Consider the following 72089-nt stretch of genomic DNA (forward strand, 5'->3'; position numbering starts at 1 on the left):
CGGTGAGAGGACAACCGCGACGACGATTTGAAACTCATAAATTAATTTTTCATTTTTGCATTAAAACACGGGACATGTATTTTTCACTAATAAACATAAAAAATATAGGTCACATATTTGTCATCATTGTGGCAAAAAAAAAACAAATATATTTAAAAATTCACGGGATAAATAAATTTCATCGATAAATAAAAAAATAAAACAATTTGAGATTGAAAATAATAGTCTATCACCCGTGCATTGCACGGGTTAACACACTAGTTAAAATTACATTTCACCTTCTTTTTAACACCTTTTTTCACGTAATTTAAATGATATTACACGTTGCTTTTGAACAGTCGCATTGTTTTCTATATATGGAAACAATACTATATGATTTATGTATTTGATTCTGGCTTTTATTTACGGAAGGGAATTTATCAACAAAAGAATTCGACAAAGAGGCAGAAGATATATCAAGATATACTAACTGGAAATGAATGATCCTGCCTTAATTAATATATGAACTATATAGTGTTGTAAGAAACATGATATATGTAATTAAATGCTCACATTTAAGCAGTTAACCTGCAAAGCGGTACGTCGCTTAATGGTGTCCAAATTATGCAAAAATATATAAATTAGGGCTGGAATGCTCATATCTTATTCCTCCTATTCTCTGGTTTCTTGCAAGACCTCATATCTTATTTTTCACTTCCAAAAACCATTTCCCTCACACTCAAATTTTCATATTACTAGAAATGGTGTCAGATGTTCAATTCCTATCTGACAATGAGAGCACTGGCAGCAGTGACAGTATTGTCATATCTATCAACAAGCAATTCCAATGCAATCATTGCATTCGAACCTTTAACACTGAACTAGAACTTTCCAAACACAAAAACCAATTAAGTACCAGAACCGGAATTAACGTTGTAAAACGCGTTATGATGAAGAATCAAAATGAAAACAATACTCGGTTGCCAACTTTTATACCACCACCAACATCACAATCACAAAGATCCTTTTACCAAAATAGATCACCACCATCACCACCTTCTCACACTTTGTTGTTTACTGTGCATGGAAGTGGCGGTTATAATCATCGTTTTCATCCATACATGAGGCCGATTAGAGAGGTTTCAACTTTTCCTCCTCCTCGCGAAGATAACAAGATTGGTGAATCTTCGGGGAGAACTATGGATCTTATCTCTTTAATAGACAAGCATGTTGATCATCATGATAAGAAGATTGATGAATCTTTAGGAAGAACTACAGATCTTATCTCTCTAATAGATAAGCATGTTGATTCGGTCGGTTTTAATGGAAGAACTGCACTATGGGATCGTGGTTATTTTGAAGCTGGAAGCAGCAGTAACAACACCACCAACAAGTACGACATAGGCCATATTTTGAAACTCTAGGTTCTAAGTCGATTAAATATTTAAATTGCTTGAAACCCACTTGGGTTGTCCTGGTGGTATTGGCTTGGGACCTGGGAGTGTGTTCCAGGTCTCAGGTTCGATTCTCGTGTCAATATAAGTGGGCTATTTTAGCTTCTTCAAAAAAAAAAAAAAAAAATTGCTTGTGGTATATTATTTGTTATCAATTTGTTTCTCATTAGATGTTTTTCATATAGACTTGTTTGTCTGATATCAGGGACGTTTCCCACCCCAAGGGCCAAAAACTTCTGACCATCACATATGTACTTATAAGCTATATAAATTATATGCTAAAAGCTAGACAATTAGCTATGCCGAACCTTAGAAACTTCATTCAGACAAATATAATTTTAATTTAATACCAAATTTTAGTAGTTAGTTATTAGATTTATAATTACTCTTTTTGAAGGGAAACATCAATGATTTGAAAGAAAAAAAACTTTATCCATCCCAACCACAAATATAGGAAATTGAGTATAATTTCAAAGAGAAATATCAGTGTTTTGAAAGGAAAAAAACTGTGTGTAGAAAAATTAGTCAAACATTTACAATTTAGTTGTTTATAATTTTATATCACAAACAATTGATTATCATCATTCATCAAGAAGTTTATTGCACTCCCTACAAATAAAAAGTTTACATCACACATAAACTAAAGAAGACAATTTTTGTTTTATTTTTTAATTGCCAATGAGATATTACATCAACGAAATATAATAACTAAACAAAACAAGGACCAACTAGAAAATATTCAAAAAAAAGGACCAACTAGAAATAAAACCCTTAACCCTAATCTTCAATTTTCATCAGCTTATCCAGAAATCACCCTAATCTTCAACAAGGTCTGTTGGAATGGGTAGCCGCCAAAAAACTCTTGGATGCTGCAATAAAAAAATAGTTATTTTATTAAAATAGTTATGATTCATATGTGTTATTGTCGTATTAAAATATGATTATTTTGATAGATTTATTGGAATCTGGCTTTCATGAATTTATTGCATATGTTAGATATGCAACAACATAATATGCAATTCAACAATAACAAATAGTACACTAGATTTGACCAATAAATAACGAATAAATTAAATATATAATTAAGAAATAACCAATAGACCAGTTAATTACCTCTTCAGTTAAGCAGCAAGCGAAAGGGGAGTAGCATTCAAGCAAAGGGATCCCACAAAATTCTAAATAGTCATAAAGAATTTCACAAGATGGAACCTGATGACAATCTATGATAGTATTATTACGAATAAAGATGTAATAAAAGAGGTTATTGTTGCCCTTGAAAAACGCCACGTCATAGTAAGGATGAAAGGACAAGAGCTTGGTCAATTTATTAAGATAAAACCACTTATGATCATCTTGGATTCTATGAATATTGCACCATGAGTAGGATGCAACACCTCTTGAAACACATTCAACGAGTTCATAAACTACAAAATTCAAACCTTTAGACATGACAAATAGCAACTTGTCACCTTTCACATTTAACTCCCATTGGCAGTTAAAAGAAAGACAATCCGGAGGGAGTGTTATTGCATCAATTTGTTCTAAAACATTCTCTTGAAGATCAACTTTAATTTTCACCAAATGTCCTGAGCGAGAGAGTCGGTACAATGATCCATTGAAGTAAACACATTTTTTGGTCCAACTAGACGCAATAATATATTTAGGCAAAGTAAGAGTTTGTGTAGACCAAATGCCATTTTCAGAGGAGAAAACACTGACATGACGATGTCCTTGAAAATGCACAATTTGGAAAAACCTAGACTTTGCAGGATCATATACTAGAGTAGCATAAGAATACCCTCTAGAAATTTGTCCAGTAGGCTTCGAAATAGCCACACATTGTTTTGTGACATGGTTCATCACATAGTAGTGATAAACACCACGTCTGAGGTTCTGAGCCCGACCATTACTGTGATAAAACAAGAGTAATCCATTGCATGAGTCAATAAGTTTGTTAGGTCCGACTCTGCAACACATTACTCGTGAACACCAATTGAAGAGTTGCTGCAATTTTAGATCTAAAGATTCGATTGGAAACAAGCTTGCCAAAGATTGTTGTGATTTATCTTTTGGTAATATTGAATATAGGATGAGATCACGCCATGAGTGTGAGACACACATAGCTTTCGATTGATCCTTCACAGATAACCTATCAAAGATATTTGATTGAAGCTCTTTGGGAAGGTCTATGGGGATATTTGATTGACGCTCTGTGGGAAGGTCTATAGGGAAATTTTTGAAACAAACCCTGGGTTTCCTTCTCCCCATGGTTCTCTTCTTTCTCACAACCTCACAATTAATTGAAAATGTCATTGTGTCCTTATAGGGAACTATTATTTGAGAGGGGGGAGAAAGAACTATGAATGTGGTCTCATGTTCAAAGATTTTGTTCTTATAGAATCATATGACACGTTTAAATAACAATTTGAATTCAGGATAAACTCTATTTAGGTTTGACACACAAAGCAGGATGCATGCACCATCATAGTATAAAGTAATTTTTTAATTGAATTGTCTTTTATGTTTTCTCTAATAATTTAATTTAAAAAATCTCTTTTATTGAAATTAACCTTTTGGTTTGGTCAAAACAACTAACTTTTGGGTTATCTTTCATAAACAAATTTGAAATAATACCTTTTAAATTAATAAATATGTAAATATAATATACATTAATGACAATGTTTTAATTAATATTACAATTTAATATTATTTGATTGCTCGAATGTTTTCTTTTTGACAATTAATTGATGGAATGTTGAAAATATCTACAATGATGAAATTCGAAAAATAAAAGGTATATGAAGAAATCAAATATATCAATTAAATTAAAATATAAGCTACCTTTGGTAAGAAAAAGTTCTCTAAAATAAGCTTATTTTACCAAATTTTTATTAGCCCTTAATTCATTTTCCCTTAATTCATTTTTTCCTTAATTCATTTTTTCCCTTAATTCATTTTTTCTATCTCATTTTAATTATTATTATTTCACAAGGAAATAATAACGCTGATTATTTTTATTATTCTATATTTTTTTGGTCAAACTATTATTCTTGATTTTACCTTCTAATAAAAAATTCTCAGATCCAATTTTATTTTTGAAAATAATTAAAGTAATATTTTTTTTTTGTTTTGACCAAATTAAAGCAATGTCTTGTTTGCGAAAATTGGGGAAAAACATAACCCTTATATATTCACCTAAAAAAAAACCCTTACGTTAACCAGGGCTACAAATGTGACAATTAGATATCTTTTTTTTTTTTGACACAAGACAATTAGATATCTAATAATGATTGAAATCAACACTTTGATATTTGACAATAATTATAAGGGGAAATTACATTAACCTCCCCTGAGATTTGCTTAAATAACACATAGACCCCCTCTAGTTTAGAGAAAGCTATGTCGATGACGATCTTAGGTTTCCCCTAATCGTCCGGTTTAGAATCGTGTCATGATTATAGTATGTGTAGGCCTCGATGCGTAGAGCGTATCCTGGCATTGCAGTATTATTTTTCCCTTTAACCGCCATGACACGTATAGTAATAGCAAAGCCTATAACAAGGTAAGAAGAATCTTATGACGGTCCTAGTATGCACGACCGTCTAAGTATGCAAGTCCCCACACACGTATAATTAATCATCAGGTTGTATTGTAGACACATGGTGACCGTAGGTTTCCCCCGAGGTTACCTATAGCCTAGGATTAGGTAGAACTCACTAAGACATTATGTCTCATCCCAATCCTTATTTGTTTCAAATAAACAGGTTGGTTTAGCAAGCTAGTAGCCGAATGGATGTTTCAGCAAGTGTTCGTTCGTACCCGCTGCAGGATGATATGGATATCCAAGGATGCATTTACTATGATTTAGAAAAGTTGAGTTGTATTATTATTGTACGAACGCATATTTTTGTATAAGATATTCATTCGAAGTTCTAGTAAGAGTTTGATCGTGCCAGTAGGTGGCCAGTGAATTAAGCAAGTAGAAGTGCGAATCCTCCGGGAATGTAAGACAATGTTAAGAAGGAACGTTCCGACAGCGTTGGGTAAGATGTTGTGATACTTTGTATACCCGTAAGTGAAGAATTTGGGAATGTCTAAGTATGACCTGAATTTTCGGTAAGAGTCGTTGTTGAAACGGGTTTATTGTATAGAAAGGGATTGTATTCTGGAACGTAAGTGCAAGGCTACAAGATAGGGAGAAGTCGGCATATGTTGACGGAGTTAGTAGGCTCTCAGGAATAGCGTTATGTGATTGAAGATATGGACGTGTATGTTCAGAGTGGACAAGATTCTAGTGTTTGGGAAGTTGCGTTAAGCAGCAACGTAATGAGGTAAGCTACTCGTAGTGGAAGAAGTTAAGGATTTAAGTGAAAGTTTTATGTTATCAGGACTACGGTGTTAGGTTCTGACGTGCCAAGAATTGTATCAGGACTATGATGTTGGGAATGAATGATGTGCATTGGATTACTTGAGGAATAAGAATTTTCAAGCAAAGAATGTTTTTCGGAAAATTGAACTGAAGAAACTCGCCAATAGCGAACCTGGGGCGAAATTCTCTGCTTTTCCGAAAACTGTCAGTTCGTCTCTGGGGTCTGCAGTGACTATTGGGGATCTTTTATGCGACGAAAACCTTTTATGACATCAAGTGACGAATGCATATCACATCCGAAGGTTTCCAAAGGAAAAAGACATGAGCAACTATTAACGAAATCGATTCGGTTTAAGGTAACTTTGGAAGTTAATGTGTCAAGAGTCGAGAATGAGTTTAGATCAAGAGTTTATAGGTTCCGGTATCTAGAATGGACGTCACGGATGTGAAGACATGAAGAAAGGAGTTAAAGTGGTGTGAAATCACAAGGTTCTCGGTTTTTGTGGAGTTATGAGTATCCCTCGAACCTATGTTTTGCTTGACTGACTTGCTAAGGCTCATTAGGATGTTGAATCATAAAGTTTACCTGAGTTTAGAAAGATATACGCATATTGGTGATTGAAGTTGACATCTTTTGGAATTAAAATGGAACAAGGTCTGATAGCACGGTTGTGCTGTTAACTCGTTCCGTAATTTTAGAGTAACGGATGGACCTAGGTTCAGTATATTTTTATAAAAATATATAGTGGAAAATCATCAACGTCAATGACCCGTGTGCTAATTTACGAAGTTTTCTTTGAAGGAAAAATCAACGAGCAAGCATAGGTATGATTAAGCAAAATATAGTATGTGAGAATGCAAAGATACAATGTTAGATGCTTAAGGAAAGTAGGTCTGAGTGCAAGATGAGTCTATCATGGGAAGTCGTAAGAACGATTCATGGAAATAGTAAGTATGTAGTATCATAGATGTGCACTATGAGTCAAGATTGCTCGGGAACAAGTGTAAGTATGGCATTGATATGTCAAGAGGTAAGTCTACCTTGAGATTTAATCTTACAAGCAAAAGGGTAGAGCAAGGTTGCAGAGTAGATTGCAACATAGAAGGTCTTGAGAAGAGTTCAAAAAGATATTAATGAAGTGATAGAAGAAGGGTGAAGTTTCACTCGTCTCAACAGATTAGAGTATTGGTTAAAGCCAACTGGTGGGAATCGGAGTAGCGCGACAGAAGTTAATTGGTAAAGTTGTTGACGGTAACCATGGAACATGGAATTTGGTATTAAGAATCTTCATGAAGAATGTTCGGAGTAGTAATACAGTTTTAGTGAGAAGCATTATGAGGCGAGCGAGGAGTTCTCGATAAGATAAGTAAGTATTGATGCTTATACAGTCAGTGATGGTTAAAGTAAAGGTATAAAGGATGTATCGTCACCTAAGTAAGATAAGAAAGACTAGAGTCACCACAATGAAGTACATACCCTCTTATACCATACTTGTTAAGTGATAGCGATACTTGCTAGAATAAAGTTAAGCCATGATTTATAACTTTTAAAGTTAAGATTGATATTAAGGAACTTGGGAACGACGTTGTTTTTTTTTTTTTTTTTTAAAAAACATGATATTGTACATTGTTGAAACTGATGAGGCATGTCGTAAGCGAGTAAGCTCACTTAAGACGTGCAGACTTCAGGACCAACTTGTTATAGGCAAATTTGGGGCGAGTTGTAAAACCTTTTTCGAAATATAGAGACTCGTCCTTTGGTTCTGCAGTACCATTACAGACTCGGTTTTAAAATGATTTTGTGTATCTACTCATTCCAAGAACCTATGTACCAATGTTTAGAAATTTCTAGAAGCAAAATGCTAGAATGAGTATCGTTATTAACTAACAAGAAGCAGTACTATAAAGTATGCGAATACTATGGAAATAAGGTTTTATGACGAAACGACAATGTCCGTGGGATACCAATAGCATGCGGGGATGCACGGATTTTTTCTAAGAGTATTCAAGTGCAAAGGGGCTTAGTAGAAAGTTTTAAGAGCATGTGATCAGCAAAACTGGTTAATAGATTGTAAGGTGAATCGGCGTATTGATTTCGCTTCTCCAAGTCAAGTTATGTGAGTTACCCATGAATTCGGGTGCAAGAAGATTGTGAAGAGATAGAAAGGTTTCTTAAGACTCTGAAAAGAGATTTGTAGAATCATCTAGATAAGTAACATAAGTAAGAGGCAAAAGTCGCAAGGTGCGGTAAGAAAGATTATGATGCATGATAAGAGGTTTTAGATGCAAGTGAGCACGGCAGGGCAAACCTGGATTCCAGTAGGACCCCCGTTTAAAGGAAAACCCTAAGTGTTCTAGTTAATGTAAGGTTACTTATGTGAATGGTTTATGCTAAGTAAAGAAGGAATGGATCCGAGACAACCAATCCATAGGTAGCAGAGGTGTGTTTCAAACACGATGTTCTAAGATAGTTCAGTGATTTTTAGAAAGAGAGTAAGACTGAAGAGACTACAGTCGATTTTATGCGGATTAAGAAAGAGGATGAGTTATGTGTTCTGATGAGGAAAGTATGCTTCGAACTCTTTGGAGTGGGTATGATCAGACTTTATATAATTGAAACTATAGAAGGCAGGTCTTAGTCGCGGTGATTGATAGATGATCTCTAAATTTCGAGGACGAAATTTCTTTAAGGGGGTAGAGTGTAAGATCCCGCTTGCTGGTATCGGAATATTACCAGTCAATCGTGCCAGAGGACGAAAGTTCATGGAAAGTAAGTATAAGGGAGAAAGTTTATTACATGCTGTCAGCTTAATATGAGTTAAGTATCAGTGTCGTACTAAACACGTTTAAGGCAAGGGCATAATAGTAATTGCATACAAAAGGATATTTACTCCCTTCGGTCACTATTATAAGCAAATTTCTACTTTTTAGATTCATTCAATAAATGATGTATGTGGTTTACATTGTAGACCACATACATCATTTATTGAATGAACCTAAAAAGTCAAAATTTGCTTATAATAGTGACCGGAGGGTGTATATGATTTTGGCCTAAAATATCTCATTTTCCCATCTTCTTTCTCTCACTAGGTTAGAGAAAAGAGTTGTGCTCTCCGTTCTCTCTAACCATCGGCTTCTCTCTTTCTCTCCCCACCTCACCAATTCATCAAATCTTCTTCCTCAAAGATTCATGATCAAGTTTTGATTCCGTTGTTGGTGTCTGCTTCATCTGCTGCCCTTCTATCTGCATCTTTGAGGAAGACTTAAATGCTTTCTAGTTCATCTTTGATGTCTAAAAAATCTTTGTGGACACCTCTCAGAAGATTTGTTTATTCCCTAAGGAGTTGAAACACTTCCCCCAAGACTAATGATACTACAGTTTCTGCCATTTCGATCGAATTTGCTGCTACCTTGCAATTAGCTGTTGGAATAATCTGTACATATCATCCTAGCTAGTATAGTTTTTTTCTCTCTCTTGTTTTTATTTCAATGGTCTTTTTCCTCTCTATATCTTAACCGTTAATGGTGTCAAGGAAATTCAAACTTCCAAAGTAAACGGATAGGATATCCATTATAATCTGTTATCAGCATAGGATAGTAATGTGGTGATGAAACATGATTATTTTACCAAGTTGGTAATGCTGGTAGGCCTTGATTTTCGTATGAAAAGATTTAATACTCCGTAATTCCAGTACTACATCTGATCATGTATTCATGTGACCAGAGCAGATGAGCATCTCGTTCATATACTCATATTGCACTACTAGAAAAAAGACATTTAACATCAGAGATTCCACATCAGTGGACCAATTACTTGATGGCAAAAGCAATGCGGTGGCATTTTTGTAATTAAAGTGAATTCTGCAAAGGGTTTTCCCATCAGTTGAGAAATACCTGAAGGGGAAAATAATTATCAATGAATTTTGACATCAGCAGATATAATACCTGAGGGGAAATCTATCACACTTTTAACTTAAAACTTTCCCTTTTCTCTTTCTTCAAATCACGTTTCTTCTCTTTCTTCAGATAGCGTACGCTTTCATCTCTTTCCCTCTTCACCAAAACCCTAAATTCTCCACCACTAAATTCCTTTAATCAGCCACCACCACAAATATCCTTAAACTGAGTTTATTTTCAATTGCGTTCAACAAGGTTAGAATGATCGATTGAGTTCCCTTCCCTCTTGTTGGACCAAAACCCTAGATCTAGAAGGCTTAATCTAATTTGGTCCCAAATCTCTGGTCTTCTCTCAATCTCATTATAATAAGGGGTACATACAAGAATATTGAAATGTTATCGGAAGTTTATTTTTGTTCTTTTCCTTGTGGGTTGTTTTGAAGATGTCGATAGTTAATAGTTTGGATCTATGGCCACAAGATGTTTTCTTCTCTGCAATGGTGAAGGTGCAAGAATCGATTGATATGTACGTTTCTCAATTCCTCTTTTCCACTCACGGTTTCTCTTGAAACCCTTTTAATTTTATTTCATTTTTAGTTTTTTAATGTTTATTTTTTTGTTTTTTCCGATTATAACAAAAAATCTGATGAGAAGAAAAATGAAGACAAACAAGAGGTTCTGTTTTTCTATTTTTTGTTATATATTTTTCTAATTTGTTTCATTTTTATTTAAATTTTTTGGTTTTTAGATTAACTTTTGTTAATGTAATAGTCAATTACCACTTATGTTTTGAAAATGGTACTACACTGTCAAGGATGTATTGACAAGATTGGGAAAATTGTTATGAAAACTAAAGGTGGGTTTTTTATTTTTTAATATAAAAAAATGATTTTATTTTTTTCTCTATGATTTTGATGTGTTCAGGAGTGCTTGAAATGAAAGTTGATAAAGAGAAGGATAAGGTGATTGTGAAGAGTACAATGGATGTGAAAAAGCTAGTTAAGAATTTATCACAGAAACTTAAGAGGAAGGTTGAGGTAGTTCAATCTAAGAAAGACAAGGAAGGTGGTGGAGAGAAGGAAGAAAATGAAGGAGGAGGTGGGGGAGGTAAGAAAAAGAATAAGGAGGGTGGAGATAGTAATAACAATGAAGGAGGAGAAGTTAAGATAATAGAATATATGGTTCAACAACCCTTTGGTTTTGGTTATGGAAATGTAAATGTTGAAGGATATAATGCACAAGTCTACCAAGAGATGTTAAATATTCATATGCAATCACAACCACCACAAATGTTTACTGATGTGAATCCTAATGCTTGCATTGTCATGTGATGTGTGTGAGTGAGTTGCACAAGTCTACCAAGAGTTGTCACTATGTCGGTGAATTTTGTGTCTAATGATCTTTGGGATTGAACTGATGTTTTAGGTATGTTTGCAGCTTTTTTTATTGTTCAGTGAAACAAATTTGATGTTGTTGCCCTGTCTTAAGCTTTTTTCTATGAAGTTCTCATTTTCCCGTTTTCTACGGGACAAAAGAGAAACTAGTTATTAATTTGAATTTATATAGTTTAAAATTGGTTAATAATTAGTTTAGTGTATATGTCTTAGGTAGTTGTTGAACTAATGTGGTTCTTTCTTTTAGAAATAGACTTGAGATTTCTCTAATCTTTGCTTCCTGTCAAATGACTTATGAATGAATGTCTTTCAATTTTATTCTAAATTAATTTTGTATTGTAGTTCACAATATTGGAAGGCAAGACTAAATACTCCACCATGTGATACACGCTTTAGGATAAGGTTAGAGGTATGATTCTGGACAATTTTTTTTTTTTTTATTATTATTATTATTATGGAAATGGATTGTCTCAATTGAGAAAAAAAATCGAGGAAAAATGTGAAGATCTTGACTATTGATCTCCACATTAATAATGGTCAAGGTTACAGGTAAATCTTAACCATTGATAATGTAGAGTTCAAGGTTACAAGTGCCTTTATGGTAGTCATTTTCATAACGTTTGGTTTTCTTAGATTAAATTATAATGGCCACCCTTATATATGTTTTTTTGCTATGTTAGTACTATGTTTGCCTGGTGCTGTACTGCTATAAGGTTTAATTTATCCTGGATATTAACTCCCTTGAGTTCGTTCTAGCTGTAGACTTAATATCTTATAGTTATTGTAAGCTATACCTTTGGACTTTGGTAATATGATTTTGCGTTGATTGTGTAAAATTGAATAGCAATTGATCAAAAAGTAGCGAATCAAATGCCTGTGCAGCTTGAGGACTCACTTTGAATTTTATCTTTTGTTTGTTCCTTGCTTGGTGGAGGTCCATGTAGCAGCTTTGCTATATTCCCAACACCACTCATGTTCTTTTTTTTTATTTTTTATTTGTAGAGTGTGTATTAGTTAGACTTTTCCACGTTGCAATTATTCCTTGTATGTCTCTGTGGCTTGGGCAAGTAGTGTGTTATCCACTCTTATGCTTCATTCATTGTATGGTTTAAAAGAAAATAGTTCCTATAGTCCCATAATATGGTTTTTCATTCTTTTCAGTCCCACGTTCTTTCAATTCTAGATCTTCTTCAGTTAGCAATTGTCTCATCAGAAGCATTTTTTATCCTTGATGGTATTGTGAATTTGGAGACATTACAATGCATCTCATGTAGTTTGCTCATGGCTACTTGGATATATTAAAAGTTTTTGAGCAATTTGGGGCTGGCCTACTATCACTCACTTCTACACATTTGATGTGGCAGATATGCAGAAAATGATCATGGAAAATGTAGAAATGGCAATTTGGAGGAACCCTCACTAAAGGTATGGAACCGTCATGATTGCTATATTTTAAAATTTTAATGTAATAGCAATATTATCAAGTATCAACTGTTTCATCATCTTCTGTTATATGCTATGAAGCAGAACTCCAACATGCATACCTGACACGACATTGATACGGACACATCGACACTGTTAATGTAAAAAACTTTGGACACCGACACCGCTACATACATTAATTTAATTTATAATAATTAAATAAAATATTAATACTATTATTTATAAAAGATCTAAATTCAGAATCACTTTGTTAATAACTAGACTCTTTACTTTGTGATTGAATCACTTTGATTTTTTTTTTTGAGTTGAAATTATGTTGATCATGTGTAATAATGCTTGTGATTTTGCTTCATTATTTTTGTTGCTTGAGAGTTGTGTGCAGTGATTTGAACTCTATTGGTTTTAGTGTTGTGTTTGAAGCGGAAGTTCAATTCTAAGATTGGAACTGGCTTTTGAAATTATTGATTTTATTAGAAGTTCAATATATATTTGTGTTTGCGATATCTGAGATTATGAACTAGGAAATAAGAGCAATGATAGTATAATTGTGATTTGGTGAGATATAGAAAACCATGAGTGAGTAGCGTATTTTTTGTTTTGTGGCTTGTAAAAATTATTTTCGGGATTGTTTCTTTGTTGTTGAATTCAAATCTTGACTTAAGATTGTTGTCTTTGAATTGGAGGCTCAGTTTTAATTTGAATTGGCTTTTGCGGTCCTTGATTTTATTGTAAATCCAGTATATGTGCAATATCTTGTAATCGTAATTTGGAGAGATATGGTCTTTGTTGTTGACTGCAGATCTTGACTTGAGAGTTTGATTAGTTGTCTTCCTGTTTTATTTTAGACGATAGTTGGCAGGGATGTCAGTGACGGCACTTAAGGATCTCAATACTACTCCTGCTACTGAGAGGAAGAGTGAGGGCTTTGATAAGGTGTGTTTGACGAAGCCTCGTGTTAACAGTGTTAATTAAGATATTAAAGAATGTCAAAAGAGGAAAAATAGTTCCTCTTTGGTTTCCCAGTATGTTAATGGAAATCAGGTTGTGTCTGCTTATTCTTATGTAGAGATTGGAACTGTAGAAATAGAATACTTGAATTTAAAATTATGATATTTGCTGACATTTGTGATATGAACTCATTAGGAGTTTTTTTTTATTGAACAAAAACTCTTTAGCAGTTTGCATTTGTGAGTGTATGTATATAAGACAATTTTCTTGTTTTTCATTGAATTTATTAAGTTTTTTTGTTATATGAATTTGTCGCATCAGGAAAATGAAGTTAATGAATAAAATTTTATAATTTTTTAAATAAAATGGATTTCACATCGGGTTCAATTAAAGATGATGTGGAATATGTAGATTTCACTTCGGGGATGTCAAATATGCCGTTGTGAAATGCATCTTCAGATTTGGAAAAAAAGCGGTTTCGCTTCAGTTGAATCAAAAACTGATGTGGAAAACTACTTTTCACATCGGCTCCTTACCCGATGTTAAATGTCACGTACATACAACCTCACCTTTAGTTACATTGGTTGGGACCCGATGTGAAATGTCGATTTCCACTGATGTGAAATGTCATTTCTGTTGTAGTGTTGCCTTTATTTTTATTAGGATCTGGTTAACACGAATGCCTCCAGGACATTCTTTAAGCATTTTAAGATAAACAATTGTTCTTTGAAAAAATTAAATATTTCGTTTTCCAATGCATTGAAGATATACATTTTCATAGATACGTACCACCTATAACTCTTTAAGAGTGTCCCTTGTATTTGTTAACATTTCTCTTAGCTTTAACGTTATTGTTTATGCTACTCCCTTAAAATTCAACATGCTTAATATTTCGTGAAGAGTAATTCTTCATTTTATTTCACAAAATATCACTCTCTTCAAGGTATATAAAAATACACTATCATAGTTTCTACATTGATGATTTATTCATTAATTCTTTAATCGAAAGTATAAGATTGACATTAAATTAGTCTCTATCTGCATCCATCTTTTTTAGCGTAAACCAGGTATCCTCCACGCGCAAGTGTTGAGACCAATCCCTCAAGTCTTGCGGGACCCAAAATGAATGGAAAACTCTCCTTAAGAGATTTAATGTTGCTATATGTCAAAGACTGAATTCAAACCTAAGACCTTGGTTATGCTAGAAGATACCCCCGTCATCATCCGCTTCTATCTTACATACACGAAACAGTTTATATTTATGTTTCTAACCACGATGCATGTTAGTTGTCATCCTCTGTGACATAAATTAATGATAAACATGGTTGAAAATTTAGAATTATTTGATAATCTACGAATTATCAATTTCTTGCAAGCAACTTTTTATATATTTATTTTTTAAGAAGCTAAAATGAAATATATCAACCAAAACTTGTCTCTCAAGCATAGGGTATGCCAAAGAAGAACTAAGGTAGAAGAAATGTTTGTTACATCAGGTTAACAATGAAAAAAAGCGATATAGCCATAATGCAGGCACGCTTAAAATATAGAAGCTAAAATAAATTAAGTGATAACTCTCAAACATAAAAGGGGATTAAGCCACCATATGTGATAATTAAAAGCAAAATCAGGATGACTTGCCTTCAACCACCAGAAGGATTGGAGCTTAACTTTTTATATTAAACATGGTTAAAGACTCAAGCTCAGGGGCCACATCCTATAGGATAATATTTTATGGTTTTAATAATAATTCCCTAATAAAAGGATAATAATAATAATAATAATAATAATAATAATAATAATAATAATAATAATAATAATAATAATAATAATAATAATTAGTAGGTGGAAACTTTCAAATAACCTTATCTTATGTAGGTAAGCATGTTTAACTATAAAATAAAAATAAAAATATAGTATCTGGAATTGGCCCCAACTTTATCTTAAACTAGATTTAGAACCGTGCTAACCCTCTGTTTGATGCTGTATTTTTTGTATTTGCATCGACATTTTGAAAATTATATATTAACTGTTTGAAAATAATATTTACTTCTGAAAGAGATGATAACAATTATTAATTTTCTAGTTATTTTTATTTTGTCACAATTTATTTTTTATATGTGAGATAGTTAAAGCAAAATGTAATTTATTATATTAATTCTTTGTATTGCAGTAGGGTTAAAGGTCTTGAGAAGTGTTTTGCCCTGTATGCAGATCTGGTCTACTTGTACTACCTCCGTCTCTAATTATAAGACCTTTTTGAGAATTTTTTTTGTCCCTTTTTATAAGAACCCTTTGCTATTTCCAACTACATTAATTATTTCTTTACATACATGCCTCAATTTATTATACATCTTTTTCTTCAATCAACAATAAATAACATGTTGAAAACATAAATCAACCTCTCTTAAAGGATAAAATTGTAAAAACAATAGTAATTACAAACATATTTAATACAAATATCCACTATCTTAATTCCCGGTATTTTTTCAAAAGGGCCCTATAATTAAGGACGGAGGTAGTAATATGGTATAGAATATGAATAATGAATAGTGTTTGTGGCACACCATATACGCTTTGAAAGAGAAAGATATAAAAGAGTGTGATGTAATGGAAAGAGAGACGGAGAGAAATTGAGGCAAGTCTCTCAAAAAAAATAAAATAATAAATAAATAAATAAATTGAGGCAAGTATTTAGAATTCATGGATGTCCAAATATTATTGTCATTAGAATATTTTGAAAAACTAAAAAAAAAAAAAAAAAAAAAAAAACCGAACACATACATGCCACCCTATATGATAAAACAATATTGATGAAATGTATACCAAAGAATATTAATGAAGAGCTTGATAGAGACAAAGGAGTAAAGCTTTACCTCTGATTAATTTGATAAAATATATTGTCGCGTCATTTTTCGGAGATTAAGGCTATTTGATTAGCTTTTGACTCACTAATTATTTCACGATTTTGAAAAGATTTATTTAAATTGGGGGGTCCGGGGGTTGGTTATATTTAGGGAAGGTATTAACACCCTAAATATTCGTAGTACTCTACGAGAACCTTTTGGTTTTATTTAACGTTTTGTGCTTTAAACATTGCTTGCTTTTTTTAAAAAAAAGGAATTTGAAATGATAAAAGAAAGGAAACCTAGTTTATCTACATTTTATTGATTTGAGAGGACGAGTGTCCTTTGCCTACATACCCGTGAAGGATCAAAATCACGTAGTTCGGGGTAGAAATTGACGTTTGATTTGTTGTGTGTTTTTTATTAGTTTTGAAAAAAAAGTTTTAAAGTGAAAAGCCAAGTGGCAAATAAGAATTGGTTTGTGTTTTTTATATTGAAAGAAATAGACTCAAAGTATGATTAAAATTGAATTGAAATTTGATTAAGAAAGAAAATAAAAAAAACGATCACTTGATTGAAAATCAAGGTTTATTATGAATTTTTTTTTGTGATTTTTGTTATTTGAATGTTTTTGTTGTTTTGGATAATAAACGAAAATTAAACTAACGGAGCAATAAAATTAAAAGCGCGTGGATTTTTGTAGTGACGTTGGGTTACCACAAAATCCCTAATCTAATTTTTTTGTATTTTTTTTTATATATAAAAAGCGGTAAAGAAATAAAAGACACACACACACACACACTTTTCTCATTTATATTTACATTGGACCTAAATACATTCTAATTGCTGGAAAATAAATGACAATAATTAAAATGCTAAATAGAAATAAAATAAGATGCTAAAAAGAAAAAAAATGCAAGAAATAAAAGAAAGAGACAACCGAAGGGACAAAAATTACCGAAGGGACAAAATTCCGAAGGGACGGAAAAAAGAGAGAAGAAAAGAATAGCTCGTCAACACAAGTTAAATGAGGGAGAAGAGAGAAAAGTTCTTTGACAACTCAAGAGAACTTTTGGTGTGTGAAATTATGAAGGATGAGAGCTCTATTTATAGGTTCTAAGGTTGATGAAAAATGAAAAATTGGTTTAATGCACTTTGATGGGGATTTGAATGAGATTGATGGTTTTGGAATGTGATTTGAATGATTTTTCAAATGGGAGAGTTGACATGTAAAAATGGCATGATTGGTGGCACACTTGAGAAAGAAAAAAAAAATTGGACCTTGACACTATATTTTTTGACAGTTTTTGGACTCATTAAAAAAGTTAATAAAAACCTAAAGAAGTAATTAAACGAAAAAAATAAAAATAAAATGGTAAAATGGAAAATAAAAAAAATATAAAAATAAAGACTGAATAAAAATGAAAGATAAAAATAAAAACTAAAAGTTTAAAAAAAAGACTAATAAATAAAAAAAGTGAGAAGAGGTATTGATGATGAAACACGTTTCTGATGAAAAATGGGAAAGAACTTTCTGACTTTGTGATTGAGACTGTGATAGTGGCATGGTTGGAATAGAATTTTCTTTGGACCCCAGAGACAATTATTTCGGACTCATTAAAATGGTTAAAAAAACTAAAAGAAATAATTAGACTAAAAAAAATAAAAAAAAAGGTAAATTGGAAAATAAAGACTAAATAAAAATAAAGTATTAAAAGATGGAAACTAAAAAAAAAGACTAATAAATAATAATAAAAATTAAAAAAAGTGAGAGGAGGTATGAAAAAAAAACAAGGAATATTCCTAGTCAAAAGACATGTGTCAGTGGGACCTTAGGTCAAAAATTGGGGTATGACAGATGCCCCTATTTAAGTTTCTTCGTCCGGAGATTTGAAGATGAAATCTTTGATTTGACTGGCCGAAGAGACTTAAATACAAAATACACCAATTTTGGACCTAAGATGCTATGAATGCTCATGATGCAAAGATGATTTGACTAAGACGAGAAACAACAACGGGAAACCCAAATTCGTTGAGGAAAGGGATCCGACACCGCTGGGAATGTAATTTCACTGGGGAAAAGATTGTCTACTACCGTATTGGTTTGAGACGATAGCTTAATGAAGACAAAACTTTTAGCGACATCACTAGAACAGCTAACGCTGGGGATGACACCTCTGAAATTGAAATTGAAATTGAAATTGACCGGTGACATCACTAGAACAGCTAACGCTGGGTATGACACCTCTAAAATTGAAATTGAAATTGCAATTGACCGGTGACAATAGTAGAACAGCTAACGCTGGGGATGACACTTCTGAAATTGAAATTGAAATTGAAATTGAAATTGAAATTGAAATTGACCAGTGACATCACTAGAACAGCTAACGCTGGGGATGACACCTCTGAATTTGAAATTGAAATAGAAATTGACCGGTGACATCACTAGAACAGTTAACGCTGGGGATGACACCTCTGAAATTGAAATTGAACGGTGACATCAATAGAACAGCTAACGCTGGGGATGACACCTCTGAAATTGAAATTGAAATTGAAATTGACCGGTGACATCACTAGAACAGCTAACGTTGGGGATGACACCCCTGAAATTGAAATTGACCGGTGACATCAATAGAACAGCTAACGCTGGGGATGACACCTCTGAAATTGAAATTGAAATTGAAATTGACCGGTGACATCACTAGAACAGCTAACGTTGGGGATGACACTTTTTTATAAGACAAGAATTTTGCAAGCTATTCACTTGACACACAGATAACAAAAGAGGCTTGCAAGCTATTCGCTTGACACAAAGATAACAGTAGAGGTTTGCAAGCTATTCGCTTGACACCAAGATAACAGTAGAGGTTTGCAAGCTATTCGCTTGACACCAAGATAACAGTAGAGGTTTGCAAGCTATTCGCTTGATACCAAGGTTAACAGTAGAGGTTTGCAAGCTATTCGCTTGACACCAAGATAACAGTAGAGGTTTGCAAGTTATTCGCTTGACACAAATGTAACAAAAGATTGTTTGCAATCTATTCGCTTGACACAGAGGTAACAAAAGATCTTTGCAAGCTATTCGCTTGACACAACAAGATGTGGTGTATATGATGTGTATGAGTGAATGTAATAATGCATGAATGTATGGATGTGCGAAAGTATTAGTGTATGAATGTATGATTGTATGAATGTATGAATGGATGAATGAATGTATGAGTGTACAGATTGGATTGTGACAGATGAAATTGATGAGACGAGACAAGACAGGTAAGATGGGAGTCGGACTGACAACGCAATACAAACACTCGGCAAACTTCCTTGGATATGATACTATTGTGAGAAAATCGAGCCATTTGATGAGGTAAAGCCAGGCACAAGGTAGCAATTGATGCCTCCTGGGGATAAAGCCCATTGTTAACCAAAAAAATCTGGAAGAAGTCGCCATTTTGTAAACCGGCGCAGAGTGTAATTCCTATCGGCATGCTTCAGCAGTCATATTTTTTTTGTTTTTTTTCTTTTGAAAATCCCTAACTTTTGCCTGGACCGCCCTTTCGGGTTTTCAGTCCACCGGGAATATATTCTTTTTTGTGCCCCTAATTTTTGCCTGGTCCGCCCTTTCGGGTTTTCGATCCACCGGGACGCTCTCTATTGCCTAAGCCGCCTATTCAGGTTTTCAGCTTAGCGAGCTCTTTTTGTATATCCTTTTTTGTATTTTTGGACTGTGACATCATCTTGCTCAAGGCAGAAGTCCTCTCCATAATGCTTAGCCCTGTTTCTCTTTCGGAGTGCAGCCGTTCTCAAAGCAAATGCAGATGTACGTTTCAACTACTCACGAGTTCAAACAAAGGAGTGTGTTTGTTGTTCACACTTTTCAAACGATGTAAAAAAGGTTTTGTATTTTGAAAATTTTTGCTTCGAGTATTGCCATCAAAAATAGAAGAAATTTTGCAAATAGAATAAACGGGAGTTCCAAATAAATGAGCACAGGCTCAAATTTGATGAATTGAGTGGTGACCTGCCAATGGCATGGTTCCACGGATATTTGAAAAATTTGGAAAATGGTAATTATATTGGAAGGTACATTGAACACAATAACTGTTATACTTCCTGACAACTTTGAATGCCCCTGCTCTGAGTCTTTGATTTCCCTTGTTTCGAGTCTTTGATTTGTGGACGCTTCGAATCGGAGGTTCCTTTGACGACTGGATGCCCCAAGTGGACTGTGATGACTGATGCAGTTACTTGTCATGATCCTTAACTTTTGCATAGATCGCCCTTTCGGGTTTCGACCTATCAGGATAATCATTTTTGTTCATGTCTCTAATATTTGCCTGGACCGCCCTTTCGGGTTTTCAGCCCACCGAGACGCTCATTTTTGCCTAAGCCGCTTTTTTAGGTTTGCGACTTATCGAGCTTTTCTTTTTTGACAGAGTATTTCTTGACTGCACCGGCATTCATAGGCGTGCGACTTTGTCACCATCCATGGTTGTAAACGTCTTTACACGAGCCTTCATAATTAGGCATCCACTTGCCCCCGGAGTCTGATTGAAAAGATAGTACAAAGTTCCATTCTTGAAATTCATGGGGATGAATCCTTTTGTTAGGAGCTCGTTTCAACCCTCTTTTGATATATTTGTACAAGGTCGTCATGCGTTTTAAACTCAATCAAGCTTGGACTTTAGTAGAACTCCCATTGACGGGACTTCGACCTCCACAGGAAGCACGACCTCCATGTTGTATATTGGGGAAGGAGGGGGGTTTGCCCCTGTTGAAATGTGTACTGAAGTACGATATCCATGCGAGGCAACGGTAACATCTCATGCCAGTCTTTGTAAATGACTGCCATCTTCTGGACAATTTTCTTGATTTTTGCTTGCAGCTTCGATGGCTAAAATGCCCCAGTATGCGAGAAATCTTGTCGGGAGTCTCTTCATTCTCCTCTTCTTCATCCTCAGACAAAGGGAACTCAAAGTCGGGAGAGAGTATAGGGGTAATGTGTTCAACGGGCTTATTAATGCATGATTTGATTTTTGATTTTGACAAGTACAAGTTATAATTATGCAGATATTTGAGAATGGTTTAAAAGTTTTTTTGGTTTGGTTTTTTGTATTACCATTTTCCCAAAAAAAGCACAAAATAAAAACAAAGTCGGGATAGAAACGACTTTTTATTAATGATGGAAAATACATGGAGCAAAAAGCCCTGCACAAATTCACTTTTGTCTCGGGCGGGACGAAAGGATTTTTTTTGAAAAGCAGCAAACAACCAACAAACACCTCATTTGGACAGATAAGTAGTAGAAAGAACATCAAAAGCGACCCAATCGCGGCTATCCACTCCATGTGTCACAACATAGTCCGGCAGTGGATTAACGTGCACGTCTGAATTCAATCTTTAAAAGCAAGATATTGGCTTCAATCAGCTTCTGGACTTCAATCTTCAAAGAGAAACAGTGCTCGATGTCATGGTCGGGTGCTCCTTGATGGAAGGCATAGGAGAGGTCAGATTGATACCAAACCGGCAACTCGTTAGGCTCTCGAGGAGGCTTTCCAGTTTGGACAAGGTTCTTCATGAGCAATATGGGAAGCAGCTCTGCATACATCATTGGGATTAGTCAAACTGCATCCTTGGAGCCTGTTGTCGAGGCTGCTGTTGATGTTGGCGTTCGAGCCCTTCCTGGAACTGCGGTTAAATCAATGAAACCACCAGGGTACTCAGTCTCTCTAACTCGGCCTGGAGTGTTTGTTACCTTTTCACGAATGCTAGTAGATCTCTTGTTCAAACTGATACGTTCCCTCCTTTTGTTTGCACGAGTGTTGTAGGTGCGAGTTGGCTTTAGACAAGGATGTCAGGACCCTTTGGAGATGGATTGACCTTTTGTAGAAAAGACACAGTGTAAGACTCAGACTTGAAACTATGAATGCAAAATGATGCATGATATGTTTATGCAAAAAATGGACAATCTTTTTTCGAGGGACTTGTCAAAGTGATTGTAAACATCATAAGAAGCATTGTTTCATTTGATAATTTGAAAAAAACGGTTCCTTTAAGAACAAAAGCAAATGCCAAAGACAAAGTCCCCGACAAAGCTAAGGTCTAGTTTAAGACTTTTGAAATTGTATTCCTTTGTGTCCCTTTTTATAAGGTCCACACCTCTAATGTTTATAATGACTTATCTAGGTCCTTCGGTATTTAATGAGAAAAATAGTTGTTTATGAATGAATGCATGTATGCATGACTATGCTAACACAAACGATGAAAACACGGTGAGGTTCAAGGTCCATGATGATGGAGTCAAGGGTATGTACGCCATTTGGTAAGGACTATGGTTTCATTTGCACTTGTAATAAGGGTTCTACCAAGTTCCCAAATTGCAACCCCCTTGTGAATATATTGGTGTATAGGAATGCTCCTAGTCCAATAACATTCATAAGGTAGTCTAGTTTGAGTGTAGTATCGTGTATCAACTAAAGTCAAGAATGCTCTTGGTTTAGCCACCGCACTACGTCCTAAAAAGGCCAAGATGGGTTAAGGGTAACTAAGGTCCACGGCTTCACGGGACACTCACATTGAAAGTAATAACGTCGACATGAATGCTCATGACAACAAGAGTACTACCTTCCGTGAGGCCTCCACCGAGTAGGGTTATCACATGTACACATGGTCCAAGAATGCTCTTGGTATGGCACTATGATTATACCCCGTCCTATCTTATATTTCCCTCAAGTCCGGGTTAGGACTTATCTCACCACTCACGTTAAAAGAAAGAAGAAAGAAAAAGGAGAAAACATATATACACGTGTTTCCATCTTTTATTTTTTTGATTTTTTTTTAAAGCAAATTTAAAACACAAAATTTTAAACAAAGCCAAGTTAGGCTTAACCCTCTTAGGGTTCCCCAGTGAAGTCGCCATTTCTGTCGCGTCATTTTTCGGAGATCAAGGCTATTTGATTAGCTTTTGACTCACTAATTATTTCACGACTTTGAAAAGATTTATTTAAATTGGGGGGTCCGGGGGTTGGTTATATTTAGGGAAGGTATTAGCACCCTAAATATTCGTAGTACTCTACGAGAACCTTTTGGTTTTATTTAACGTTTTGTGCTTTAAACATTGCTTGCTTTTTTTTTAAAAAAGGAATTTGAAATGATAAAAGAAAGGAAACCTAGTTTATCTACATTTTATTGATTTGAGAGGACGAGTGTCCTTTGCCTACGTACCTGTGAAGGATCAAAATCACGTAGTTCGGGGTAGAAATTGACGTTTGATTTGTTGTGTGTGTTTTATTAGTTTTGAAAAAAAAGTTTTAAAGTGAAAAGCCAAGTGGCAAATAAGAATTGGTTTGTGTTTTTTATATTGAAAGAAATAGACTCAAAGTATGATTAAAATTGAATTGAAATTTGATTAAGAAAGAAAATAAAAAGAACGATCACTTGATTGAAAATCAAGGTTTATTATGAATTTTTTTTTGTGATTTTTGTTATTTGAATGTTTTTGTTGTTTTGGATAATAAACGAAAATTAAACTAACGAAGCAATAAAATTAAAAGCGCGTGGATTTTTGTAGTGACGTTGGGTCACCACAAAATCCCTAATCTAATTTTTTTGTATTTTTTTTGATATATAAAAAGCGGTAAAGAAATAAAAGACACACACACACACACACTTTTCTCATTTATATTTACATTGGACCTAAATACATTCTAATTGCTGGAAAATAAATGATAATAATTAAAATGCTAAATAGAAATAAAATAAGATGCTAAAAAGAAATAAAATGCAAGAAAATAAAAGAAAGGGACAACCGAAGGGACAAAATTCCGAAGGGACAGAAAAAAGAGAGAGAAGAAAAGAATAGCTCGTCAACACAAGTTAAATGAGGGAGAAGAGAGAAAAGTTCTTTGACAACTCAAGAGAACTTTTGGTGTGTGAAATTGTGAAGGATGAGAGCTCTATTTATAGGTTCTAAGGTTGATGAAAAATGAAAAATTGGTTTAATGCACTTTGATGGGGATTTGAATGAGATTGATGGTTTTGGAATGTGATTTGAATGATTTTTCAAATGGGAGAGTTGACATGTAAAAATGGCATGATTGGTGGCACACTTGAGAAAGAAAAAAAAAATTGGACCTTGACACTAAATTTTTTGACAATTTTTGGACTCATTAAAAAAGTTAATAAAAACCTAAAGAAGTAATTAAACGAAAAAAATAAAAATAAAATGGTAAAATGGAAAATAAAAAAATATAAAAATCAAGACTGAATAAAAATGAAAGATAAAAATAAAAACTAAAAGTTAAAAAAAAAGACTAATAAATAAAAAAAGTGAGAAGAGGTATTGATGATGAAACACGTTCCTGATGAAAAATGGGAAAGAACTTTCTGACTTTGTGATTGAGACTGTTGTTATACCCTAATTTTGGACCTAAAAATACTAACTCAATTCTTCTTTTCTTGCATTTCAAGCCATTTGATATGTCTCTGATCAATTACATCTTTCTCTGCATTTTATTTCAATATTACTTGCAAAATTCATGAAAAAGGGTATTTTAGTCATTTCCTATGTTAAAATTTCTTTCAATCTTTGAAAAATTGTTTGAGTCTCTTCAATTGGATTGTATAAGTCCTTGTTTCAATCTCATGTCAAAATCCATTTCAAAAATTGCATTTGAAGTCATTTTGAGTCAGTTTAGCCCCTAGGGGCATTTTGGTCTTTTCATGTGTTAAAATGTGTTAAAACCCTGTTTAATTTCTGAAAATTGTCTCTGAGTCTTTTAATTTTGCTTGTGTAAGCTCTTGCTTCGATTCTCTGTTAAAAATCACTTTTAAATTGCATTTGAGTCGTTTCGAGTCATTTTAGTCCCTAGGGGCATTTTGGTCATTTCACATAAAATCTCTGATTCATTTTAATCTGCTTTGTTGCTTTTAATCGTCTCGCTTTACGTTAATTTTCAATTTACTTTTTCAATTCAATTTTAGTTTTAATTTTCATTTTGGTCCTTGTATTTGTGTTATTTACATTTTAATCCCTTTTTAAGTTTGTTAAAGTCAAAGTCAAGGTTTGTTACAAGTCAAGTGCCACATGGCATTGTTTCATTGGTCCAAGCATTCCCACATCACCTATAAATAAGTCAAAGTCATGGTCAAGGTTCATTTTTATTAATCATTTTTTCACAAAAACTCCAAAAAAATCATAAACTTCATAATTATTTTCTCTCATTTTTTTCCCTCTCTTCTAACAAACTTTCTCCTCCACCCTAAACCACCATAACAAACTTTCTCCTCCACCCTAAACCACCATAACAACTTTTCTCCACCACTCAACCACCCTAACTAACCTTCAATCTTCATCCCTAACCACCACATTCATCACCAAAAAGCTTCACAACCACCACAAAAAACTTCATAACCTTGAATTCTCCATAACCAAACCTTCATCATCACCTTCAACTAACAACAATCATCATAATCCATCACAAACTCACACAATTCACCACTGAATTTTCTAGCACTCATCGACCACACCAATTACGAGTTCAAAACCATCCAAAACCATCACCGAAAAATCATCACCGAATCGGATTCAAGCACCACCGGCGATGGCAAAATCGAACTCAAACGGTGAATCGCAGCAATCGGTCTCAATACCTCAACCAAGAAGCCAAGTCGGATTCGCGAATTTGAAGTAAAGGGGAAGAAGAGACCAGCAGCAACAACAACAACCGCAAGAAGGTGAGAGACGAGGCGGAAATTGAACGGTAACGACTTCCTTCAAATTGTATCGGCACCGTCAAAGGAGAGGTAACCTCGTGTCTATCATAATCTGTGCTTCTTTCAAACTTTCGAACATCAGAATCATCTTCTTCGAATCCATACTTCTTTCCTAGTTCTTTCCTCTTCGAATCGAATTCGGACCGGCGAGAGGTGTGAAATTGATTTCAAAAAAAACGTGAATGATTTTGAAAACTGTAGAGATCTTGAACTCCGGCGTAGTGGTGACATTTCCGGCCACCACGCCGGAGGAACAAGCTCACCGGAGACCGTACGAAAAAGGAGAAGTATCGCACGAAAGAAGAAGAAGGACCTGCGTTTTTTTTACTCACGTGTTTTCTATTATAAAGCTTTCATGCCATTTTATCCCATGCTTACCTGTCCTTCATTGTTGCCATGCTCCCTCTAAAGCCCAACGTTTTTGCCTCCTTTTTTTCCAGTATGCTGTTCACACCCCCCCTTTCCTGCGTGCTTGTGTTAAATTTTACTTTTTACACCCCTGCGTGTATAAAAAGCTTTGATAAAAATTCCTAAAAAATTCCTATAATTTTCTTTGTACTTTTTGATCAATTTTGACATATTACATGTCAAGATTGATCAAGAAATACCGGAGAATTATTTTTTGCTTTGGTTTAAAGTGTTTCTTTTAATTTTTGTTGAAAATCTTGTTAAAAACTTGTAAAAATTGAGTGAGTTCTTGTTGCAATTGTGTTGGTGGATTTAGGATTGTTGCATAGGAATTTTGTATGCTGGAAATTGTTAGAGAAAATACATGGAGGAATTGTTTAATTTTTGTGTTGTTTTGTCCGATTTTGTGAAGTTTCTTTGCATATTTTAATTCCAATTGTTTGGTTCATAATAATTGTGGTTTGTTGAATAATTTTGGGGTATCATTTGGTGATTGATTGGTGGTTTTGGTGCTGTTTTAAATATGTGATAATTGGTTGCTTAGTTAGCAAGTTACTTGTTATTTTTAACATGTGAATTAGTGTAAAATTGGCTTAATTTCATACCATGATTCCTTGGCTTATAATATTTCTTGTGGCTTTCACATTGGGGCTGAACCTAAAAACCCTTTGAAAAACGCCAAAATGTGAGAGTTATAGGTCTCTTGCTTGCTTTGGGACTTTGGTATTTTATTAAGTGCATTTTTGCCACTTTTGCTTGTCATTTTGCCATGTTTTTATGCCTTATTTCCTTGCCAATCTTTCTACTATCCTATGCCTATCGTCACTAACCATTTGTTCATTGTTTCATAAGCATACTTCATTCTTACATTTTAGTTTCATTTCTTGCACTTTAATTCCCATACTAATGCTTAGAATGTAAAACTTAGGAATTTTGTATTTTACTTCATGCAATTTTAAATTCTTGCAAGACCATAGAATGTATCTAGGCCAATGATGTAAAGGACAATGGACTCTAATAATGTACACCGACACAAACACCGACACATGCACACACCTCACTTTAGATATATAGCTAGAATATGCATGTTTAGATGTATGTTTAGGATTGTATGTTTAGATGAATGACTAGGATTTACACTTAGAAAAATCATTTTCCAAAAAAATATGAACAATATCACTCAAACCATTTTCTAATAAACCTTGGGATCAAAATCCCATTGTAATTTTCCTTTTCATTTTCTTAATCAAAATCTTAAAGAATTTTAATCATACTTAGACCATATTTTACAAATAACTAATTCCACCTCACCATTTCTAAATCTCATGCCCTTGAGGCCTCTCTCTTATTCTTCAAAACTCCACTTTCAAACTTAAAATCAACCAACAAAAACAAAAACATTTTTGGAAGAGAACTACGGTGGATTTGATCCCTTAAACGGGTACGTAGGCAAGGAACAAAATTCCTTCAATTCGAATAAAACAAAATTTTAATCACATTCTTCTCCCTCCAATTCTTGACTTAGTAAACTCTTAGGTGTAAATATCATTTTCCAAATAGCATTTAAAAATAAAGCGCGCGCGTAGAAATTAAAGACGGTTCCTATAGGATACTATAGTCGTTATGGGTGCCTAACACCTTCCCGTAGCGAAAACAACTCCCGAACCTCGATTCTCAAGGGTTTTGCTTACTTTTTCCCTTCCCAAGAAAAAATAAGATATCACCGGTTAAAAGGTTCAAACGTAATCAATGTTTGGCACCCGAAAACCAAGATAAAACAACTGTGATAGTGGCATGGTTGGAATAGAATTTTCTTTGGACCCCAGAGACAATTATTTCGAACTCATTAAAATGGTTAAAAAAACTAAAAGAAATAATTAGACTAAAAAAAATAAAAAAAAGGTAAATTGGAAAATAAAGACTAAATAAAAATAAAGTATTAAAAGATGGAAACTAAAAAAAAGACTAATAAATAATAATAAAAATTAAAAAAAGTGAGAGGAGGTATGAAAAAAAAAACAAGGAATATTCCTAGTCAAAAGACATGTGTCAGTGGGACCTTAGGTCAAAAATTGGGGTATGACACATATATACTCGCTGAAATTGAAAATTTACGCAATTGTTGAAATGATGGAAGTTTCTCATATTTACCTATATAGAAACTTGTTTTGGATTATATAGTCCAACCATGTTTTTTTAGGTTAGATTAAATAGTCCGAACCACGTTTTTTTTTTTAAAAAAAAAAAAAAAACTGTCAGGAGGGGTTCAAAATGTAGAATCAGAAATTTCGGATTTTAAAATCCAAATATGCTTCGGGTTATAAAATTTGAAAGGGGAAACATTGTCAAAACATAGGGCACGCGAGAAGCCCGAAAGCTGTGAAAAGAAAATTTCTCATGTTTGTGAGATAAAGAGAGCACCCATTCATGCATAGTTTTACAGCTAGTCTTATACAATACCATATCTAAAAAGAATATAAAAATTAAGATAAAGATTTTTTTTTTGTGTACCAAAAAATAAAATAAAATAAAGATACTCTGTCTCATAGTCACATAATTCGTCACCCCATTAGAGAACCGCGAATTGGTTCGCGCGAACCGGTTCGCGGTACTTTTGCGAACCGGGTTCGTCTAAATTCGTGTAGCATTCGTAGAAGACAACGAACCGGTGAAATAGAAGATGAACCCGGAAAAAATGTTGCGATTTGCCCTTTTCCAGTTACGAATTTCAAAATTGTGACATAAAAAGGTATAAACGAAGCAATTTGTTGTATGAATAATTTAGGGGAGAAGAAGAAAGGAGATAATGAAAACAGGGGAGAAGAAGAAGCTGGAGACATTGAAGGTTAGAGAGAGAGACAGACCCGTTGAATTTTTTTTTAGAGCTTTTTCTTTCTATTATTCTTTCTTGGTAATCGGAAAAATAAGTTTGGTTTGTATAAAAATTCGACCATTAGTAATTACACTTTTTGATAAACCATGCATAGGTAACTGAAACAAACAGTAATTAAATTACTTTGGAAATAGCTGTTAACAATAGTAGGAGTACATTCCTTCAAGTAGGAATACATTTTATTCTAAAAGAAAAATACATTTTTTTTATTAAAAGATAAATTTGTCAAAGAAAAAAAAACTAGGGAAATTATGCAAGGCTCGGATTTTGAATGAATGTGATGATATTAATATTTTTTCTTTTACAAAAAAAGTGATGATATCAATATTTCTACTCATATATTTTAACTAAATAATTTATTCTATTCACAACGTACCGAATAATATATTAGAACGTACCGCGAACCCAAATAACGTACCGACTCTGTATACCCCCTTCGAACCCAATTCTTTAAAACTTGCGTACCGCGTACCCGAACCCGTACCACGTACCGAAGCGAACTACGAACTTGGTGACTATGCTCTGTCTCTAGCTATCCATGCAACAATAGTCTCTGCACAACAAATCATACAAGAGATAAAACATACGGCTGCAAATCATTAGTTATGTGGTAGAGAGTGTATCATACCTACCCTTGACAAGGTAATTTGGAACCTAACATCCACTAGTTATTATAAAAAAAACAGAAAATTGTTTTCTAGGATGTGGTCCCAGATCTTGAGTCTTAATATATAGACAGATGCATGCATGATGGTCAAAAATATATTTCTTATTGGTTAAGCTTGTTGAATTTCAGCATAAATAAAGGCATTCAATAAAATAACCATTCATACTTCTTTACTGTCATATTACAGAACAATAAACCTTTTTTCTTTGAAAAGCATGGTCTGCATATACTACCAAGTTCATAAAACTAATCACCTTTCATTTCAAGCTTCATAATTGCAAGGTAGCAGCCTAGAAATATGATATGAGAGTGAAATGGCAGAAACTGCAGTATCGTTTGCCTTGGGGGAAGTGTTCCAGTTCCTAAAAGAAGAAACAAAGCTTCTGAGAGGTGTACACAGAGATCTTTCATATATCAAAGATGAACTAGAAAGCATTCAAGTCTTCCTCAAAGATGCAGATAGAAGGGCAGCAGATGAAACTGACACCAATGAAGGAATAAGAACATGGGTGAAGCAAGTGAGAGATGCATCATTTCGCATTGAAGATGTCATTGATGAATACCTTCGGCTGATCCATACGGCCAATCCTCCTGGACGTGGATCTGTATTCAACAAGATTACAAGCCTAATCAAAAATTTGATTCCCCGTCATAAAATTGCATCAGAGATTAAGGACATCAAGTTGTCAATTCGCGGAATCAAGGAAAGAAGCGAGAGGTATAACTTTCAAATTTCACACGAACAAGGATCCTCAAGCCAAAGACACCGCAGTGAAGAGACAGAAAATGGAAGATGGCGTGATCCTCGATTGTCTTCCTTTTTCAGTGAAGAAATAGAAATTGTAGGATTTGAAGGCCCAAAAGAAGAACTATATGGTTGGTTATTGGAGGGCGCAGCTGAACGCACAGTGATTTCAGTGGTAGGAATGGGGGGTCTAGGCAAAACCACTCTTGCCAAGCAAGTTTTTGACAGCCAAAAGGTGACAACACAGTTTGATTGTCGAGCTTGCATCATAGTTTCTCAATCATACACTATGAGAGAACTAATGATAAAAATGATGGAGCAATTTTGTCACGAAACTGAAGACCCGCTTCCAAAGAAGTTACGCAAGTTGGATGACAGGTCACTGATTATAGAGGTAAGGAAATACCTAGAACATAAGAGGTATTTGATATTCTTTGATGATGTATGGCATGAAGATTTTTCCGACCAAGTTGAATTTGCCATGCCCAATAACAATAAAGGTAGTAGGATCATAATCACCACTAGAATGATGCAAGTTGCGGATTTTTTCAAGAAATCCTTTCTAGTTCATGTTCACAACTTGCAACTTTTGACTCCAAACAAAGCATGGGAACTCTTCTGCAAGAAAGTATTTAGATCTGAGCTTGGCGGGCGTTGTCCATTGGAGCTTGAGGCCGTGTCAAAAGAAATTGTTCAAAAATGCAAGCAGCTTCCTCTGGCAATTGTAGCCATTGGTGGTCTACTTTCAACAAAATCTAAAACAATTATTGAATGGCAAAAGGTGAGTCAAAATATGATCTTGGAGTTCGGACGTAATGCCCATTTAACAAGTCTAACAAAGATTTTGTCCCTTAGTTATGATGGCCTTCCTTACTACTTGAAACCATGCATGTTGTATTTTGGTTTATATCCGGAGGACTATTTTATTAATCATAGGAGATTAACTCGACAATGGATAGCCGAAGGGTTTGTTAAATTGGAAGAGAGAAGAACTCTGGAGCAAGTTGCAGAGGAGTACTTGTCTGAATTGATTCAGAGAAGTCTGGTTCAGGTGTCAAATGTTGGCTTTGAAGGAAAAGTTAAAACATGTCAAGTCCATGATTTATTGCGGGAAGTGATCATTAGAAAAATGAAGGATTTAAGTTTCTGTCATTGCGTGCATGAGGATAGTGAATCGATTGCGGTTGGAAAAACTAGACGGCTATCAATAGCCACTAGTCACAACAATGTGTTGAGGAGCACTAACATTTCACATTTTCGTGCTATTCATGTGTTTGAAAAAGGTGGATCAATGGAGCATTTCATGGGTACACTGTGTTCGCGGTCTAGGATTTTAAAGGTACTTGACATTCAAGGTACATCCTTGAATCGTATCCCTAAAAATTTAGGGAATCTTTTTCACTTGAGGTACATCAACCTAAGGAATACAAAAATACAGGCTCTTCCTAAATCTGTTGGTGAACTGCAGAACTTGGAGACATTGGATTTAAGAGAAACACTTGTGCATGAGATACCAAGTGAAATAAACAAGCTGACAAAGTTACGCCATCTTCTTGCTTTCCATCGTAACTTTGAAGAAAAATATTGTGCTTTGGGAACTACTACTGGTGTACAGGTGGAAAAAGGTATTAAAAACTTGACTTCCCTACAAAACATTTGTTATGTGGAGGTAGATCATGGAGGAGTAGATCTCATTGAAGAGATGAAAATGTTAAGGCAGTTAAGGAGATTAGGTTTAAAGCATGTAAGAAGAGAACATGGGAATGCTATAAGTGCAGCAGTAGTAGAGATGCAACACCTTGAATCACTCAATATCACTGTAATTGTAGAGGAGGAAATTATTGACTTAAACTTTGTGTCAACCCCACCAAAACTTCGGCGGCTTCATTTGAAAGCTAGACTAGAGAAGCTGCCTGATTGGATTCCAAAAATTGAGTGTCTTGTTCAGATAAAGCTGGCTTTATCCAAGTTGAAAGATGATCCAATGCATTCACTGAAAAACTTGCCTAATCTGTTGAAGCTGAATTTGTCGAAGAATGCTTATGATGGTGAAAATTTGCACTTTGAAAATGGAGGATTTCTAAAATTGAAAGAACTGATTCTCAGTCACTTGAATGGAGTAAATCATATCCTTATAGAGAAAGGAGCATTGGTCTCTCTTGAACATCTTAAATTTGAAAGGATCCCGCAACTAAAGGAGGTACCCACTGGCATCAAACACTTGGATAAGCTCAAAGTCATTGACTTAGTTGATATGCCAGATGAATTTGTTAAGTGCATTGATCCAGACGAAGGACAAAACCATTGGATTATCAACCACGTTCCTATTGTGTTCATTCGTCAATGGTTTGGTCCAAAATACTATGATTATGAGATTCGCACTATTAACTCATCCACCAAGGAGTCCTGAGAAATTGAGAATGCTAAGGTGTCTAGCTAGCTTCAAAAGAAGAAGGTACACTTCCTCTGATCACACAATGATTCTCTTATACATCTTTTTAGATATCTTTTATAATATTAACTTGTGAAACTTTTCAAGAATAAAGTTGGTTCTAATATTGTATATATTTTTCATTTGATGTTCTACCATATAAAACATTCTCACACTAGCATTCAATTTTACAGTGATTCTTCATTGAACTTGTTTAGTTAACTTGACAACTGTATGTGATACCTGACTCGATTGTTTCTTGTGTCAAGGTGGACAGAAATTCAGATTCTCCATTTACAGCTCAGATGACGTAATTTGTTCTTCACTCTATCTACGATGCTTGAATACAAAATATTTCCTTCCTTCTTGCCCTGCAATTGTCAAGGAAAATGTGGATTTAATTCATCAAGTAACTTCGGCTTTTCTTTTCTAATTTTCTTATGTAGGGTGTTGTAAGTTATAGCATGTTATTATAATTTGGCTGTAGAACCTTTCATTCAAAACCTTGTAAGCGCAACCTATACACATACTCCATTCAGACGTCATTTTGAAGTTTCTGTCCATGTAATAATCAAAATATCCTCATTGAATGAATAGTTTTATTTTGCTAACCAAGATTAATTCTGTTTTCATTATCTAAGTTGATTCAAATTTAATCAAGAGGACATGTATGTGACTTAGCCAACCAGCTTCATCAATCCCTCGTTACCTAATTATTTTTGGAAGCTTTAAAAGGGCCTTATATATGGTCTAAACTGGCTCCCAGCCTAGGTTCAACTCTAGTTTCTTCCTCACCGATTATTTATTCATAATTTCCAAGTCAGAAACTTCGCTCTTCAGCTACCCATCAAGTTTCGAGTATATGTTGATAACTTGCTGCTCATGTGGAATCACTCCAAATTCATTTGCAGCCGCATTCTTTTTCAAGGATCACATTCCATCAACCCACGTATTGTGTGTTGAAGTCATTCCTACTTACTTCCACACCACATGACTCTTCCTAACTCAGAAACACTAATTGGTTGAGCTACCATGGCAGAATCTAAGCCACTTCCTATTTCCTCACTTCTTCCCTTCTGCTGCTACACTAGACTCAATCACTCAACATGTGCAAGAGCTTACCAACACTCACACAGACCAAATAGAAAACAATAGCTACAACCACTCCAACAGTTACTCTAAACTTGGTGTTTCAAAAATGAAATTAGTTTTATTAATAATTTCATGTGTTTGTTTAAGTTGACAATTGTATGAGATAACTGACTTGATTGTTTATTGTATCAACGTGGACAGAAATTTGGGTTCTCTATGATGCAGCTTTAAGATGACGTATTTCTTTCTATAGTGCTTCATTCAAAATAAAATGTTTCCTTCTCGTTCGGCAAATAATTAAGAAAAATGTTGATTACAAACACTTGGTGACTTTGGCTTTTACTTTTTATTTTTGTCATTTGAGGTTGTTTTAAAATTTGGTTGCGAATCTTTGATTCAAAACCTTGTAATCAATACCTATATCTGAATTCCATCCATAAGTCATTTGGACATTTCTTTCTTACTTTAGCCATTTCTGGTGTTTAAGATGGTTGGGACCTAATCCTTAACCCTAGCAATAATAATCAAATCCACTTTAAGTTCATTTTAATAAATATGTATATTTTTCTAACCAAGATTGATACTAGCTACTATCCTTATCTAGCTGTAGATTTAGATGCTCAACTGATTTGAAGTTATCCATCCATCATTTCCTCTTACTTTTGCAAGCTGATAAATACCTTATATATGGTCTAAACGAACCACCAGCAGGGCCGGCCCAACACTAGATGAGGCCTAAAGCGAACTCCAAAATGAGGCTTTTTTACTTAAAAAAATATTCATAATATTTTGTTTTTATTTTATTTAAATTTTATTTTTCGATCCTTTTGAGATGTAAAATGATTTATTAAATTATCATAATCAATTTCATTTAACATTTATTTTTCTATAGATAAAAAGACAATTCATTTTATCTCTGTTGAGACATTGCAAATGTGAAATTTGGTAAACCCAAAGTTAGAAAGAAATTGAAAGCTGAAGCAAACAAAGGGATAGATGATGAAGGAGTCGTGGGGTTAGCACGTAGATAAGTTGCAATACGTTGTTTGTGTAGGTTATAGGTGCATCAATTGAAAGACCAAGTTCTGAGTATCTGTTGGTGTTGTTGTAGCTATTGTTTTGTATTCGGCCTATGTTTAAGATCTTGTAACTTGGTCTCTTATTTCAATACCCTGATGTTTCTTTCTTGAGTATCTCCATCCCAAATCCAACCTGCATCACAAAATGCTATAATGAGATGAAGTCCATGTGACAGGGTTGATTTGAGAGATTATAGAATATACTTGAACGCTTGCTTCTGGGATGAAGTTGAGAAATGCACATGCTGAGACAATTGGTTGACAGGAAATGCAACATTCGAGTGATTGATTGATAGTTCATTCAAGAAGTCTCCTTATGTAGTGATGCCAGGTTAAGAGTCCAATGGTAGTAGAAAAAATTCAACGCCTAAGAAAAAAGTTACTTGATGGTTCTTGATCCTTTAAAAAGAACACGGCAGCAAGTGATTTCTGTAACTGTTACAGAAATTTGGAGTCATTCCACACCAGCAGCTAGGTAGTCATGTACATATATATTAGAAAAAATACAATGATAGAACCCAATTTGTCGAAATAATCAATGGATGAAACTGGTTGGCTGAGACCCATACATACACATCCTCCTGATTAATTTCAAATTAACTAGGCAGATTTACACCAAGATATTGATAGTAGCATTAATCTTGTTTATCAAAATAAAAATATTCATTATAATAAAGAGGTTTTGATTATTACAAGGATTGAGAAAAAGCTCCCACCAATCTTGAACACCTAAAATTGCAAAAATAGGAAAGAATTTTCAAAATCAAAATGATCTGCTTGAATGGAGTCCAGATATAGGTCTTGATTATAAGGTTTTGAATCAAAGCTTCCACAACCAAATCATAAAACACCTTAAATGACAAATAGAAAAGAAAACCAAAGTCATTCAGCGAATGGGATCTACATTTTCCTTGCTTATTGTAGAATGAGAAGGAAATAATTTATTTTGAATTGAAGATCCATAGATGGAATGAAGAACAAAATACATCATCTTTGAGCTGTAACATGGAGAATCCAAATTTCTGTCCACATTGACACAGAAACATGAGTCAGGTATCTCATATAGTTGTCAAGTTAATTTAACAAGTTAAAGGAAGTGTCACTATAGAATTGAATGCTAGTGAAAGAATACTTTATCTAGGAGATAGTAAATCAAAGAATATAATCAATAAAATCGAAGTTATATTGAAATGTTTCACAAGATATTAGAATTTGTTATGCAAACTATTACTTGATATAGTGTGTGATATGTATTTGTCTTTTTTTGTCATTCTCTTTGAGATTTGTTTGGATATGCTAAGGCTCTAGTTCATGTAATCTTCACCTATCACACCCTATCTGTAGTGATCGGATCCCCCCCCTCCCCCCCACACACACACACACCATTCACCAGCAAATTTGTAGTTCATATAATCTCTACCTAATCATTAACTAACTCCTCTGTCCTATATTGTTAATAATTCCTCTTTATCCTATATCCTAACAAACTCCATAGCTTATATCCTAACAGAAAGTGAGAGATCTGATGGGCGATGCAATGTGTAATTAGATATAGGTATGCATGAAAAAGATTTATAAAAACATGAGAAGCATTGCATGATCAGAGGTAAGGTACCTTCATATTTTGAAGCTTGCTAGACAGCAGAACATTCTCAAATTTCTTATGACTCCTCGGAAGATGAGTGAATAGTACGAATTTCAAAATCGTACATGTTTGGGCCATTCCGGTGGCAAATGAATACAATAGGAACATGCTTGATAACCGAGTAGTCTTTCCCTTTGTCTGGATCAATGCTTTTGACGAATTCAGTTGGCATATCCGTGAAGAAAATATCCTTGAGTTTATGCATGGACTGGATGCCAGAGGGTACCTCCTTCAGTTGGGGGATTTTTTCAAGTGTAAGATGTTTAATAGAGAGCAAAGTTTCATCATCTATAAGGACTGAATTTACTCTTTCCAAGCGACTGAGATTCAGTATCGTCAATTTTAGAAACCCTCCATGCTGAAAATGCAAAATTTCACCATCATAGCAATTGTCCCACAAAGAGAGATTGAGCAGATTTGGCAAGTCTTTCAGTGACTGTAGGGGATCATCTTTCAACATAGAAAAACCCAGCATTACCTTTACGAGACACTCAAGTTTTGGAATCCAGTCAGGCAACTTCTGTAATCTAGCTTTCAAATGAAGACGCTGAAGTTGGGGTGGGGATGATATAAAGTTCAAGTCAATGATTTCATCCTCAACTATTGTAGTGATATTTAGATTTTCAAGGTGTTTCATCTCTTCTATTGCAGCACTTAAGAAATTTCCATGCTCTCTTCTTACACGGGTTAAACCTAACTTCCTTATCTTCCTTAACATTTTCATTTCTTGAATGAGATCAACGCCCCCATATGATCTACATCCACATAAAAGATATTTTCTAGAGAAGTCAACTTTTTAATACCTTTTTTCATCAGCACACCAGTTCTAAAACTCAATAAAGAATACATTGCATCATAGTTACAGTGCGAAGCGAGAAGGTTTCTTAGCTTTGCCAGCTTGTTTATTTCTCTTGGTATCTCATGCACAAGTGTTTCTCTTAAATCCAATGTCTCTAAGTTATGCAGCTCACCAACAGATTTAGGAAGTGTCTGTACTTTTGTACCACTTAGGTTTATGTATCTTAAGTGAAAAAGATTCCCCAAATTATTCGGAATATGGTTCATTGACGTGCCTTGCATGTCAAGTACCTTCAAAATCCTAGACTTTGAACACAATTCAATGATGAAAGGATCCATTGGTCCACCTTTTCCAAAGCCATGAATGGCACGAAAATGTGAGTTCTTATTGCCCTTGAACACATTGTTGGAACTTATGGAAATAGATAGCCGTCTAGTTTTTCCAACTGGGAGAGGTTTCTCAACTTCATCGACAAAATGACAGAAACTTAAATCCTCCATTTTCCCAATGATCACTTCCCTCAGTAAGTCATGGACCTGACATGCTGTAACTTTCCCTTCAAAGCCAACACTTGACATCATAACCAAGCTTCTATGAATCAATTCTAACAAGTATTCCTCTGCAACTTCCTCCAAAGTTCTTCTCCCATCAGATTTAACAAACCCTTCTGCTATCCATTGTTGAATTAATCTCTTATGATTAATAGAGTAATCTTCTGGGTATATACTAATATACAAAATGCATGGTTTCAAGTAATATGGCAGGTCATCATAACTAAGAGATAAAATATTTATTATATTGGATAAATGGGCATTACGTCTCAACTCCAGGTTCAGATTTTTACTCACCATTTTCCATTCCGTCATGGTTTTAGATTTTGTTGAAAATAGACCACCAATGGCCACAACTGCCAGAGGTAGCTGTTTGCATTTTCGAACAATTTCTTTTGAAATGGACTTTAGCTCTGCTGGACAATGCCCATCATGCTCAAATCTGAATGCTTTCTTGCAGAAGAGTTCCCATGCTTTGTTTGGAGTCAAAAGTTGCAAATTGTGAATATGAACTTGGAAGGATTTCTTGAAAAAATCTGCAGCTTGCATCTTTCTAGTTGTGATTATGATCCTACTACCTTTGTTATTATTGGGCATGGCAAATTCAACTTGGTCGGAAAAATCTTCATGCCATACATCATCAAAGAATATCAAATACCTCTTATGTTCCAAGTATTTCCTCACTTGTTCAATCAGTAACTTGTCATCTATTTTGTGTAACATCTGCATGATAGGTTTTTCAGTTTCTCCACAAAATTCTTCCATCATGCTTATCAATAAACCCCTCACAGTGTATGTTTGAGAAACTGTGATGCAAGCTCGGCAATCAAATTGTGTTGTTACCTTTTGGCTGTCAAAAACTAGCTTGGCAAGGGTGGTTTTTCCGAGCCCGCCCATTCCAACCACTGCGATCACTGTGCGCTCAGACACACCATCCAATAACCAACCAGTCAATTCTTCTCTTGGGCCTTCAAGTCCAACAATTGCAGTTTCCTCAACAAAAAGGAAAGACAATCGAGGATCACGCCATCTCCTATTTTCTGTCTCTCTAGTGCTTGTTGATCCTTGTGCTTGTGAACGTTGAAAGTCATACCTCTGACTTCTTTCCTTGATTTCACGTATTGATATCTTGATGTGCTGTATCTCAGATGCTATCCGATGACGGGGAGTCAAAGTTTTGATTAGGTTTGCAATCTTACAGATTACTCCACATCCAGGACGTTTGACCTCATGCCTCAGCCAAAGATATTCATCAATGACATCTTCAATACGAAATGATGCTTCTCTCATTTGCTTCACCCAAGTTCTTATTCCTTCATTGGTGTCTGCTTCATCTGCTGCCCTTCTATCTGCATCTTTGAGGAACACTTGAATGCTTTCTAATTCATCTTTGATATCTAAAAAATCTTTGTTTACACCTCTCAGAAGATTTGTTTCTTCCCTAAGGAGTTGAAACACTTCCCCCAAGGCCAATGATACCGCAGTTTCTGCCATTTCAATCGCAGTTGCTGCTACCTGCTACCTTGCAATTAGCTGATGTGATTGGGATAATCTGTATATATCATTCTAGCTAGTATAATTTTTTCTCTCTTCTTGTTTTTCTTTCAATGGTCTTTTTCCTTATCTGTTAATGGTGTCAAGGAAAATCAAACTTCCAAAGTCAATGGATAGGATTGCCAATATAATTTGTTCTCAGCCTAGGATAGTAATGTGGTGATGAAACATAATTATTTTATCAAGTTGGTAATGCTGGCTGACAGTGATTTATGTGTGAAAAGATTTAATACTCCGTAATTCCAGTACTACATTCATGTGTCGTATTATTGCTTTTATTTTTAGGGTCCTGTTAACGACCGACACTCTTTAAGCATTCCAAAATAAGTCAAGTATTTCATTTTTCAATGCATTGAATACATATTTTCATAAATACTTACCATCTATGATTCTCAAAGAGTGTCTCCAACTTTGTTTTAACGTTATTGTTAATGCTACTCCCTTGAAATTCAACATGATAAATACTTCCTCCGTTTCAAATCGCTTTTGAAGAAATTACATATACCAAGAAATCAAATAAATATAAATTGTTATTTTTGATGAAATTTTATGTGTTTTTGTTATAATTATACCCTTAACCATGTATTATTTCATTCTATTATTTCTCTTTTTACAATAAATAGGTAAGGGTATTATTGACAAACTAATAATTAATGTTGCATTGAAATTTGAAAGTGACAAATAATGTGAAACAAAAGTATTCTCCAAAAGTGACAAGTATTATGAAACGGGGAGAGTAATTCATAAAGAATAACTCTTCATTTTATTTCCCAAAATATCACACTCTCTTCAAGGTATATAAAAATAACAAGTGGACTATCCTGAGTTTCTCAATTGATGATTTATTTGTTAATAGAAAATATAAGATTGACATTAAACTAATCTCTATCTGCTTCTGCTTCTGTCTTACATACACGAAACAGTTTTTATTTTGTTTCTAACCACGTTGCATGTGATTTGTCATCCACTGTGACATAAATTAATGATAAACATGGTTGAAGATTTAGAATGATTGATAATATATGGATTATCAATTTCTTGCAAGCAACTTATTATATTAAACATGGTTTAAGACTCAAGGTCAGGGGCCACGTCCTATAAGATAATTTTTTATGGTTTTAATAATAATTACCTAATAAAAAACATAATAATAATAATTAGTGGGTGGAAACTTTCATATAACCTTATCTTATGTAGGTAAGCGTTTTTTACTATAAAAATAAAAATAGTCTCTGGAATTGGCCCCAACTTTATCTTAAACTAAATTTAGACCCGTGCTAACCCGCTGTTTGATGCTGTATTTTTTGTATTTACATCAACATTTTGAAAATGAAGTGTTTGCAATTAATATATTTTTTTTGAACAGACTAAAATGGTGTATATATATATTCACAATAGATCCCCCGCACAAGGAGTGCAAAGGAAAGATCAAACAAGAGTTTTTACAATGTTAAAGCTGCCCAACAACGGGATGTAACCAAAAGGAAAAAGAAAGCTAACAGATACTCATACAACAAAGTGGGTGTTTCCACCATTCGTGGTAGCTATAAGAGAAAACAACCTGTTTAGATTTTAACCACAAAAAAGAATTTAGCTTAACCTTCTCTAAAAGCACATCAACACTTAGTGTCACATTATTGAAGACACGGTTGTTTCTTTCTTTCCAAATCACCCAAACCGATGCAAACCAAATAAGCCGAAGATAAAGGTAAGAGAAACTAGGCAAACCAGCCTGATGAGTAAACTGCACAAAATGATGACGTAAATCTCCATGAAGAACCGAAGAAATACCTAACCAATGCAACACATGTGACCAAAGGGAGCCGTAAGTGGTGCACCCTAAAAACAAATGAGTAACCATTTCCACTTCCCCACAACCTGTTGTACATTCCGTATCCGTTGCTTGTATAACTCCCCTCCTTAACAGATTATTTTTAGTAGGCAATCTGTCACGAAGGAGCCGCCACACAAACAAAGACACCTTCGAAGGAATACATTTATGCCAAACCTCATCAACATGTGATCTGTCAACACCAGCTTCGGAAGAAGTAAGGAAGTAATATGTCCCTCGAGCCGTGTAACCATGAATCAGGTCTAGTAACCACCGCCAAGTATCACAAGATGTATCCTGCAAAACAACATTGTGGAGCAAAGCATAACATTCCCCCACACTCTCCTCCTCCCAAGCTAATAACCTACGTCTCCACTCCCACCCTCCTCCTCCAACCTCCCAACCTGACCTCCTCATCTCCTCAACAGTTATCTCCTTAAACACCGTCAAGTCAAAAAGACGGGGGAATTTAAAACGTAAAGGTAACTCCCCCACCCAAGTATCATACCAGAATAACGTATCCCTACCATCTCCCACAATCCGCCGAACATTCCCCTCAAACCAATTACCTACTCCACTACCCACCCCTTCTCGGATCCTACAAATCGTCCTCCACCAAGATGAACACACGGTCCCCCCCTCCTTCAACCGACTCCTTTCCTCCCCATATCTAGATTTTAAAACGTGATACCACAAACCACCCCTATCTATCAACATCCTCCAACACCACTTCCCCAACAAAGAAATATTAAACTCTCCTAACCTCCGAACCCCCAAACCACCCACCTCCTTAGGAAGACAAATAGAATCCCAACTAATCCAGGCTATTTTCCGATAATCCTCACCACCCCCCCAAAAAAAAAATTTAAAAATAGATTCAATAGAAGAAATTATACCTGCATGGGCTTTGAAAAAGGAAAGAAAGTAAACCAGAATTGAGGACAGGACAGACTTCAGAAGTACCAGACGCCCACCGAAAGAAAGGAATTTATTATTCCACGACGACAGTCAAGTAGCAATGCGATCAACCACCGGTTTCCAAAAAGACAGCTTCCTAGAATCACCACCAATTAGAAGTCCCAAATACGTAAAAGGAATAGACCCCCGTCGACAATTCATTACCGAAGCAGCCTCCGCCAACCACGAGTCTGAAATGTTCACTCCTGTCAACATGCTTTTATGGAAGTTCACCTTCAACCCCACGGCTTCTTCAAACAACAGAAGCACCGCACGCATAGTGCGCACATTCAACCAGCTTTTTGTACCAATGATCAGAGTATCGTCCGCAAACTGAAGATGTGTCAACTTTACTCCACCAATAGGACCTACCCCATAACCCTCGAAAAGTTGCGCCCCCACGACAGATGACATAAGAACATTAAACCCTTTTGCAGCTAACAAAAACAAGAACGGTGATAACGGATCCCCCTGTCGAAGACCCCTCTCTATAGGAAACTCATCAGTTGGACACCCATTCACTAACACCGATGTCGTTGCCGTGCCCACACACTCGGCTATCCATTTCGTCCACAGAACTGGGAAGTTCATATTGGCCATAACAGCGTCAAGATAATTCAAATCCACCGAGTCGTAAGCCTTTTCGAAATCGACCTTGAACATGAGCAACTCTTTTTTCATGCGTCTAGCCTCATCCACTACTTCATTTGCAATTAAAACACCATCCAGAATTTGTTTCCCTTTGACAAACGCGGATTGCGATTCCGAGACCACGGTGCCGATAACTTTTCGCAACCTATTGGCGAGAACTTTTGCCAAAACCTTATACACGCATCCCACTAAAGAGATAGGACGGAAGTCGTTTAGTCGCTGCGGATTGATTACCTTTGGTATTAACGCAATAAAACTGGAGTTAACACCCTTCGTTAGCTTCCCATTTCGATGAAACTCCGTCATGAATCTCAGAAAATCCTCCTTAACTAGATCCCAGAACTCCTTTAAAAAACCAAAACTGACACCATCCGGCCCCGGGCTTTTATAGCTATCACAATCCCAAACTGCTTGTTTCACCTCCTCCCGCGAGAACGGTAAAAGTAAGGACCCCGCATCCACAGTAGACAACCGACGAAACTGAAGACCCCCAACATCAGGCCGCCGCATAGGAACCTTTTTAAAATGTGTCGAGAAATGATTAAACACAGCTGACCGAACATTACTTACTCCTTCTGCATATACCCCATTCACCATCACCCTGTTGATCGTATTATGACGCTTCCTACACGACATAGCACCATGAAAAAATTTAAAATTAGCATCTCCCTCCCTTAGCCAGTGCATCCGTGACTTTTGCCAATTAATACTATTCTGAACCTGTGCCAGTGAATGCAAGTTCACCGACAGGTCATGAAGCTCGATAAGTTCTTCCTCACTAAGCGCTGTCACCTCCGCTTTTGAGTCCAGGAAAGCAAGTTTGTCTTTTACCGTCAATATCTTGCTATCCAAATTCTTGACATGTTGTTGATGCCACTCCTTCAACCCGAATTTAAGCATTTTCAGCTTCTCTTTCAAAACAAAGCCGCCCCATCCTTGACACTGGAAAGAGCCCCACTTTTCGCGAACAAAGTCACTATACCCAGGGAATTCAGACCAACATTTGAGCATCCTAAACGGCCGAGGTCCCCAATTGAATTCCTCATTGACCAACATCAATGGAACATGATCTGATAGACCCCGCTGATAAGCAATTTGTGTAGAATTCGGCCAAGTCTCACTCCATTTTTCCGACAACAAAAAACGATCCAACCTACTCATAGAGACCCCATCCCCCTTGTACCAAGTGAACAAACGACCACAGATAGGCAAATCAATCAAGTAACAGGAATCAATGAAGTCGTTAAATGCACTTGCATCCGCCTGTCTGTACACCGTGCACCTACCCTTCCTCTCATCCTCGCCACGGACAGAATTGAAGTCCCCACACACACAAACATTTACGTCATTGTTGTTGAGCACCTTAGACTTCAATGTAACCCACATCTCCCTTTTCGCCGCCAAATCACACGGTGCATAGACATTAAAAATCATGAACTCTTCATCCGATGAAATAACCTTGCCTTTGATTACCAACACATTTCCATAGCACATGGAAGACCAGACAACAATACGCGGCGTGTCCCACACGGTGACCAAACCACCAGAAGCCCCTACCGACCTACAAAAAGAAAAATCTCGCGGAGCATCTCCCCAAATATTGTTAATCATGGACTCCGTCACCACCTGCCATTTAGTCTCCTGTAAACACAACACCATAGGCTGCCGATCTTGTACCAACTTACGAACCTCCTCCCTTTTTTCTCCACCCCCTAAACCCCGAGCGTTATAAGATAACACTTTCATTGGTAACACACTTCTCACCCATCCCTACAGCCCCCGCGCACCTAACACCTCTCCACCGCACACCCATCCCCCAATGTGCTCCCCGATAACTCCTTAGCACCTGAAGTCCTCCACTCCCGTATACCTTCCTTAGTTAACAAACTGAAGCAATTTTTTGTTTCGCACTCAAACGATAACCCAGCTGCCCTACCAATCTTCTTAACATCCTCCGCCACACTCTCTGCTTTACCACGAACCAAAACCCAATTTTCCAAATCTTTGTTAACAGAAGATGAAGAATTTTTCGAAGTTTACGACGAAGAGGTAGTAACTGCCTTAGCGGGAGAACTATCTTTACCCTCCCTCCTCGTCCGTTTCTGTCGCTTTAGAATTTTCAAAATTTGCTTCCTTTCCGCAGTCGGCATTCGAGCAACTTTTTTCATAAAACCCATATGATAGTTAGCAGCCCCACCTTTTCTTCTGCAGACCGTAAGAGATTTAGAGTCGTGTGACTTCCTCCCCACATTCAATAACTTCTTTCCCGTGCTCTTCAAACCCGATGTAAAAGCATTCCCGCCCTCAGATATTGGTTTTTTTGATAACCAATGTAAACTCCAGAGACCACTTAAATCATGTTCCTTCGGACCGGTGGCAGGTATAGATTGTTTAATGCTCACGGGGCTTAAGACATGTTGGTGCTTATTGGAAGTATCCAGCCGTACTGCTACTTGTCCGGGAATAATAGCGCCATTTCCTTCGACCTTCGTGACCACATCGTTGACGTTTGCACCACCGGTATCCTGCTGGACGTGGCCCTTAACACAGTGTGAAACTGGTGATGTCTGCGAACCAGCTTCATTGCTATCACCATTGAGCGTGTGCGCACCACCAAGACCTCGAGAGGCACCCTTGTTTCCTCCACCAGACACCCATATCTTCTCCAAATCTGTAACCAAATCGTCCAACTCCCATTCTCCTTTGACCTCGTCCAAATCGTCCTCCTCATGGAACTGCTTGTCATCATCCGAAGCCGGGTCCAAATTAAATTCCGTTAGAAAAGCATCCTCCCCTAAGTTGTAACCCCATTCGTCGAACATATTAACATGAAACTTACGTCCATCGATGAAGAAAACTGACGATTGTTTGATAACTTCAACGTGAGTTGTCGACACCAAAATGCGTGCAAAATCAAATCTAGACATCTCCATAGTACTCTCGTCGGCCTGTATCAACTTCCCAACAGCTGAGACGCATAAATTGAAAAAATCATTATTCCACGCGTGCACGGGAACCCCATAAAGACGTAACCACTCTCCCCGTTCATAAGTACACTTCTCACCCGACCACTTTTGCATATCTGTAAATAACATACTAAAAAAAGAAATTGCGTCGTTAACGATCTTCCAAATATCTTCCTTCCCGATGCAATGAAAAAACACTGTCTCCTCCCATCGGTTTAACAACCACTCTTCCGAATCCCGCCTCGTCCAATCTTTGTTGTAACGCCAACACCGAGTCCCCTGAAGCAATCGTTGCCACTACACCAGCCTTGGCCCACTCTAAATCATCAACATGTGATTTATAGGAAGGTATAAACTCTGTACAGTTTTGGCCTTGTTGTACATGCACCATGGGACCCATCTCCTTCTTAATCACTAGCGTTGTTCCCTCAAATCCCACCACTGCCGTTTTGACGCAAAATAAAATGTAGAGTAAATTACACTCTCCTTCCCTCAAAGGTGCTTGAATTACACTCCCATCCCCCTCTTATGTTAAAATATACACTCTCCTCTCCTCTTATTCAAAACATATTAGAAAATATTTCACTCCCCTCCTCCTAAGAGAAGTTTGAATTACATTTTCATCCCTTCTTACCATGAAATCTACACTTTACTCCCTCAATATTTTTTTTTCTTTCTAATAATTTAGCAATTCGATAATAATCTAACACAATTAAAAAAAAAATAATGTTGCGGGTCTATTTTAATTTAATCAAAATTTGATTACAAATTTTTCGTTTTTTTTATTCATAATTTTTTTTAAACCCTATTATAAAATATGAAGCAATCCAAAACAAAATTAAAATATATGAAAAATTACTAAATACAATAAAGTATGGTTATTTAAAAGATAATTTTATTCTCTAAATTATAAAATTGATAGCAATATATTTAAATTTAATTATCGTTGACATTTAAATCATAAAGAACTGAATTTATTTTTCTAAAATGGTGGTTCAAAATTAGTATATATCATAAAAATATTTATTTATGTTGAAATAGATTAAAATGTAGTGCATATTTAATTATTAATGGACGGAGTTGTAATCCAAACATCATATAAGGGAGGGGTGTATAAGTTTTACTTTTCAAGGGAGAGGAGTGTATATTTTAACATAAGAGAGGAGGGTAATGTAATTCAAGTATCTTTGAGGGAAGGGGAGTGTAATTTACTCTATAATGTATTATATTAATTCTTGGTAATGCAGAAGCGTTAAAGGTCTTAAGAAGTGTTTTTCCCTTGTATGCAGATCTGGACTACTTTAAGACAAAAAAAAAAAAAAACCCTAAAAGATAAACAGGCAAGTTGTAAAAGACAAACTTGTGAACATAAAGTTCTGGAATCCACCAGAAATTGAGGGTTCCAGAATCCACCAGAAATTAAGAAAACCTTCTGAAATACTAGTTTAGAGCCCCATCGTTGCCCGGGTTAGATATTAAATAAGATTAAAATTTGTGTGCACGAATACATGGGTAAGTATATTAAATTGAATTTATTTAAATTTACAATTGTAATAATATCTTAAAAATAAATATAAATGGTGAGATGAATGTCCAATGCAAGAATAAAAAGTGTAACAAAATCAATAATGAATTAGTCCAAGTGGTAAGAGTTTTGGGTGTCTTTAAAACTTTGACTCAAATTCTTTACCTTCTTATGGTTCTTGCTACCACTGACTTAAATTCTTTACCTTCTTATGGGATAAATATTCCGTGGTACCCTCGATCAGATTGTGATTATCTTGACAAAGTTTCTAGTAGGTTTATTTGGATGGGCTCTGATGATAAAGGGCTTCATTTGGTTAGTTGGGATTACATGAATCGACATAAGAAATTTGGTGGCCTTGGTATTTGAATGGCTAGGTTCTAAAATGTGGCTCTCCATGGCAAGTTGATTTGGGATATTCTGAACTCTACTGACAAGTTATGGGTTAAGACGGTTCAAGATATTTACTTAGGGGATGCTTTGATTTTAAAAGCTACTACTTGAAAAGGATTTCTCCACTTGAAACTCTATTGTTCGTGCCACTGAACTTCTAAGAGATGGTTTTCAATTCAAGCTTGGAGATGGTAACTCTAGTTTTTGGTATAGTCATCCTTGGTTAGATAATGAGCCTCTTTGTAACCATGTGTCTTATGTTCATTACCACGACATGCACCAAAGTATCAAAGTTCTTGTGGAGGACAATGATTGGCTTCTTTCTTAACTTTACTCTTATCTGCCTGACATTATTATTATTAGGATCACATTGCATCCTCCTTTCAGTTCGTGATAGTTACCATTGGTTGATGGGTACCCAAACTTCTTTGTTAGGTGAAGCCATATGGAATTGGATTTGGTGCCTCTGTGTTCCTTCCGATATCCAAATTTTCTTATGCAAATGTCCCATGACTCAATTTTGTTTAGATCTGTCTTAATGTCTCAAAACCTTTTATCGTCTAATTGATGCCCTATTTGTAACACTGAGAGCAAGCATATGTTTCATGCCTTGTTTTCTTTCCCTCGAGCAAAGGGTGTGTGGTCCTTCTGCTTCAAGCAGTCGATCTCCCCTGCTGATCATGATAACTTACACACTTTAGTTGAAAGACTTCAGTTCTAAATTAGGTTTGATTGGTCCCATTATTCTTTAGAAGATTTGGTGCTATCGCAACAAATGTATTTTTGAAAATATCAAGCATTCTGTTCAAGAAATTAGTGCTCAAGTGTTCTCCCTTTTATATTATGTTCTTACAGCATTTGCTTCTGTTGATCCTCATCGTATTCAACTGCATGTACGAGTCGTCACTTGGAATTAACCTAACTTTGGCTCAATGGCTCTTATCATAGATGGTTGCGTGTTCTTCGAATATAATTTGGATGGCTTTGGCGGTCTTATTCGTGATCATACAGGGTCTTTCAGCATGATTTTCTAAGTAACATTAGTAGACCTTGCATTTTGCACGCTGAGATCTTGAGCTTTTATCATGTTTTGAAGTTGTGTTGGGACTTTGTCTATAAGCAAGTGATGTGTGTAACACCCCGTTCTCCCAACAGCGTAATATTAGTTAATTTAATCAGAGTAACCACACAACGGAGTGTCACACTGCTAATCAAAATTTCATAAATAGGAAATATCTATTTATTTAAATACCAACATTTAAATTATCTTACAAACTGCAGCGGAATAATTCTTTAAAATATAAATTTAACCAAATTCAACATCAATAAAAATCTTGGCACAAAGGCCACAACATAATTCAACTTTATTCTAATAGCAAGTCCTTTCCAAAATATGTGATACATAAAAGAAATGAGAAGACACTCGCGACGATCCCCATCCTAATATGTATCAGAGCCCTAGACACTTGAGCCAATCAACCTACAAGCCATCATTACCTGCACATTACCCACGGTCGAGGCAACATATACGCAGAAGGGGTGAGAAACTTATCCAATAATAATAATATATAATTCATCGAATTAATGAAAAAACAACATATCACAACATGCATCATTAATAAAGTATATAAATAAATACATAAGCAACAACATAATTAATTTCAGCATCAAGGTATAACAACAACAACAACAACATTATCCACAACGACACCGACAACTCGACAATGCTACAACGACAACAACGACTCAACAATGCTACGACAACAACAACGACTCAACAATGCTACGACAACAACAACTACTCAACAATGCTACGACAACAACAACTACTCAACAATGCTACGACAACAACAACTATGCATCATGCAGGTGGTACCAATCTACGCGCGTTGAATGCTAAGCATTCCAGGGCATAATGTTATACCCTAATTTTGGACCTAAAAATACTAATCAATTCTTTTTCTTGCATTTCAAGTCATTTGATATGTCTCTGATCAATTGCATCTTTCTCTGCATTTTATTTCAATGTTATTTGCAAAATTCACATAAAAGGGTATTTTAGTCATTTCCTGCATTCAACTCATTTTTATCCTTGAAAATTGTTTGAGTCTGTTAAATTGGTTTGTATAAGTCCTTGTTTCAATTCGTGTCAAAATTCATTTCAAAAAAATATCAGTTGAATCATTTTTTTTAGTCAGTTTAGCCCCTAGGGGCATTTTAGTCATTTCTCATGTTAAAATTTCTTTCAATCTTTAAAAATTTTGTTTGAGTCTTGTCAAATGGTGTGAATAAGTTTTCATTTCAATTCTATGTCAAAATCCATTTTTTAAATTGCATTTGAAGTCATTTTGAGTCAGTTTTGCCCCTAGGGGCATTTTAGTCTTTTCATGCGTTAAAACCCTGTTTAAATTCTAAAATTTGTCTCTGAGTCTTTTAATTTGTTTGAATAAGCTCTTGCTTTAATCCCTTGTTAAAAAATCATTTTTAAATTGCATTTGAGTCGTTTTTAGTCGTTTTAAGCCTCCAGGGGCATTTTGGTCATTTCACATAATATTTCTGTTTCATGTTAATCTGCTTTGTTGTTTTTAAATCGTCTCGCTTTACGTTAAATTTCAATTTACTTTTTCAATTCAATTTTAGTTTTAATTTTCATTTTAGTCCGCGCACTTTTGTTATTTACGTTTTAATCCCTTTTAAGTTGTTAGAGTCCAAGTGCCATGTGTCCAAATGTTATTGGTCTTTAAAGGTTTGTTAGATCCAAGTGCCACATGTCTCTACCCTATTGGTCCAAGCTCAATGACTTAGCCTATATAAGCCAAACCATGGTCAATTTTTTGATTCACCAATCATTTTACACAAAAATCCCCAAAAATTTCCAAAGATCATTCTAATTATTTTCCCTCCCATTTTTCTCTCACTTTCATCCCTAACAACCTCTAACTAACTTTCTCCACCTCCATCACTACCCTAACTAATTTCCTCCACCACTTTCTCCACCCTAACTAACTCATCTTCATCCATAACAACTTGCTTCCACCACCTTCAACCACCACAATCATCCGAAACCATCTTCAATCTTCAACCACCACAATCCTCCATAGCCAAACCTTCATCATCATCATCTTCAACCTCAACCAATTTGCACTTTCACCATTAAAATCACAAGATTATCATCATCTAACCATTCATACGTTCACATAAACGCCAGATTTTCACCGTATTCTCGTGTTCATCCTCACCAAGAATCTATTGCGAATCTTGTGGTAATCACTTCGAAATTGAAACCAAGCCAATTCGTTTTCTTCCAATCGCAACAAGCTGAACAGAATGGTTCGAACAAAGAGGTAGAGAAGCACGACCGAATTCAGCAGATCGCAAAAACAGAGAATCGAATCAAACCGGTGCACAATTTCATACAACGGTGAGAGCACAATCACGCATCTGCACAGCAACAATCAAACAATCAATTCGCGAAGGCACGAAGGGACAGATCCAGAATCGAGTTCAAAGAAGGTGAATTGGAATCGCAACTGTGAAGAAACAGAGAAGAATCGTCCTGATCAAGGTTATACGCATCCAAATCGACGGAAAAGCTTGTTAAAACGGTGTATTTGGTGCTGTTCTTCATCTGAAGGTTCTCCTCCGATTGCTTCCCAAGGTATTTCCACTTCTTTTCCTTGATTCGATTTATGTCTGTGTTGTTTTCTTTGATTTGCGATTTGCGTTGTACGTTAAGTCTCTTCCACGGTTTGTTGCGTTGAATTTGAGAAGGTGATTGAAGCCTTGCGCTGTTATTTTGTGTTTCAATCTGGTGATTGTGTTTTCTTCAAACCGAGTTTGAATGTTATGGATGCATCTTCAATCTGAGTTTAGCCGTAACTGTAGGAACGATTGGTTGTTTTGTAAAATCCTTTTGAAGGTAAGGTTAGACGAAGAAGGGAAAGACGATTGGAGGGATGTGAGGGTCTTAGGTGAGTCTGCTTGCATATGTTGTTGTTGTGAGGTGAAGAACGTTTGAAAGGAAAAGAAGAATGAAGGAGAACGTTTGAGAGAAAAAAAAAAGAAATATGTGCTGCGTGTGTTTTCATGAAGAAGAAAGGATCCAGCTTCTTTGACCCGTAAACCCATAACCCGAACCTCTCCATACCCAGGCCCATCTCTTTTTTCTGGTGTTTTAAAAAATCATTACAGTTCTGCTATATGCACACCCCCTTTCCAGCGTATTCTTGCTATCTCTTGCTGTTTACACCCCCACGCACGTAATTTTAACGCTAAAAAATTCCAAAAAAATGCACGTTTGTTTTTCTTGTTACTATTGTGAATTCTTGATGACTATTAGTAGCTCTTGCATGATAAATCTTGATCAAAATATGTGGAAATGTGTTGTGTTCTTATTAATGCATTTGTGTTAATTTTTACGTGCATTCTTGTTTAAAAATTGTCTAGGTCTTTGTAAACTTTTTTCTTGTAGTAATCTTGGCCCTGTAAACCTATCTTTTTGGATGTGGTTTCATGCCAAGATTCACTCCAAGAGTATGTGTGTTTTTGTCTTGCTTTTAGTTCACTTTTTTGAAGAATTTTGTGAAGTTTTAATGTGATGTTGACTTTGAGATTTTGGTATAAAGTTGTGACACTTAGACATGTAATTTTGTGGAATAAATTTGCCCCTTAATGTGGTGTTTGCTTGCTGTTTTGGTTTAGTTCTTGAGGACCTTGTGTTTGGTAAATAATGTGAAACTCTCTTGTGAAATAAAGTGCAAAAAGAGCTTGAAAATCGTATAATTTTTTGGCATGATAATTTCCCTTGGTTCTCATATTTGTTCCCTTGGAACGAATCACTTGAAATGTCTTAATATTGTGAGAATCTAGGTCTTGAGTTTGCTTTAGGATTATATTGAATTTCAAGTCCTTTTATCACTTTTTTTCAAGTTTAATTGGTTTACTTCTCTTGCAAGTTACAATAGCTTTACTATGCTTTTTAATACTAGTTCCCATGTCATTTGTGCTACTAACCCTTTCATTTCATGTTTCATTCATCCATGAGCATTTCATCTCCTTCTTATGTTTTTCTCTTTATTTTCTTGCAATTTAATTTGTACCAAAGTTAGAATGTAAACACTTAGGAGCTCTTGTAAAATTTTACTTTCATGCTTTTAATTTCTTGGCAAAGAGGCCATAGAATGTATCTAGGGTATGATGTAAAGGACAATGGACTCTAATGATGTACACCGACACAAGCACCGACACATGCACACACACCACTTTAGGTATATAGCTAGAATATGCATGTTTAGATGTATGTTTAGGATTGTATGTTTAGATGAATGTTTAGGCTTTATACTTAGAAAAATCAATTTCCAAAAAAAAATGTGAACAAACATCATTCAAACCATTTTCAAAATAAACCTTGGGATCAAAATCCCATTGAATTTTCCTTTTATTTTCTTAATCAAATTTCAATGAAAAATAATCAAACTTTGACTTCTTTTGCAAATGACTAATCCAACCTCACTTTTTACAATCTCATGCCCTTGAGGCCTCTCAATCTCCATTCTTCAAAATTCATTTTCAAACTTAAAATCAACCAACAAAAACAAAAACATTTTTGAAAGAGAACTACGGTGGATTTGATCCCTTAAACGGGTACGTAGGCAAGGAACAAAATTCCTTCAATTCAACTAAAATAAAAATCCAAAAACATTCTTCTCCCTCCAATTCTTCACTTAGAACATCCTTAGGTTTAATAAGCATTTCAAAATAGCATTTAAAAATAAAGCGCGCGCGTAGAAATTAAAGACGGTTCCTATAGGTTACTATAGTCGTTATGGGTGCCTAACACCTTCCCGTAGCGAAAACAACTCCCGGACCTCGATTCTCAAGGGTTTTGCTTACTTTTTCCCTTCCCAAGAAAAAATAAGATATCACCGGTTTAAAAGGTTCAAACGTAATCAATGTTTGACACCCGAAAACCAAGATAAAACAGCTGGCGACTTCACTGGGGAGATTCGAGAGTTACGCCTAGTCTTTATTTCCACGCTTGCGCTTGTGTTTTTTACTTGCTTCTTTTACTTGCTTTCCTATGTGAATAAATGTTTAATTTCTTGCAAACGTGTGGGGTGAGAATATCAAAAGTCCTGCACCCGGGCTGAGTGAACTTAGGATTTAGGAGGGATATAATCGACAATTCATTCCGGGGGTTGCCTCGTGTTTTGGATTACGCGATCAATCCCACATAGCTGAGGCATTTTGGGGGTGATGTTGTCGGCGCGAGTTGTCGCGTTTAGGCACTTTGCTTCTAATTGTTCTATGACGCTATGAACCGTAGATAACCAAACCCATCCATGGCCATTTTCTAGGATGTAGTGCGGAGGCTAAACCGGGTGTTGTCTCGAGTTTTAGTCGTCACGCGATACTACACTCAAGTTAGACCTTCCACGTATAATCATGGAGCGAGGGTTGTCTCGTGACACCATGAGATACGTCGGAGAGGTTGCAACTTGGGAACCTTTTTAGAACCCGGTTACTATTTCCTAAAGCCCTAGTTTCACCGGACACCGTGTCCACCCATGACTCCTCGACTTTGAACTTCAACCCACCATGTTTTCTCTGAACTTGAACATAATCATGCATTCATGCATACATGCATACATGCATAAACTTTTTTCCATGCATTTATCGGAGGACTTAGACAAGTCATCTTTTGAACATCACGGATGTGAACACCAAGTGATACCATCTCGACTAAACTTCTAATTTTGCTCAAGATCTTCAAATAAAACCGTGTTTCTCCGTGATGTTCACAACCACTTTGACAAGTCTTCTGACAAAACAAAAAAGAGTCTTTTCGCATTTGCATATCATGCATCATATGCATCATTCATCGGTCACAAATGGCTTCCCGTGCTCATTGTCTACCTGGTTTTGTCCGCCGCAGTCTGAAAAGTGGCTCGTGTTCGCAAAGTCTACCAACCAGATAGAGTTTATCAGACAAGATTGTACAAGAGAAGAAACATGGTTAACCTTGAGGAAGAGAATGCCAGCCCCTCGGGCCAACCCATTGAAGAGTCCAATCTGGACGAAATCCTGAGGCTTATCAAGAAAAGTGACTATAAGATTGTTGACCAGCTGCTACAAACCCCATCAAAGATATCCATCTTGTCTCTACTTATGAGCTCAGAAGCTCACAGGAAGGTGTTAATGAAGATACTCGAGCAAGCTTATGTTGACCACGAAGTCTCTGTGGAGAAATTCAATGGAATAGTGGGTAATATCACTGCTTGCAACAGTTTGGGATTCGGTGATGATGAACTCCCTGAAGCAGGGAAACATCACAACTTGGCTCTACATATCTCGGTGCATTGCAGATCTGACATGATATCCAACGTGTTGGTGGACACTGGATCATCGTTGAATGTAATGCCTGAGTCCACACTAAGGCAATTAAGTCATCACGGAATTTCCCTGAGGGGTAGCAGCTATCTGGTTAAAGCTTTTGATGGATCCCGCAAGGACGTTCTCGGAGAGGTAGACTTGCCAATTACCATTGGTCCAGAGACGTTCCAAATCACTTTCCAAGTCATGGACATCAACGCTTCTTACAGTTGTCTCCTCGGAAGGCCGTGGATCCACGACGCTGGAGCGGTAACTTCTACATTGCATCAGAAGCTCAAGTTCATGAGGAATGGTAAGATTGTCACTGTGCATGGTGAAGAAGCATATCTAGTTAGCCAGGTATCATCGTTCTCTTGTGTTGAAGCAGGGTCCGCTGAAGGGACGTCGTTTCAAGGATTGACTGTTGAGGGTGCAGAGCCCCGGAGGGCTGGTGCTAGCATGGCTTCACTGAAAGATGCCCAGAAGGCTGTTCAAGCAGGGCAAGCTGCTGGCTGGGGCAAGGTGATTCAGATCTTGGAAAACAAGCGTAAAGAGGGCCTTGGATTCTCCCCGACATCTGCTGTTTCAAAGGGAACTTTCTACAGTGCTGGGTTCATCAATGCTATTACTGAAGATGCTGCTGAAGGTGGTCATGTGCCTGCATTTGTTATACCAGGAGGCACTGTGAGAAATTGGGAAGCCATTGATGTTCCTTTAGTCATGCATGCTTCCATGTAATGTGTTTTGTTGCTCATGTTTTCTTTGTTTTCAAAATAACAATCCTTTCGCTCTGCCCAAGGCAAAAGTGATATCATTGTAAGGGCATGTTTGTTTCGGCATTGCCATTATCAATAAAAGTTGTCGTCTTTCTCACGACTCTTTGTTTTTTTTACTTTTTAGTGCCTTTTCTTGGAAATAATGGTAATGCCAGAAAAAACCAAAACATCTGTATTTTCTTATTAATTTTAAAAATCTGCATGGAAAAAAAAACATTTTTCTAAAATCATCCCAATCATATTATGCAGATTGAACCATAATAAACCCGTTGAACACAGTGACCCTATGGTTCCTCCAAATTTTGAATTCCCTGTATATGAAGCTGAAGATGAGGATGATGATTATGAAGAGATACCGTATGAGATCACTCGACTGCTTGAGCAAGAAAGAAGAGCCATTCAGCCTCATCAGGAAGAGATTGAACTCGTTAACCTGGGTACTGAAGAGAACAAGCGAGAGATTAAGATTGGTGCTGCACTTGAGCCAGAAGTGAAAAAGAAGATCACTCAGCTTCTCCATGATTATCCAGATGTCTTTGCATGGTCTTATGAAGATATGCCGGGTCTAGATCCCCAGATTGTGGAACATCGGATACCGACAAGGCCTGAATGTCCTCCCGTCAAACAGAAATTGAGAAGGTCTCGTCCAGACATGGCTCTTAAGATCAAGGCTGAGGTGCAAAAGCAAATTGATGCGGGCTTCCTCATGACAGCTGAATATCCTGAGTGGATTGCCAACATCGTACCAGTACCAAAGAAAGATGGGAAAGTTCGAATGTGTGTGGATTACAGAGATTTGAATAAAGCTAGTCCAAAAGATAACTTCCCATTGCCTCATATTGATGTGCTTGTTGACAGTACTGCTCAATCCAAAGTGTTCTCCTTTATGGATGGTTTCTCTGGTTATAATCAGATACGAATGTCTCCTGAAGATAGAGAAAAGACGTCCTTCATCACTCCGTGGGGAACGTTCTGTTATAAAGTGATGCCGTTCGGCTTGATAAATGCTGGTGCTACCTATCAAAGAGGTATGACAACTCTGTTTCATGATATGATTCACAAGGAGATTGAAGTATATGTTGACGATATGATTGTGAAGTCAAGTGATGAAGAGCAGCATGTTGTGTATTTGAAAAAGATGTTTGAAAGATTAAGAAAGTACAAGCTGCGGTTGAATCCTAACAAATGCACATTTGGTGTAAGATCTGGAAAGTTGCTAGGCTTCATTGTCAGCCAAAGAGGCATCGAAGTTGATCCTGACAAAGTCCGAGCCATCAGAGAGATGCCGGCCCCTCAAACTGAGAAGCAAGTCAGAGGTTTCCTCGGACGTCTGAATTATATTTCAAGATTTATATCTCACATGACTACTACTTGTGGTCCAATTTACAAATTGCTCAGAAAGAATCAGCCTGTTGTATGGAATGATGAATGCCAGGAAGCTTTTGATAGCATTAAAGAATACCTGTTAGAGCCACCCATCCTTGTCCCGCCAGTGGAAGGGAGGCCTTTGATTATGTATCTGTCAGTGTTGGATGATTCAGTGGGCTGTGTTCTCGGTCAACAAGATGAGACTGGTAAGAAAGAGCATGCCATCTACTATCTGAGCAAGAAGTTCACCGACTGTGAGACTCGGTATACAATGCTTGAAAAGACTTGTTGTGCTTTAGCTTGGGCTGCCAAACGCCTGCGTCATTACATGGTGAATCATACAACTTGGTTAATATCCCGAATGGATCCAATCAAGTACATCTTTGAAAAGCCTGCTGTTACTGGAAAGATTGCGCGTTGGCAAATGTTGTTGTCTGAATATGATATTGTGTACAAAGCTCAGAAAGCAATCAAAGGAAGTGTCCTTGCTGAGCACCTTGCTTGTCAACCTCTTGATGATTACCAGCCAATTAAATTTGATTTCCCTGATGAAGAAGTTATGTATCTGAAGGCAAAAGACTGTGAAGAGCCACTGATCAATGAAGGGCCAGATCCCAATAGCAAATGGGGATTGGTGTTTGATGGTGCTGTTAATGTTTTTGGTAAAGGAATTGGGGCCATCATTGTAACTCCGCAGGGGCACCACATTCCTTTCACCGCTCGAATAACCTTTGACTGCACAAACAACATAGCTGAATATGAAGCATGCATCTTGGGCATTGAAGAAGCCCTCGATCTGAGAATTAAGCACCTTGACATCTATGGAGATTCTGCACTTGTTATCAATCAGATAAAGGGTGAATGGGAAACTCATCATGAGAAGCTGACCCCTTACCGTGACTATGCAAGACGTCTGTTGACATACTTTACAAAGGTTGAACTGCACCACATCCCTCGGGATGAAAATCAGATGGCTGACGCTCTTGCTACTTTGTCTTCCATGTTTTGTGTCAATCACTGGAATGATGTGCCTGTGATCAAAGTACAACGTCTTGATAGACCCGCTCATGTGTTCACCATTGAAAATATGTCAGATCAAGCTGACAAAGATGTGAATGATAAAAAGCCTTGGTATTACAACATCAAACAATTCTTGCAGAATCGTGAATATCCACCTGGTGCTTCCAACAGGGATAAAAAGACTCTGAGACGATGGGCTAGCAGATTCCTTCTGGACGGAGAAGTCCTGTACAAAAGGAACTATGACATGGTCTTGTTGAGATGTGTTGACAAACAAGAAGCTGAGAAATTAATGCATGATGTACATGATGGTACCTTTGGGACCCATGCTTCGGGTCACACCATGTCAAGAAAACTGTTAAGAGCCGGCTATTACTGGATAACTATGGAGCGTGACTGCCACAAACATGCTAAAAGATGCCACAAATGTCAAATTTATGCTGACAAGATTCATGTGCCTCCACATGCTCTCAATGTTATATCTTCCCCATGGCCTTTCTCTATGTGGGGCATTGACATGATCGGAAGAATTGAGCCAAAAGCTTCCAACGGACATCGTTTCATCCTAGTGGCAATTGACTACTTCACCAAGTGGGTTGAAGCTGCCTCCTATGCCAATGTGACCAAGCAAGTGGTTGTCAAATTTATCAAGAATAACATCATCTGTCGATATGGTGTTCCCAACAAGATCATCACTGACAATGGTTCCAATCTGAACAATAGTATGATGCAAGCTTTATGTGAAGAATTCAAAATTGAACATCACAACTCTTCTCCTTATAGACCTCAGATGAATGGTGCAGTTGAGGCCGCTAACAAGAACATCAAGAAGATTGTTCAGAAGATGGTCACTACTTACAAAGACTGGCATGAAATGCTACCTTTTGCCTTGCATGGTTACCGTACTACAGTGCGCAGTTCAACCGGGGCAACCCCTTTCTCTCTGGTATATGGCATGGAAGCAGTTCTCCCTCTAGAAGTGGAGATTCCATCTCTTCGAGTGATCATGGAAGCAAAGTTAACTGAGGCTGAATGGTGTCAAAGTCGGTATGATCAATTGAATCTGATTGAAGAGAAGCGTATGAATGCTATGACTCATGGACAGTTGTATCAAGTGCGAATGAAGAATGCCTTTGACAAGAAAGTCCGACCTCGAGAATTCAAGGAAGGCGAACTTGTATTGAAGAGAAGAATAAGTCAGCAACCCGACCCAAGGGGCAAGTGGACACCTAACTATGAAGGTCCTTATGTTGTCAAGAAGGCCTTCTCTGGTGGTGCTTTGATTCTCACACACATGGATGGTGTTGAACTCCCAAATCCTGTTAATGCCGATATAGTCAAGAAATACTTTGTCTAAAAAGAAAAGAACAGCGTGGTAGGTCGAAAACCCGAAAGGGCGGCCTAGGCAAAAATGCGCTTCCCGGTGGATCGAAAACCCGAAAGGGCGATCCAGGCAAAAGTTAGGGACAAAAAAATGAATATGAAAGAGCTCGCTGAGATTGTACGCAACTCAGGCAAGAATGAGCGCCTCGATGAGCCGAAAACCCGAAAGGGCGGTTCATGCAAAAATGAGGTTGACAATAAAAGACAAGTAACTATATCTGGCAAATCACCATCTCCCCTTGGGGCATCTGCAACTGTCAATGATCGTCTTCATCAGAGGCTTCTGTACTTGTGGATTCAAAATTTCTATGAAATGTAGCGGTCATCGTGTTCAATGTATCACCAACCAATAAAATTACCATTTTCCAAGCTTTGCAAATCCGTGAAGTCATGCCTTCGGCTGACTTTCACTCTTCTACATCAATTTGAGCCTTTCTATTGTTTGAAACTCTATTTTCTTTCTACTTTCAATGCTTTATACAAAATATTTCTTTTCTATTTGGTAATGTCAATGTCTGAAACAAACATCTTTGAAAATTGAAAAATCTTTTTCTGTCTATTTTGAAAGCAAACCTGAGCAATAAGGTGCATTTCAATGAAACATGCATGAATAAATGAATGTCAATGTCTATTTCAATACATGTTACAAGCAGGTTACTCCCCAGGATGATCTGTGGTCAATGGCAAGAATGAAAAAAAATAGAATGAAAATGAAAAATGAAAAATGAAAAGCTCGCTAAGTTGAAAACCCGAAAGGGCGGCTTAGGCAAAAATGAGCACCCCGCTGATTGACAACCTATGAAGGCAATTCAGGCAAAAATGGGGCAATGAAGAGAATCTATTCCCCGGTGAATCGAAAACCCGAAAGGGCGGTTCAGGCAAAAATGGGGTTGAAAATGAAAGAATGAAAGAATGAAAAGCATTGACCACAGATGCGAACATCCAATGATTACCCAGCGCTGACACGCCTAGCAACGGCGACCTGTATCCAAGAACCTTCCAAGGGTCCTCCTTTACAAGTTTTATTGCCCTCAGCCATGGTTTTAATACGTCTCGCAACGACGGTCTCCCCAAAGAGGTTTTTCCCCTATGAATATGTCGCAGCACGAGCCACTACGTGCCCAATCTTCCAATGTCTTGTCTGCCTTTGTGAAATTTTCTTGTCAAGTTACAAACCAATCATGCATATTCAAGCATTCATACATGCATAATCATGCATTTTATGTGCTCATACATCCAATAATCTTGCTATACCATACATACATGTTGCATATCCAACTGTCAGCTGTCAAAATTCAATGTCAATATCAATGTCAATGTCAATGTCAATGTTAATGTCAAAAGCCAATGTCAATGTCAATGTTAATGACAAATGTCAATGCCAATGTCAATGTCAATGTCAATGTTAATGTCAAATGCCAATGTCAATGTCAATGTTAATGTCAAATGCCAATGTCAATGTCAATGTTAATGTCAAATGCCAATGTCAATGCCAATGTCAATGTCAATGTCAATGTTAATGTCAAATGCTAATGTCAATGTCAATGTCAATGTTAATGTCAAATGCCAATGCCAATGTCAATGTCAATGTCAATGTTAATGTCAAATGTCAATGTCAATGCCAATGTCAATGCCAATGTCAATGTCAATGTCAATGTCAATGTCAATGCCAATGTCAATGTCAATGTCAATGCTGATGTCAATTTCAACTGTCAATTCAGTTCAAATCAATGTCAATTTACTTTTGGGCCAACAAAAATGGTCATGTCTATTTTCAAATCAAGTCGATGACAATTTACCCTCAATTGGTATCTTGTTAAACCAGACTTTCAATTTGTATCTTGTTACTGGTCAAGTGGCAAGTTCGATCCAAAGAACAGCTTGTACCTGCATATATGTCTATGTTTCCGGTCAAGTGGCAAGTTCGATCCAAAGAACAGCTTGTACCTATCTTTTGTTTGTATTCTCTCGGTCAAGTGGCAAGTTCGATCCAAAGAACAGCTTGTACCCGTTTCTTGTTTGTATTTCCTCGGTCAAGTGGCAAGTTCGATCCAAAGAACAGCTTGTACCCGTTTCTTGTTTGTATTTCCGGTCAAGTGGCAAGTTCGATCCAAAGAACAGCTTGTACCTGTTTCTTGTTTGCATTTCCTCGGTCAAGTGGCAAGTTCGATCCAAAGAACAGCTTGTACCCGTCTCTTGTTTGTATCTCTCGGTCAAGTGGCAAGTTCGATCCAAAGAACAGCTTGTACCCGTCTCTTGTTTGCATCTCTCGGTCAAGTGGCAAGTTCGATCCAAAGAACAGCTTGTACCTGTCTATTTTTTGCCCGTTCTTTCTACCTTGATGTCTATAAATCCCTTGGTGGTGTGACACAGCCCGTAGATTCCGGTTCGATTGTCTTGCATTCATAAATGAAATGTTGCACGGCATTCGTGTTTGTTTGAAAATCTGAAAGCGTATTTTTATGTCCAAAAGCAGTGCAAATGTTAATATTTAAGTATCTTCGTCCCGTCAATTCTAAGACTTCGTCTCTTGACTCCCCGGACAAAGAAACTTAAATAGGGGCAGCTGTTATACCCTAATTTTGGACCTAAAAATACTAATCAATTCTTTTTCTTGCATTTCAAGTCATTTGATATGTCTCTGATCAATTGCATCTTTCTCTGCATTTTATTTCAATGTTATTTGCAAAATTCACATAAAAGGGTATTTTAGTCATTTCCTGCATTCAACTCATTTTTATCCTTGAAAATTGTTTGAGTCTGTTAAATTGGTTTGTATAAGTCCTTGTTTCAATTCGTGTCAAAATTCATTTCAAAAAAATATCAGTTGAATCATTTTTTTTAGTCAGTTTAGCCCCTAGGGGCATTTTAGTCATTTCTCATGTTAAAATTTCTTTCAATCTTTAAAAATTTTGTTTGAGTCTTGTCAAATGGTGTGAATAAGTTTTCATTTCAATTCTATGTCAAAATCCATTTTTTAAATTGCATTTGAAGTCATTTTGAGTCAGTTTTGCCCCTAGGGGCATTTTAGTCTTTTCATGCGTTAAAACCCTGTTTAAATTCTAAAATTTGTCTCTGAGTCTTTTAATTTGTTTGAATAAGCTCTTGCTTTAATCCCTTGTTAAAAAATCATTTTTAAATTGCATTTGAGTCGTTTTTAGTCGTTTTAAGCCTCCAGGGGCATTTTGGTCATTTCACATAATATTTCTGTTTCATGTTAATCTGCTTTGTTGTTTTTAAATCGTCTCGCTTTACGTTAAATTTCAATTTACTTTTTCAATTCAATTTTAGTTTTAATTTTCATTTTAGTCCGCGCACTTTTGTTATTTACGTTTTAATCCCTTTTAAGTTGTTAGAGTCCAAGTGCCATGTGTCCAAATGTTATTGGTCTTTAAAGGTTTGTTAGATCCAAGTGCCACATGTCTCTACCCTATTGGTCCAAGCTCAATGACTTAGCCTATATAAGCCAAACCATGGTCAATTTTTTGATTCACCAATCATTTTACACAAAAATCCCCAAAAATTTCCAAAGATCATTCTAATTATTTTCCCTCCCATTTTTCTCTCACTTTCATCCCTAACAACCTCTAACTAACTTTCTCCACCTCCATCACTACCCTAACTAATTTCCTCCACCACTTTCTCCACCCTAACTAACTCATCTTCATCCATAACAACTTGCTTCCACCACCTTCAACCACCACAATCATCCTAAACCATCTTCAATCTTCAACCACCACAATCCTCCATAGCCAAACCTTCATCATCATCATCTTCAACCTCAACCAATTTGCACTTTCACCATTAAAATCACAAGATTATCATCATCTAACCATTCATACGTTCACATAAACGCCAGATTTTCACCGTATTCTCGTGTTCATCCTCACCAAGAATCTATTGCGAATCTTGTGGTAATCACTTCGAAATTGAAACCAAGCCAATTCGTTTTCTTCCAATCGCAACAAGCTGAACAGAATGGTTCGAACAAAGAGGTAGAGAAGCACGACCGAATTCAGCAGATCGCAAAAACAGAGAATCGAATCAAACCGGTGCACAATTTCATACAACGGTGAGAGCACAATCACGCATCTGCACAGCAACAATCAAACAATCAATTCGCGAAGGCACGAAGGGACAGATCCAGAATCGAGTTCAAAGAAGGTGAATTGGAATTGCAACTGTGAAGAAACAGAGAAGAATCGTCCTGATCAAGGTTATACGCATCCAAATCGACGGAAAAGCTTGTTAAAACGGTGTATTTGGTGCTGTTCTTCATCTGAAGGTTCTCCTCCGATTGCTTCCCAAGGTATTTCCACTTCTTTTCCTTGATTCGATTTATGTCTGTGTTGTTTTCTTTGATTTGCGATTTGCGTTGTACGTTAAGTCTCTTCCACGGTTTGTTGCGTTGAATTTGAGAAGGTGATTGAAGCCTTGCGCTGTTATTTTGTGTTTCAATCTGGTGATTGTGTTTTCTTCAAACCGAGTTTGAATGTTATGGATGCATCTTCAATCTGAGTTTAGCCGTAACTGTAGGAACGATTGGTTGTTTTGTAAAATCCTTTTGAAGGTAAGGTTAGACGAAGAAGGGAAAGACGATTGGAGGGATGTGAGGGTCTTAGGTGAGTCTGCTTGCATATGTTGTTGTTGTGAGGTGAAGAACGTTTGAAAGGAAAAGAAGAATGAAGGAGAACGTTTGAGAGAAAAAAAAAGAAATATGTGCTGCGTGTGTTTTCATGAAGAAGAAAGGATCCAGCTTCTTTGACCCGTAAACCCATAACCCGAACCTCTCCATACCCAGGCCCATCTCTTTTTTCTGGTGTTTTAAAAAATCATTACAGTTCTGCTATATGCACACCCCCTTTCCAGCGTATTCTTGCTATCTCTTGCTGTTTACACCCCCACGCACGTAATTTTAACGCTAAAAAATTCCAAAAAAATGCACGTTTGTTTTTCTTGTTACTATTGTGAATTCTTGATGACTATTAGTAGCTCTTGCATGATAAATCTTGATCAAAATATGTGGAAATGTGTTGTGTTCTTATTAATGCATTTGTGTTAATTTTTACGTGCATTCTTGTTTAAAAATTGTCTAGGTCTTTGTAAACTTTTTTCTTGTAGTAATCTTGGCCCTGTAAACCTATCTTTTTGGATGTGGTTTCATGCCAAGATTCACTCCAAGAGTATGTGTGTTTTTGTCTTGCTTTTAGTTCACTTTTTTGAAGAATTTTGTGAAGTTTTAATGTGATGTTGACTTTGAGATTTTGGTATAAAGTTGTGACACTTAGACATGTAATTTTGTGGAATAAATTTGCCCCTTAATGTGGTGTTTGCTTGCTGTTTTGGTTTAGTTCTTGAGGACCTTGTGTTTGGTAAATAATGTGAAACTCTCTTGTGAAATAAAGTGCAAAAAGAGCTTGAAAATCGTATAATTTTTTGGCATGATAATTTCCCTTGGTTCTCATATTTGTTCCCTTGGAACGAATCACTTGAAATGTCTTAATATTGTGAGAATCTAGGTCTTGAGTTTGCTTTAGGATTATATTGAATTTCAAGTCCTTTTATCACTTTTTTTCAAGTTTAATTGGTTTACTTCTCTTGCAAGTTACAATAGCTTTACTATGCTTTTTAATACTAGTTCCCATGTCATTTGTGCTACTAACCCTTTCATTTCATGTTTCATTCATCCATGAGCATTTCATCTCCTTCTTATGTTTTTCTCTTTATTTTCTTGCAATTTAATTTGTACCAAAGTTAGAATGTAAACACTTAGGAGCTCTTGTAAAATTTTACTTTCATGCTTTTAATTTCTTGGCAAAGAGGCCATAGAATGTATCTAGGGTATGATGTAAAGGACAATGGACTCTAATGATGTACACCGACACAAGCACCGACACATGCACACACACCACTTTAGGTATATAGCTAGAATATGCATGTTTAGATGTATGTTTAGGATTGTATGTTTAGATGAATGTTTAGGCTTTATACTTAGAAAAATCAATTTCCAAAAAAAAATGTGAACAAACATCATTCAAACCATTTTCAAAATAAACCTTGGGATCAAAATCCCATTGAATTTTCCTTTTATTTTCTTAATCAAATTTCAATGAAAAATAATCAAACTTTGACTTCTTTTGCAAATGACTAATCCAACCTCACTTTTTACAATCTCATGCCCTTGAGGCCTCTCAATCTCCATTCTTCAAAATTCATTTTCAAACTTAAAATCAACCAACAAAAACAAAAACATTTTTGAAAGAGAACTACGGTGGATTTGATCCCTTAAACGGGTACGTAGGCAAGGAACAAAATTCCTTCAATTCAACTAAAATAAAAATCCAAAAACATTCTTCTCCCTCCAATTCTTCACTTAGAACATCCTTAGGTTTAATAAGCATTTCAAAATAGCATTTAAAAATAAAGCGCGCGCGTAGAAATTAAAGACGGTTCCTATAGGTTACTATAGTCGTTATGGGTGCCTAACACCTTCCCGTAGCGAAAACAACTCCCGGACCTCGATTCTCAAGGGTTTTGCTTACTTTTTCCCTTCCCAAGAAAAAATAAGATATCACCGGTTTAAAAGGTTCAAACGTAATCAATGTTTGACACCCGAAAACCAAGATAAAACACATAAGCCCCCAACAATTTGGATGGTTAAAGCATCCCAGGGCATAAGCCCCCAACAGGTGAATGATAAACATTCCAGGGCATAAGCCCCCAACGGGTTGAATGATGAACATTCCAGGGCATAAGCCCCCAACAGATGTGAGTATGCAAATGGACTCAACTTGTGTATATCAACATACAACTTCAACAGCGACTACAACAACAACATATGTGCCTAAAACAATTATGACACACTCCCCAACTTTGACATTAGATGATACAACAACGTCAACAACGGAATCAACAACATAACATATATTTATAAATCAATTACATTCAGCTCGAGTCTAAAACATCCCCCAAAAGCAATTAAGTTTTGATCAATAGAACATAAGTCAAATATCCATAAAACACCTCAACTAAAGCCCTAACCCTTAAGTTTGAAGTTGGGAAACCAACCATAAGTTTTTGGACTAACTTGGGATTAGTTATGCTAAGTTTTCTTAAATTTTGCTAAAGACCCACTTGGACTATTTTTATCATAACTCAAAATCTACAAATCTTTTCCACTCCAAACCAAGGCCATTAGAAAGCTAACTCAATTATCTACAACTTTTATGTTTACACCGAAAGCTAATTCAAAACAGAAACGGGCGAAAAAGTGAGTGTTTTCCAGTTTTGACTGACAGGAAATCGGGGCCCGATTTTTGTCGAACCAAAGCTGAAAAATCAGCTCAGAATTCGGGGCCCGATTTTGGCAGTTCGGGGCCCGATTTTGGACATTCACAGCTTACGGGAAAGACCAGTTTTCACTCCAAAAACCCAATTTTTGATCCCCCAATCACCCAAAATGAATTAGAACAATGTTTACAGGTTTAGTATACATCATAGGGGTAAAACAACCTATATTCATACAATTAAACAACATGTTTTATCATAAATTATCATCTAACATAACCTCTCAAACCCTAAACTCAAGAACAACAATTTCATCAATTTTCAAATTATATATCAAGATTATTGAAAGGAATCCCACCCTTACCTTAATTCAGCAACACCAAACGACAAGCTACCGCAATCGATTCCTTCCTAGCTCTCTCTTTGCCTCTTCTAGGTTTTCTCTCCAAAAGCAGGTTTTCTTCTAATGTTTTCACGTGAAAATGTTTCTCTCCCTTTTTCTTTCTTTTTACTTCAAAAATATCTCTCTTTTCTTTTCTCACCCAACTCCCTTAATTTCTATTAATTTCCACTTAATTCCCATTAACCAAAAATAAATACTATTTCTATAATATTTCTATTTCTCATATTATTTCTATCAAATAATAACAACATTCATTTAAATAATACACAACCCCAATATTCATATAATAAAATTGCATCATAACATATTTCATATAAAAATCATATAAAACATATATTTCACATAAAATCATTTATATAGCAATTAAAGTCATATATAAAATATTCACACATCTACTAAAATATTAGAATAAAAATGGGGCGTTACAACTCTCCCCAACTTATAGAATTTCGTCGCGAGTGTCTTCTCATTTCTTTTATGTATCACATATTTTGGAAAGGACTTGCTATTAGAATAAAGTTGAATTATGTTGTGGCCTTTGTGCCAAGATTTTTATTGATGTTGAATTTGGTTAAATTTATATTTTAAAGAATTATTCCGCTGCAGTTTGTAAGATAATTTAAATGTTGGTATTTAAATAAATAGATATTTCCTATTTATGAAATTTTGATTAGCAGTGTGACACTCCGTTGTGTGGTTACTCTGATTAAATTAACTAATATTACGCTGTTGGGAGAACGGGGTGTTACAATTGGTATCAGAGCCCTAGACACTTGAGCCAATCAACCGACAAGCCATCATTACCTGCACATTACCCACGGTCGAGGCAACATATACGCAGAAGGGGTGAGAAACTTATCCAATAATAATAATATATAATTCATCGAATTAATGAAAAAACAACATATCACAACATGCATCATTAATAAAGTATATAAATAAATACATAAGCAACAACATAATTAATTTCAGCAACAAGGTATAACAACAACAACAACAACAACATTATCCACAACGACACCGACAACTCGACAATGCTACAACGACAACAACGACTCAACAATGCTACGACAACAACAACGACTCAACAATGCTACGACAACAACAACTACTCAACAATGCTACGACAACAACAACTACTCAACAATGCTACGACAACAACAACTATGCATCATGCAGGTGGTACCAATCTACGCGCGTTGAATGCTAAGCATTCCAGGGCATAAGCCCCCAACAATTTGGATGGTTAAAGCATCCCAGGGCATAAGCCCCCAACAGGTGAATGATAAACATTCCAGGGCATAAGCCCCCAACGGGTTGAATGATGAACATTCCAGGGCATAAGCCCCCAACAGATGTGAGTATGCAAATGGACTCAACTTGTGTATATCAACATACAACTTCAACAGCGACTACAACAACAACATATGTGCCTAAAACAATTATGACACACTCCCCAACTTTGACATTAGATGATACAACAACGTCAACAACGGAATCAACAACATAACATATATTTATAAATCAATTACATTCAGCTCGAGTCTAAAACATCCCCCAAAAGCAATTAAGTTTTGATCAATAGAACATAAGTCAAATATCCATAAAACACCTCAACTAAAGCCCTAACCCTTAAGTTTGAAGTTGGGAAACCAACCATAAGTTTTTGGACTAACTTGGGATTAGTTATGCTAAGTTTTCTTAAATTTTGCTAAAGACCCACTTGGACTATTTTTATCATAACTCAAAATCTACAAATCTTTTCCACTCCAAACCAAGGCCATTAGAAAGCTAACTCAATTATCTACAACTATTATGTTTACACCGAAAGCTAATTCAAAACAGAAACGGGCGAAAAAGTGAGTGTTTTCCAGTTTTGACTGACAGGAAATCGGGGCCCGATTTCGGCAGTTCGGGGCCCGATTTTTGTCGAACCAAAGCTGAAAAATCAGCTCAGAATTCGGGGCCCGATTTTGGCAGTTCGGGGCCCGATTTTGGACATTCACAGCTTACGGGAAAGACCAATTTTCACTCCAAAAACCCAATTTTTGATCCCCCAATCACCCAAAATGAATTAGAACAATGTTTACAGGTTTAGTATACATCATAGGGGTAAAACAACCTATATTCATACAATTAAACAACATGTTTTATCATAAATTATCATCTAACATAACCTCTCAAACCCTAAACTCAAGAACAACAATTTCATCAATTTTCAAATTATATATCAAGATTATTGAAAGGAATCCCACCCTTACCTTAATTCAGCAACACCAAACGACAAGCTACCGCAATCGATTCCTTCCTAGCTCTCTCTTTGCCTCTTCTAGGTTTTCTCTCCAAAAGCAGGTTTTCTTCTAATGTTTTCACGTGAAAATGTTTCTCTCCCTTTTTCTTTCTTTTTATTTCAAAAATATCTCTCTTTTCTTTTCTCACCCAACTCCCTTAATTTCTATTAATTTCCACTTAATTCCCATTAACCAAAAATAAATACTATTTCTATAATATTTCTATTTCTCATATTATTTCTATCAAATAATAACAACATTCATTTAAATAATACACAACCCCAATATTCATATAATAAAATTGCATCATAACATATTTCATATAAAAATCATATAAAACATATATTTCACATAAAATCATTTATATAGCAATTAAAGTCATATATAAAATATTCACACATCTACTAAAATATTAGAATAAAAATGGGGCGTTACAACTCTCCCCAACTTATAGAATTTCGTCGCGAGTGTCTTCTCATTTCTTTTATGTATCACATATTTTGGAAAGGACTTGCTATTAGAATAAAGTTGAATTATGTTGTGGCCTTTGTGCCAAGATTTTTATTGATGTTGAATTTGGTTAAATTTATATTTTAAAGAATTATTCCGCTGCAGTTTGTAAGATAATTTAAATGTTGGTATTTAAATAAATAGATATTTCCTATTTATGAAATTTTGATTAGCAGTGTGACACTCCGTTGTGTGGTTACTCTGATTAAATTAACTAATATTACGCTGTTGGGAGAACGGGGTGTTACAATTGGTATCAGAGCCCTAGACACTTGAGCCAATCAACCTACAAGCCATCATTACCTGCACATTACCCACGGTCGAGGCAACATATACGCAGAAGGGGTGAGAAACTTATCCAATAATAATAATATATAATTCATCGAATTAATGAAAAAACAACATATCACAACATGCATCATTAATAAAGTATATAAATAAATACATAAGCAACAACATAATTAATTTCAGCAACAAGGTATAACAACAACAACAACAACATTATCCACAACGACACCGACAACTCGACAATGCTACAACGACAACAACGACTCAACAATGCTACGACAACAACAACTACTCAACAATGCTACGACAACAACAACTACTCAACAATGCTACGACAACAACAACTATGCATCATGCAGGTGGTACCAATCTACGCGCGTTGAATGCTAAGCATTCCAGGGCATAAGCCCCCAACAATTTGGATGGTTAAAGCATCCCAGGGCATAAGCCCCCAACAGGTGAATGATAAACATTCCAGGGCATAAGCCCCCAACGGGTTGAATGATGAACATTCCAGGGCATAAGCCCCCAACAGATGTGAGTATGCAAATGGACTCAACTTGTGTATATCAACATACAACTTCAACAGCGACTACAACAACAACATATGTGCCTAAAACAATTATGACACACTCCCCAACTTTGACATTAGATGATACAACAACGTCAACAACGGAATCAACAACATAACATATATTTATAAATCAATTACATTCAGCTCGAGTCTAAAACATCCCCCAAAAGCAATTAAGTTTTGATCAATAGAACATAAGTCAAATATCCATAAAACACCTCAACTAAAGCCCTAACCCTTAAGTTTGAAGTTGGGAAACCAACCATAAGTTTTTGGACTAACTTGGGATTAGTTATGCTAAGTTTTCTTAAATTTTGCTAAAGACCCACTTGGACTATTTTTATCATAACTCAAAATCTACAAATCTTTTCCACTCCAAACCAAGGCCATTAGAAAGCTAACTCAATTATCTACAACTATTATGTTTACACCGAAAGCTAATTCAAAACAGAAACGGGCGAAAAAGTGAGTGTTTTCCAGTTTTGACTGACAGGAAATCGGGGCCCGATTTCGGCAGTTCGGGGCCCGAT

General features: G+C 36.1%; 4 protein-coding genes and 1 pseudogene across 6 annotated transcripts; 2 read left to right on the forward strand and 3 right to left on the reverse strand.

Moving 5' to 3' along the window:
• Positions 1–2248: 2248 nt before the first annotated feature.
• Positions 2249–3701, reverse strand: LOC146935437 (uncharacterized). Its single transcript, XM_085749053.1, has 2 exons — positions 2547–3701; positions 2249–2302 (listed from the first exon to the last, which is right to left on the reverse strand). The coding sequence occupies exons 1-2, from the start codon at positions 3699–3701 to the stop codon at positions 2249–2251; spliced, it is 1209 nt and encodes a 402-aa protein (XP_085605179.1).
• Positions 3702–10395: 6694 nt separating this feature from the next.
• On the forward strand, positions 10396–13665 carry LOC146935438 (heavy metal-associated isoprenylated plant protein 3-like). 2 transcript variants are annotated; one of them, XM_085757627.1, is made up of 5 exons: positions 10396–10555; positions 10624–11124; positions 12255–12327; positions 12458–12518; positions 13382–13665. In XM_085757627.1, the coding sequence occupies exons 1-2, from the start codon at positions 10495–10497 to the stop codon at positions 11028–11030; spliced, it is 468 nt and encodes a 155-aa protein (XP_085613753.1). In that variant the 5' UTR covers positions 10396–10494; the 3' UTR covers positions 11031–11124; positions 12255–12327; positions 12458–12518; positions 13382–13665. The 2 variants fall into 2 exon arrangements, with proteins under 2 accessions (XP_085613753.1, XP_085613752.1); XM_085757626.1 differs by lacking the exon at positions 12255–12327.
• A 16566-nt stretch (positions 13666–30231) lies between these two features.
• On the forward strand, positions 30232–33860 carry LOC146935439 (disease resistance protein RPM1-like). Its single transcript, XM_085750630.1, has 2 exons — positions 30232–33269; positions 33515–33860. The coding sequence occupies exon 1, from the start codon at positions 30384–30386 to the stop codon at positions 33222–33224; it is 2841 nt and encodes a 946-aa protein (XP_085606756.1). The 5' UTR covers positions 30232–30383; the 3' UTR covers positions 33225–33269; positions 33515–33860.
• Positions 33861–36273: 2413 nt separating this feature from the next.
• Positions 36274–40065, reverse strand: LOC146935440 (disease resistance protein RPM1-like; annotated as a pseudogene). The gene is made up of 2 exons (XR_015030247.1): positions 37032–40065; positions 36274–36438 (listed from the first exon to the last, which is right to left on the reverse strand). The product of XR_015030247.1 is annotated as a disease resistance protein RPM1-like (transcript).
• Positions 40066–41460: 1395 nt separating this feature from the next.
• LOC146935441 (uncharacterized) lies at positions 41461–42513 on the reverse strand. The gene has a single exon (XM_085749054.1). It carries the CDS (start codon positions 42511–42513, stop codon positions 41461–41463), a length of 1053 nt encoding a protein of 350 aa, XP_085605180.1.
• Between the last annotated feature and the right edge of the window lie 29576 nt (positions 42514–72089).

Source organism: Medicago sativa, chromosome 3 (assembly GCF_051527215.1).
Source record: "Medicago sativa cultivar Bolivia chromosome 3, Bolivia_mono, whole genome shotgun sequence".
Lineage (NCBI taxonomy): Eukaryota > Viridiplantae > Streptophyta > Magnoliopsida > Fabales > Fabaceae > Medicago > Medicago sativa.

Excerpts from the sequence above, each read along its gene's own strand:
- LOC146935437 (XM_085749053.1), bottom strand. The coding sequence starts at position 3,701 with ATGGGGAGAAGGAAACCCAGGGTTTGTTTCAAAAATTTCCCTATAGAC. Across the intron at positions 2,303-2,546 it reads CTTGCTGCTTAACTGAAGAG|CATCCAAGAGTTTTTTGGCG; the intron begins GTAATTAACTGG and ends TTTTTATTGCAG.
- LOC146935441 (XM_085749054.1), bottom strand. The coding sequence starts at position 42,513 with ATGTTGATAGATAGGGGTGGTTTGTGGTATCACGTTTTAAAATCTAGA.
- LOC146935438 (XM_085757627.1), top strand. The coding sequence starts at position 10,495 with ATGGTACTACACTGTCAAGGATGTATTGACAAGATTGGGAAAATTGTT. Across the intron at positions 10,556-10,623 it reads AATTGTTATGAAAACTAAAG|GAGTGCTTGAAATGAAAGTT; the intron begins GTGGGTTTTTTA and ends TGATGTGTTCAG.
- LOC146935439 (XM_085750630.1), top strand. The coding sequence starts at position 30,384 with ATGGCAGAAACTGCAGTATCGTTTGCCTTGGGGGAAGTGTTCCAGTTC.